Below are 72089 nucleotides of genomic sequence, written 5' to 3'. Positions count from 1 at the left end.
GCTGGGGGGGTGCCCGGCTCAGAGGTGCTTACCATGCCGCTTACCCCCTCTCCCAGAGCCTCAGCGAGCCGCGTCCAGGAGCTCGTGCCACTCGGCCCACCGGAGCTCGCAGCCCCGCCCCCTTACCATGCGGCTCCAAGCAGGAGAACCTCAGGCCTCACCTGAGACACGGCGCTGCAGCGCTGTCCAGGGCCGCTCCTGGACACGGCACGCTGAGGCACCGGGGGAACGCGAAGACGGAGGTGGGGGGGAGCCTCCGACATTCTCCTGGGGGCCCCTGAGGGGCCCGGGGCCTGGGGCAAATTGACCCACTTGCCCCCCCCCTCTGCGCAGCCCTGGCCAGAGCTAGGATGACAGGCTGTTTGGTGCTAGCCCTGTCATGCTTGAGGGCCAGAGACCATAGACTGTTTATTTGCTCTGTTCTGCCTGAGGGCCTGAGCCAACAGACTGCTCGTTAGCTCCGCCTTGTGTCAGGGCCTGAGCCTGTAGAATGGTTGGTGTTCTGCCCCAACAAAAGAGTTGGGGTGTTAGTACCTAATTAGCTAATTCACCTGATACCTGAGAGTGATCCTGGTGATGTAGTAAGGTGATGTGGCCTCCCTCCAACCCAGATGGGGAGGGACAACCGACTCCACACTACAGTAACCCTTTGACTTCATAGGCCAAAAAACACGTTTTCCTCAAGTGTAAAAGTATGGCAATTAGATTTTTTTTTTTTTACAATACATTTTCAAGCACATCTTGCAATAACCTCCAAATCATGTTTCTGAGCTATGGGCCAAATTCCAAAATAGAGTAGGTGAATGTAACTGCAGTGAACTTGGTAGTTTAATCTACATAAACCAGGTTTAAAACTTCAAGAAATGTAATTGGTAAATGTCCATAGCACCCACTGATTGTCCAATTTTCCTTCACAACTTTTACTTTCTTCATTTGCTTCTATAAATGAAGTTCTAGTTGTCTGAGAAACTCAGAATGGTTCCTTTCCAGTGATGTAATATGTTTTTCCATGGATGAGTTTCCCTACAGTCATGGATAAATTCCATTAGCACCAATGGAAGTTACCAGTTCAAGTGCCAGTATGTTAAGATGAGCATATTCATAACACTATACCAGAATCAGTATTCTAAAGCAAAATTTATCATTGAGCATTGTTTCATTAGCAGTCAGCTGATGATGCATTCATTTGCTTCCATTTTATTTCAAACCTATAACTGGATTAGTTTGTTTGGATTTTTTTATGAAGTTTATTGTACAATTAAGAAAGTACAATTAAGGAGAGAGAGAAAATGAATGACTGACAATGAATAGAACTAATTATTCTGTTGAGAATTTGTTTTGTCATATCAATCAGTGGGAAGTCATTAGTGTTACAATATCATTGATTACAATTTGCATCTTTTTGATCATACTAGAAATCTTTTGTCAGACTAAATGATATGTCATATTCCAGCAGATCTCAAATGTTTTCATACTGTGAACCAAGTTCCCCCTCTCTTACTCACAACCACATGAACCACATCCTTCCAACTTGGGTTTTGTGACAGATTTGTGGCAATTACTATATTTGATTACTTGGAAAAGTAATGTTAAGAAAGAATTTAATGGGTTTTTTTGGCTGTCTCCTAATTTAATTTAGCATCTGGAATGAGAAGAAGCCTGCACCCATGGGCTCAATCGAACATTAATGAGGTCAATAACATTGTTAGATTTAGCCCTATATGACCAGACTGTTCCCCACAGAACATTATTTTGAAAACATTATTATGAAAACATTATTTCTCTATGGAAGAAAATTGAAATCCATTTCACAATTTTGTTTAGGTTTCCGATGACATACTATCTGTTCTCTGGAAAAATAGTGGTAGCCTGAAGGCTCTTGGAGTTTTACAGCTATATAATTAAATTCTCAATAGATTTTTTTTTTAAGAATTAGCACATTGTAGCAGGCTTGCAGTGTTTGCCTGAAACACCTAATTATGTGAGGCAGTATTGATTATTCTAGGAAAGGGTTAAGTATGTTCTTCTGACACTCTGAGGTAAGTGGATCATTATATCAGTTAGATATAAAAAAGGTGGGAGTGTCTCTCTGCAGTATCTATGGTGTAAGATAAGCAGTCTTGAGGCAGGAACCAAGCACTGGAGTGTGGAGACAAGGACTGAGCTGAATGTTATGTTATTGTTAATTTCTTTGTTAATAAAGCCAAACCCAAGGAAGGGGTGAGTTTTCGACTCTATACAATGTGTGGATGTTGTTTTAAAGCAGGATGAGTAAGGAGCCTGTCCATACACGTTAATTGGACAAACATTTGCAATAGCTGCTCCTCTAGAATGACTTTTTCATAGCCCTCTCATGTCCCCAGCTCAGTGTTTCATTGTAACTTACTAGCATCTTGAACCTTTTAAGAAATAATGAATTAGAGAGATATATTTGCAATCGAAATCCATACGATTTGCAAACAACACACTTTCACAACATAGGTATAACTAAATTATTCTCCATAAACAGTGGTTTAACAGCTCATATCCTAAAGTGGAAATTTCTTTAAGAAATACCATAATTAGCTTCACTCTTATAGTCTTTGGTCCAGTAATTCTACTCCATCTTAAAAAGCAGTTATTGTGATGTTGCACTCCATATGATTCTATGAAAATACGATGAGTGTGAATATAATGTAACTGGAATATGCTTCATGCAAAAGGTCTCTTGTAAGGTATCATGACAAAGCTTATAATCTACTGAGTGTGTTCATCCTATTTGTATGAATGTATCATTCTTGTATCTGAAACTAGAAATATGAAATATAATTCTGAGGTCGTATTGTAAGTGTGGGCCATTAATGGTGTTTTGGAATCTTGATGGCTCCCATTAACCAGGACAATTGACTATAGATGGCTCTGTTTACTTGCAAGGCTTCCTGTGAGTCAGGTGGGGAAGAATGAAGGCTTGGGCTCTTACAATGACATGTGATCATGTCACCTGAACTGGAATCCATCTTTAACCTGGTGCTTTTCCATTTAGAAGGAGGGGTGGGAACCCAGAAAGGGACAAAGTATTCCTGCCTTGTGCCAAAGATATATAAGGGGGTGGAACAGAAAAAAGGGGGCTTCAGTCATGAGAAATCCCCTAGCTACCACCTGAGCTGGAACAAGAATTGTACCAGGGGAAACGATTGGGCCCAGAGTAGAAGGAGGCTAGTCTGTCAAAGAAATGTATTGGAACATCTCTGAGGGTGAGCTTTACCTGCATTTAGTTTTCTACTGTATTAGGCGTAGACTTGCATATTTTTGTTTTATTTTCCATGGTAATTTACTTTGTTCTGTCTGTTATTACTTGGAACCACTTAAATCCTACTTTTTGTATTTAATAAAATCATTTTTACTTATTAATTAACCCAGAGTAAGTATCAATACCTGAGGGGGGGGGGGAATTGTTGTGTATATCTCTCTATCAGTGTTATAGAGGGTGAACAATTTATGAGTTTCCCCTGTATAAGCTTTATAAAGGGTAAAAAGATTTATTTGGGATTTGGACCACATTGGGAGCTGGGTATCTGAGTGCTGGAGACAGGAGCACTTCTTAAGCTGTTTTCAGTTAAGCCTGCAGCTTGTGGGGGACGTGGTTCAGACTTGGATCTGTGTTTGCAGCAGGCAAGCGTGTCTGGCTTACACAAGGCAAGGTACTAAAGTCCCAGGCTGTGCAGGGAAAATGGGCTCAGAGATAGTCCCAGCAATCAGGTGGCAGTCCCAAGGGGGTTTCTGTGACCCAACCCATCACAGTTATATCCATAGTTAATATTAGAGTCATCTTTATGTTAATGGATGCTATCTGGTCCACACGGTTAGAGTCTCCTTAGAAAAATAAATATCCTTGGACAAAAACAGGCTCAAATTCTCCCCTGCATCCAATATCCAGCTGACACAGGATAGAGGTGGATGGGTTACAGTTCCCTGATTCAGTACCAGCCTGATCCCAGAATTAGTGAAGCTATGGAGTTGCTCTAATTTATCTGTACATCTGCACAGCAAAACATGTACATGGGCTAGCCTACCCAAGCTAGCTTGAATCAAGCTAGAGTGGGTAACGACAGCAGTGAAGACACTGCAGCATGTCTTCAGCATAGGCAGTACAAGCCCAGCACAGATCCCAGGTATATATTTGGCTCATGAGCCCGCCCTGAAGCTCATGCTGCACTGTCTTCACTGCTATTGTTACCTGCACTCACCAGATTCAAACTAGTTCAGGAAGAATAGCCCTTGTATACATTTTTTGTGTGTAGACATACCCTATGTGTCACCATCCACCAGTGGAGAATGGGAGCAAAGGAGCTCTACTCTGCAGCGCTTTGCATCTTGCCAACTTTACACCTGAAGGAGACCTCTGCAAAGGGTATTCTCTTCTCACCATTTCCATGTTAAATCTTCCCAAGTGGCACCAACTGAGTAGTAGAAACTGAGTATTATATGGGGAATCTGAGTGAATGTCCTAATACAGAAGTTTTGCTGGTATGAAGATATAAACACCTATTGGTGAGGATTAATATTGATTCCAAACAGAAATATTTATAACATCATTAATAATGGGAATAAAGGTATGTCTTCCAAAAAGCTGTTAAATATATATTGCTTGTGGTACAAAATGGGGAAAAAAAGGTAATTTTCTGGGGGGAAATAAAACATATGTGAGGAGGTTGATTTCTTCTGTTTCAACAGATTTGTTACTTATTGGACAATTATTTTGGACATTAAGTCATCTTGTGGTGGAATAAATGTATTTTTAATATTGCAAGCTATAGCAATATTGAAGAGTACTTCTACAGTGTCAGGGAAAATACAAATCTACCCATATGTCAGATGTTGTATCTTAAAAAAAAAATCTCATCTTTTTATTTTTCGGTTTGAAACATTTATTGAAATCAGATAATGTACAGTGGTCTGACTCTCCACAGATAGTACAAGACTATAGCTTTCATCTACAAGGTCAGATTGTTTCACAAAAGAGAAAAATCAGCCTTTATGTGGAGTTACACAAGGACTGACTTTGGCCTTGAGACATTACCCTGTCCTGGTGGGCCAATCAGGAAGATCTTTTGAAATGACTCAAACACTAACTCTCTGTAGGCAGTCACATTTCAGTTGTTTATTTCTATAAAGTTATTGGTTTCATATCTTCAGTGCTTTTCCAACAATTCTTATACAGTTAAGTCTACTTAACATTTTTGCACCATTTTCCTTTAAGAACTCTTATCTTTGATTGTGAATGTTAAAAATATAGCTAGGATTCTTTCTAGCTATGCAGGTACTTCCATGGTCTTGTCTGAGTGACTTTAAGTACCTAGTCTTTTGTTCCTCTGCATCTGTTTCATAACCGGTAACCACAGCTTTCACTGTAGTGGAGTTCAAGCACCTTGGCCTTTTGTTCCTTTACATCTGCTTCATAACTTTCACCACGGCTTTAGTTAATACTGGAGGGAAGAATGGGTTTTAGTAAAAGAATTATAGACCCTGATTCTGCAAATACATGCATACATTTATGTGTCTGAGTAGTCACAATGAACTTATTTATCCTAACCAGTGCTTATAGATTCATAGATTCCAAGGCCAGAAGGGAACACGATGATCACGTACTCTGACCTCCTCTATAACACAGATCATAGAACATCCCCCAAATAATTCTGAGACCAGATCTTTTAGAAAAGACATCCAATAGTGATTTAAAAATTGTCAGTGATGGAGAATCCATGACACTTGGTAAATTGTTCTGATAGTTAATAACTCTCACCATTAAAAATGCATGCATCCGACGAAGTGGGCATGCTCTAAAAAAAGTAATGATATACCATTTGTTATTGAAATCAGGAGGAGAAAAATCTTTTAGAACTTTACTGCTTAGCCCCACACAGATCTATTAGCTTAATAAGCCATTGCTTCCCTGCTAATTATATCAGCCTCAGTCAGCTATTGGTCCACTACTCCCTCAAGCATTTCTGTGCTATCTCCTATGCTACTCTCTCTGTATGGGAAAAAAGCTCTGTGTCAAAATACGTAGAATCATAGAATATCAGGGTTGGAAGGGACCTCAGGAGGTCATCTAGTCCAACCCCCTGCTCAAAGCAGGACCAATCCCCAACTAAATCATCCCAACCAGGGCTTTGGCAAGCCTGACCTTAAAAACCTCTAAGGAAGGAGATTCCACCACCTCCCTAGGTAACCCATTCCAGGGCTTCACCACCCTCCTAGTGAAATAGTTTTTCCTAATATCCAACCTAAACCTCCCCCACTGCAACTTGAGACCATTACTCCTTGTTCTGTCATCTGGTACCACTGAGAACAGTCTAGATCCGTCCTCTTTGCATCCCTCTTTCAGGTAGTTGAAATCAGCTATCAAATCTCCCCTCATTCTTCTCTTCTGCAGACTAAACAATCCCAGTTCCCTCAGCCTCTCCTCATAAGTCATGTGCTCCAGCCCCCTAATCATTTTTGTTGCCCTCCGCTGGACTGTTTCCAATTTTTCCACATCCTTCTTGTAGTGATAAAGATGCCACTTTTAATTCCCTCCTTAAAACCTTTCTCTTCCACGATGCCTACAAATGCCTGCCATCTAACATTGGTTAGGCAAGCGGTGAGATGTGAATTCTGCTTTTCTGAACTATTCTATTCACTATTGTTCCCTCATCCTCCCAACCTATCCATCTGTCTGTTTCATCCACCTGCTGCATCTTGTCTGGCATATAAACTGAGAGCTCTTTAGAGCAAGGACTGGCTTCTTATTTACATGTTTGTACAGTGCCCAGCACAACAGGGTCCTGATTCTTGACTAGGGCTCCTTGGTTGAAGAAGCAGAATAACAACCACTTTTATCCTTCCACTAATGCATAAATATAACTTCTCTTGCTGCTAATCAGGTTATCCATGTGCATCAACTTGAGATCTGCTGTTGTCTTGGAAAAGCTTCTTATTATTGCTGTGAGCGTGCAGGAGCTCTAGAACCAACCACATCTACCACTGCCCTGAAATATCATTCCCCCGTTTAGCCCATAGTTAGCCATAGTGCTGTTTTCTATTTTACTTCAGGCTGAGTAAGGGCCTGCCAGCTATTTGCTTTATTGCTCTTTTGGCCTGTTACCAGATCTTAGTATTGCCTATGTATTTAAATTTCAGACCGGTACCATTTTCCAGCCAGATTTTTATTGTATTAGTTTTAATGTTGTGATAAATTTGTGGTCTCTTCGTAGGCCAGAAGGAAATCACAACAATGTTCAGTACTAACTAGCAGCAGCAGCAGAGGGGGACTACTTGACTTTGGATACATTTACAAAAGTAGAATAAACCTAGCTAAACATGTCAATTTTTCTCATTATCCTTGGCTTTACCAGGATCAAAAGGCTAAGATAGTTTTGTTCAAGGTTTTGCTAAGAATTATTCTGTCTGTTAGCTTTTGCAGACAGTTTTCTCCTTTGGGCAGGCAGCATCTAACACTATTTGTTTTAGTTGATTAGCTAGGTGTTTGGGTTAAAAGGTCACTTCCACCTATTGCTATGTCCAGATCCAGGAACATCCCCAATTACACTGAAACTACTGTATAAAAAACCCTATTAGGAGCTGCCAGAAGTAGACATATGCTCAAAGCTATTTGCTTGAATAAAAAAGTTTAGTAAATCTGGGGTTTATATTATTTGTAAAGCTCATTTCACCCTTCCCAATTAGTCCTATTCCCATCTTCAAAACCAGATCATACACAATCCTTTAGAGTTTATTCATTACTACTTAATACAAATGACTTTTGAATAGGGAAGAAGACCGCTATCACCATTGAAGTTGTTGTCTCATTATATATTTACATTTTGTATTAAAATGTGTTATTCAATATGGGGAAAAGCCAGATGGGTACAGCTAAACCACAAAAGTAATTCAAATGAACCAAACCAGTTAATCTGTTCATTATGGGCATGAATTTCCACTTTCAGACACCAGTTTCATGTTGGTGTAACTCAAATTACTTCAGTGAAGTTAGGTTGCCACAAGACAGTTTCATTATAGTGGAGATTCAGTCTAATTATCTATAAAATCCCTCATTCCTGAATAAAGTATTTTCACCTGAACTTCCAGTACCAATTTCCTAGTAGAAATCTCTCTTTGGTTAGGAACCACATATATTTGGAGCTGGTTGGGAATTTTTCAACACATTTTTTTCCTTCTGAAAATGCTCATTTGTCAAAACTTTCTGGTGTGACAGGTTTGATGGTCCAGGAAGGAATTCCTGGTCAAAACCAGAAAGAGAGAGAGGGAGACCCTAGAATAGCTATCTGGTTAGGGCTCTCCAAATCAGAAGAGAAGATACTTGGACCAGGGTCTCCCAGATCTCAGGTCAGTGCCCCAGGTGCTGGGCTACAGAGTCAATCTCTTTCTGTGTCTGGCCCAATGAATATTTAATTAGTTATACAAATTGGAACAGCTACAACAGGAGTATGACTGAAAAAACGCCAGCATTCACACCGTACACACTATTGTAATAATATTTGTACAAAATATGTCTTGTGTGGTATCATTTGAAAACTAATAACTTGCCAGTCAATAATGTCATAGTGAACTGTATGTAGTAACATTATATGTAAAGGTCTGAATTTCCCCATATGTTGTTTTTAGCACATGTTCAAACCCACACACCCCTCACTAGGGAAAAGTTGTTAAGCGGGTCTATCCTAAACAAAGGAATGTGTGTTTATCTCAATTTACATATAAGTAGTAAACACCACACTTGAGACCAGGGGACGGGGGAAGAATGGCAGGAGACAAGGCAAGTCTGCACTTCTGCCTACACAGGTGAGAAGAAACCACCTTCACCACTAGACTCCATGTCACCTTCTTTACTGTTTGAATAACTTTTGCTTTGAGGGGTAATCCTTAGAAAAATCCACTTCAAAGGATGATTGGACTATAAAAATGAGAGGCAAAACCAGTCCAAGGCCTCTCTTCCTGCTTCTCTCTCTCTCTCTCTCTCTCTCTCTCTCTCTCTCTCTCAATCTCTCTTTCTCTTTCACCTAAGAAGACAAGGAACCAGCCCTTTGACCTTAGGAGAGATCTTGACCTGAGAATTTGGTCAGCAATGTTTCTGGAAACCTTTAACCAAATCTATCTTGTTAAGTTTAAGATACTAGAAAGAATTATATCTTTATTTCTCTTGTAAACATTTCTTACTTTAATATGTTAGACTTGTACTCAGTTAAAATCTATCACTTTGTAGTTAAATAAGCTTGTTTTATTTTTAATCTAAACTAATCCAATGTGTTTGAACTGTTTGGTAACTCAGTTTTAGAAGCAAACTCTTGAATATTCAACCCTTTACAGGGAAGATGGATATTTAATATCTGCTGCCAGGCTGCTGGGGTCAGAGCTGTTGGATCAGGGCTATAATTATACACAGACATTCAGACTGTGACCTGCATGCTGGCAGGCTGTTTGTGAGTGGCCTACATTGGAAGCTACAACAGCAAAGCATTGTGATGTTACCCCAAAATCTCTGTTATAGAATGATAAGAAGGTGACATATAAATAACAGGTTTGACTCCTACCAGCATCTCTCAACTGGGAGAGTTAAAAATCTGTGTGCCTCCCACCCGTGTTGCATTGAAATAAAGGATAGAGAGAATATAACCTTAAACAGAAAGAAGATGTATTAAGGGATAGTTACAACTGGGGGTGAGGGAGAACATCCACTAAAGGGATCACTACAAATACCCAAGAATAGATTCCATCAAGGGGCATAAAGCGCAGACCCTTAAAGGGTCTGGGCTTTATGCCCCTTGGTTAAACTATTAAGTTCCCAAAGTTCCTTGGTTAAACTATTAAGTGCCCAAAAATCAATTACTGTCTCGTCTCTCTTTCACCACCGATGGAGGTTACCAGCAACTGATGGACCATCTCAGAGTCTCAGGAACATCGGAGGATCTGTCTCTCTACCGCCAAAGCAGAAGATCAACAGATCTGGGCTGATGGCAAAGTCTTCATTGGATCCTTTGATGGAATACAGGAAACAGCTATCATGTAAGTATCAAACTCCTTGGCAGATGTTAGTGGCCAAAGTCTTGAGCCAATGCCCGTGCAAAGAGACTGGACATGGCTGCCTTGATGGTGGACAGCCCCTGTGTCATCGCTGACAGTTCCTTATATGCTCTCTGTGGTGCGAATTCCTGAGGCACACTCTGGCAGACACTGCCCCCAACCAGTTCCAGCCAGCTCTCAGTCCCTCAAGTTCTGTTGGGAAACAGAGTTTAAGCAGAAAAATGCCATAAAGAAAGGATACCAAGATGGAGTTCAAACTGTTCCTCCCACATGCACCATCTTGAATTTTTTAGACTCCATTTAGAATTGCAGCAATATTTATTATAATACATAACAAAAGTATAACCAGACACCAATGTCACCTTACAGTGAGGAACCCAAGGTTGAGTGGCAGGCAATGACACAATCCCTCACTTATCTGGACTGCACCCTGAAATGTGACAAGAAGTTGTTATGAAAAGCCTCCGCTCAAATGCGATTGTAAGATCTATAGCCTGTACCATTAAGTTCTGCAACCTTTTTGCAGAACCCTTTTTGCAAACTTTGTAATTTCAGTTGTAGTTAATATAGCCTTTTAAGTTTTGTAACCCTTACTATCTCTGTAGCCTTCTCAAGTTACCACTTGTATGACCCTCCAAGCTTTGTAATATTCAAAGAAAGTGTGAACAAGGGAGTGAATGTGAGACTGGGTGGAGAGAAACTGCAAGGAGACAGGAGACAGGTGTGTTTGATGTAATCTGCCCTGAGAAGGCAGTCAGGAAGTGCTGAAAAGAAGAGAAGAACCTGATATGCAGGAGCTAGGAGCAAGGACTGAGAATGCTTCTCGGTGACGGACACAGAAGAGAAACTCAGTGTGCGTGACAGGAGCCGCCCAGTTCCAATAAAAAAGGAAACAGCCACACAAGTTGGTTGGTGTGTGCGGGACCTGCTCAGCAGCCTGGATTCGTGACCGCAGGCGGACACACCATGCTTTGGCTTCTCGGTCTCCATGCTGACTCCGGTAACTCTCCGCCTGTGTAAGTGTGTGGGCGGGTGCATGAGGGTGTGAATACAGTGACTGCGTGTGTGTGTGAATAAGCTCCATCTTTTTCCTATCTGTTCAGCGGCATCGTAATAAAACTAATACAAGTGTGACCCTGGGTTGGTTTTTAGGGAAACAGAGGTAACAGAAGTGACAAAAGGAGACTCTATATCCCTATAGTTAGAGAACTTGCTGAGTATGAGGGAAACTCAGATTTAAGTAACTGCTCCAAATCAGGAAGAGCAGGGATATTAACCTGAGTCTCCCTCATCCCAGATGAGTTCCCTAACCACCAGCCTATTGGTTATTTTATGGAAGCAGGGCTCTCAGTTTTTTCCACGGTAAATTTCAAAATCTCTCGTTTTTATTCTGCATCAGAATGAAAAGAAATGCAAAACAACTCAAGTTTTTTTTCACATGGAATTCTTGGTTTGCTAGCAGTTTTTCATATAATTCTCATCCTAAAGAGCTTTTCCTCTTTTGAGGATTTAGCAGGTTAGCTTGATTGAGAACTTCCTCCTCTCTCCTGACATGTGATCAACAGCATATTGATGAAGCTTCTGCTACACACACACACACACACACACACACACACACACACACACACACACACACACACACAGAGTGTAACACTGCCATTTTCCCTTTAAATATCTTGAAAAGTGTCTTTCAAAAATAAATTTGACAGTCTTCCACTTCGGCTCTTTCTGTTCTTGAGAACAAAAGCCCTGGGATAGCTTTAGTACTTCCTTCAAAAACTAAATTGCTTGCTAAATTGCTTTCTAGGCACCAAGTTAAAAGTCTTTTAGATTTGAACTATGAGCAGAAAAGAAGCTTTCCTGAAACTCATGTAAGTAATTTGAGAAACTCTACACAAAAGGACAAAGAGTAACACAAGTGAGCACAGTAGTTCTTATTTGGTTGGGGAAAAAACAGATGTAGTCATATCATATGATAACATTCTTTCCATTCCACTAGTATCTCAGGAACTTGTTAAACGGCACCTGCTAAAGTTAGACATTTTTAAATCAGCAGGTCTGGATAACTTTGGTTGATAAAGATAATAGGGTTGATGTAAAAATACTTAGACTTCTATAATCATTTGACTTGGTACCACATGACATTTTGGTTAAAATTAACACACATTAAATGGATTAAAAACTGGCTAACTTGTAGGTGTCAAATGTAATTGTGAACAGGGAATCACCATAGAATGGCCCTGTTTCTAGTGGGGTACCACGGGGATCAGTTCTAAGCCCTGTCCTATTTAACATTTTTATTAATGGCCTGGAATAAATCATAAAATCATCACTGATAAAGTTTGCTGATTTCATGATTTGGAGGGGAGCATTAAGTAATGAAAAGAACACGATTTGGGGGAGGGATAGCTCAGTGGTTTGAGCATTGGCCTTCTAAACCCAGGATTGTGAGTTCAATCTTTGGGGGGGGGGCACTTAGGGATCTGGGGCAAAAATCAGTACTTGGTCCTGCTAGTGAAGGCAGGGGGCTGGACTTGATGACCTTTCAAGGTCCCTTCCAGTTCTAGGAGATAGGATATCTCCATTAATTAATTGTTTCTGATACAGATCTGGGAACAAGCAAATAATATGTATTTTAATATGATTAAATACAAATGTACACATCTAGAAACAAGGGATGTAGACCACACTTACACCATGAGGTATTCTACCCTGGTGAGAAATAGCTAAGAAAAAAGATCTGGGGGTAGTGATGGATAATCAACTGAACATGAACTCCCAGTTTGTCACTGTGTCCCAAAGGGCTAATGCAATTCTTGCTTCCGTAAACAGGGGAATCTTAAGTAAGAGTAGACAGGTTATTTATATTTGGCATTGGTGTGACTGCTGCGGGAATACTGTGTCCACTTCTCATATACACAGTTCAAAAAGAATGTTGATAAAATGGAGAGGGTTCAGAGAAGAGCCATAAAAATGATGACTGGATTAGAAAACATGCCTTATAGTGATAAACTAATCAGACTGATCTCTCTGAGTCTAGCAAAGAGAAGGTTAAAGGGTGCCTTGATTACAGTCTTTAAATACCTACATGGGGAAAAAATATTTAATAATGGGCTCTTCAGTCTAGCAGAGAAAAGTATAACACAAAGCAGTAGCTGGAATTTGAAGCTAGACAAATTCAGAATGGAAATAAGGCATACATTTTCAACAATGAAGTTAATTAACCAGTGAAACAACTTACCAAGGATTGTGGTGGATTCATCATCACTGACAATTTTTAAATCAAGACTGAGCGTTTTGTTTTGTTTTATTACCTAAAAAGATATGTTCTAGCAATTATTTTGAGGAAGTTCTATAACCTACGTTATGCAGAAGGTCAGTCTAGATGATCACAATGGTCCCTTCTGGCCTGTGAATCTCTAAATCTCTGAATCCATGAATATTATCAGTGTTATAATGAAATCATTTTCTTTTTATGAATCTGGATATGATGAGTCATACATCTATGCACCGAAATGCTTATTTCAGGTGTGCACCTAGTTTCCATAATGATTTAATATCTTATTTGTGCATCTGAAACAAAGACTTAATTAACCCTTATCTACATATACTTGAATAATGTATCAGTTTTTTCAAGTGCCATAAAAGTGCTAATTTGTATTTCTTCTGTGTTTTGATAATATAGGCAATATTTTAAGAACACTGATAGTAAGAACATTGCAATTATTCAGTGACTTCCTTGCATTTCTTATTTCTTAAATTTCCAAACCTAGAGATTGATTTAAAGCTGTTAAAAATAAAACTATGGAAATGGAAATATTGAATATTCTGGTGCATTAGGATAGCAATAGGTCTTAGAGGGCCATCTTATAAAGCTTGGCATGTGTAATATCATGCATTCATTAGCAAATGCCTAACTTATGTTCATTATACCTGATGTGTGCACACAAATCAGATATGTACATGCACATGGCATTGAGAAAGAAATTGGAATTAGGCAAAATTTAAGATGATGTTGGGGAATTCTCGCCAATAAGTTCATCCACAGGCTTTACATTTCCTTTGTACTGATCTACCAGTCCAAAGGGACCATAAAGCTGGAGGAGAACTTGCACCACAAGTTTGAAGAAATTTTGACAGGAAGTAACAGCTCTTTTGCACCTCATACTTTCTCAATTATGTAAAGAAGAAAACAAAGCTGAGTTAAACAATTATAACTAGGTTAGTGATCTTCCATAGACAAACAAATAAATATTGCAACATGTGCATGAAAAGTCACAAAAAACTGTAGTCAGGAAGGAGCGGGTGAGCGGAGGGCTACACTCATAATGAATTTACTAATAGATTTGTTTCTCCCTATATCAAGTGATACTTATAGAAATACCAAGCAAATTTTTGAAAGATGTGCAAAAAAATAACAAAATCATAAAATATAGGAACTGCTTATTGGGTCACTAATTCAAGTGGACTTGCGCTCTCTATTTGGTAATTATTACCAAGCCTGTCAAGCAATTATTCATTAGGCAGAGCTTAACACAGAGTAGCACTGAATGACCATTGACATTCTAGAGGTGTAAAGCTGAAGAAATGGATTTGTGTAAGAAAATAGTATAATGTAGGCCAATATTTGCCTACCATCACCTTACTAATGTTAATATGAGTCAAATCCTCAGGTGCTTTTTCACTTATTTCTCCATATCTAAGTGGGTAAAATCTCTCAGAATTCAATAGACCAGACTCTCATATCTGAGTAGCATCTTACTCCACAACAAAGTCCTATTTAAATCAACATGGGTAACAGTGGAATAATCTAGTTCTAAATTTGTTTCCATGTCTCCTGTCCTCAAGACAGAAAAATAAATATTTGCATTCTAGGTTTGTAAATAGGAACTCTGACAACCTGTGAAAAGCAGGTGTTTATCCACTCACTTAATCAGAAATGAAAGTTTATTAGATTTTGAACTCAAGATTTGTAATATTCACAATAGTTTCCAAGATTTTCAATGTTTACAATATTTAGAAAGCAAAAGCTGTCACCATTAAATAAAAATGTATCAGTAACAGAAAAATATATTGATACAGATATGAGTATAAAGAAAGCTTTATCTAGTTTGAACTTTATACTGAAAAAATAGACATTAATGAAAGAGATGGAAAAGAGATGCAGGGAGAAAAATATGCAGAAGATTAGAAACATACATGGAAATAAGTCTCATATTCAGTGTATGCTGATATGAAACAATTTTTTCATAAATTACTCTATCACTGGTATTTTACAATATTGACACTTTCTGATAGACTATGAGATGCAAGGGTACTGCGTGCATGCTTCATTTGATAGTAATATCCTGAAATGGAAGAATTTTAGGGAAATATATATTCAAACAACTTATTTTATCTGTATGGTATTCATAAAGTAGCAGTCACCATGATATGTAGGTAAAACAATTAAAAATAGTAAATTTCTAATAGATTCACTTGTCCTATTGTTGAAGCTTCCTTTGAAAAGTCAACAATATTTGAGATATAAAAATATTAATATTCCACATTTCTCATTTTGATCCATTTCACAGGGGATACCAAAGGGGATCATAAAACCCACCATTTAAAAAATAAATACTCATTACTTAAGGTTAAAAACAAATCAAGAATAGCCATGGCATTATAAATTGTGTACTTCAGTGATCACAATTTAGCCCATATTTCTTTCACTTCTTTGTCCCTTAATCAGTCTATCTTGGGAGATCCCATCAGTTTAGAGATATGCAGTAAGCTGATGACAAAGTACCAAATTCTCTTAAGTTGCCATACATTACAACAGGATAATGTGTACTACATGTTGAAGGATGATCCAGGGTTTGGATGCTTCCTTAGGACTTAAAGGACGTGCTTCATGTTCTGCTTTGCTACAGACTTCTGGAGTGACTTTGGACAAGTAATTTAGCCTCTCGGTGCCTCAATTTCCCTTCTGTAAAATGGAAATAATAGCAACTCCCATCCTTTCAGGGTGTTGCGAAGGTAAATACACTAAAGCTTGTGAGGCACTCAGATTCTGAGGAGGGCTATACAAGTATAAAAGATAAACTCATGGTGTATGTGTGACATTACCCAGGGCACAATCTGGAATAATGAATAGCTGTGTCCCTTCAGTTCTCCAACCTGGGGTACCTTTTACATTGCTTGGCTGTGAGAGCTACCACTCCTGGTCTGCTCACACACAGCCTCTAGCATGTGCATTACTCCCAGTTTTATGTATGAGTGCTATAGCCAGCCACTCCTGAATTATACTGCAGAGCAACACCAGCAAATTCCCAGTTTCAGACTTTCCCTAGAAATGTACATCTTATACTGACTAGCTCTCTCCTGGACAAATCAATAAAGTCTGTCATTTTATTAATAGAAAATGCTATGCACAAATCCTGTCATCCCAAATGGAGCTTCCCATACACTTCAATCCAAACACAGTGGTTTAGATAAAACAATAAAACTAATTAATTAACAACAAGAAGATAGATTTTAAGTAATCACAAGTAATGAGGCATAAAAAGTCAGAAGGGAGGAACAATGTGGGGTGACTGCTCTCTTTTTATAGTTTTTTTCTCCATTTCAAGAATCATCTCCAGCTGAGGTTTAGAAGACAGAAAGTCTGTGTGGACAGGAATCCCAAGCTGTTTCTTTGTCAACATGTAGATTTTTTACCTACACCATCTTTCCTGCCAAATAATAGGTGATGGTCTATTTGATTTTGTTGACACTTGGCTGAGGTGTTGGCTAGCCTTTGTCTCTGGGGAACTGGTTTGTGACTGCTCTCCAGACTTGGAACACATCTTAGTAAGATCATACAGTAGAATCTTATAACTTTGCATACATTATTGTCACACATATTTTACCATACTATAATGGTCAGCAACTTATGAGTTTTCAAATGATACTTCATTAGTCCCTCAGAGGCACCCCATGTATGCTGAAGATGGGGGTTGCAATGTGCTACAAACATTCAGATGTAAACTGTGGCCAGCTGGCTGATGGTGGGAGATGGAGCAAGTCCTTCCCCACCAAATCACTTCTCACTTGCTCCTTCAAGGGAGCACCTGGCACATAACTCCTAAACTCCCCTACAGCTTCTTGCACTACCAGCAAGTGGGTGAGAGGAACTCTTATTTCCCTCTTCTTCCCTGTAAAGTAGTGGTCTCCAATCTTTTCAGGGTTGTGCCACCCCTTACTCCTGTCCACCCTGCCTCCAAGCAAGGACCAGCAGCGAGGCCATGGCTCCCCGGGGGAGGGGACAAGGACAGGGGTAAGGGGGCTGAGGCTGGGGCAACAGCTGGGGATTGGGGGTGGGAGCAGAGCTGGGTGGCACTTCCTCCCCATCGCCCATGGGGGTTGGTCCGGGCTCCAGCTGCACCCCCCTCCAAACAGTCCTCCATGACCCCCTTAGGGCACGCTCCACAGTTTGGGGACCTCTGCTATAAAGCCACTTTATGGCTAGTCACAATCAAGTCTTTAAGGAATAATTTCCTCCTCTCTTACATATTTCTCTTGTTTGGTATTTGAAATCTTCACAGACATATAATGGAAATATATAAATCTCCCACAGTCCTCTTTTGCTAAGAATATAGATATAACTAATGCTGGTAAAGGATAAATGCTGATATTTAAGAATAATTGTAATTCTCACAACTGTAACTGAAAATAAAATTGCTAGAATAAAGTGGAAAATCTATTCAGAAAAATTATTGAAAACAGTATTTTTATTAGATATATTTTATGTGGAACGTTAGACTTCTTTACCCTCCATCTCCCTTACAATATGTCATTGTCAGTTTTGAAGATGAGCAAATAGTCAACATTAATGGTCTTTTGTCATGTTGATAGCATTGTAATTTTGTTTCAGTCTAAAGAAGATGAGAAAGAAATGTTCTAGGGTCATTACTAATTTGAAAACTAGCCATTTAAAAACAAGTGGGCCAAAATGCTTCTCTGGAGTAATTCCTCTGACTCTAGGAACAAATGAAGTCCTGTTGGGTTCATTATGATTTCAATATTAAAGATAATCTACATATTATAACAGTATTGGTATTTACATCTGCAAGTGGAATGAAGCACATCACACTATAAACATGGGCAGGCCATATTATCAACCAACTTCCCAAAGCAGGGATTTTTTATTAACTGCATATATGGATTATATAAGGCAACTTTCACATGCCGTATTTTGTAATATATTATACTCAGTTTTCATAGCATTTATATTTTTAAATATAAACAGTGTGATATTGCTCAAAATTAAAACCCAAAGAATTTGAATGTGATAACCTGGAAACATACATCCTTTGTTATTGTTACTGTTCTGAATTTAGCTAATAAAAAGTTACTTGAATCCTGGGGTGGACTTTTTCCCTCAACCACTTAAAAAGTTTGCCTCATACTTAATTTCTCTTTTGATATTTGCTTGAAATAATATTTTGTGTGCAGCCAAAATATATAGGCTGCAGGGGCTGATGTTCTCCTAGCAATATCAGATGCAGCTTTTCAAAGTGTTTTTGTAACTACATTAAAAATATGTAGTTTTGCGGGTTTTCAGTAAACCTCAGTATGGTTGCCATTTTATAACATTTGCCATCATGATTTATTGTGTTCAGAAGTGGTCAGAAGACCTGTTGCTGACCCAAATGTAATGTAAATAACTGTGTTCCTTTTCAGAGTAGCAGCCGTGTTAGTCTGTATCCGCAAAAAGAACAGGAGTACTTGTGGCACCTTAGAGACTAACAAATTTATTAGAGCATAAGCTTTCGTGCATCCGAAGAAGTGGACTGTAGCCCACAAAAGCTTATGCTCTAATAAATTTGTTAGTCTCTAAGGTGCCACAAGTACTCCTGTTCTTTTTGTGTTCCTTTTCTTCATTGGCGAGACTCTGATCATAAGAAATACTTGGTCTTACATTTTCAGTGCAGCAAAGAGGTTTTTTGCTTTGGGATACCCATTATGGTAACTGGGTATCACATAGCTAAAATCTTTCCCAACATTTCAGAATTATACCGCCTTATATATGGAACGTTCATCCTGAGTTTCTACCTGCATTATTATAAAAACTGCAGCAACCAGTTTGTTAGAGAGTTAAACTCTCATTAAAAAACAAAACAAAACAAAAAAATGCATTCAATTCATAGGAACAGATTTTATTCCCAGGTCCAATTTTCATAGCCTACTCAGGTGGAGTACAAAGCAAGTAATGTGGGGCAGAATTCCTCTGGTGCAGGGTCTGTGTACACCTCAACCTCCCGCTCAGAAGCCTCTGAATGGGGGCATGCCAGGAATGGGACTGGAGGCAGGAGGGGATAGACCGGTAGGGCATGGCATGACAAGGATTCTAGGTTTTTCCACAGTCTGCAGGCAACACATATTGGAATGCCATAATTTGGAGCAGCCAGGGGCTGCTGTACTTGATGGTAGGATATAATGTGTTTCCCCTTCCCCCTGAGCACCCCAGAATCTGGAGCGTACAGTGGTGACATACAAGTCTTTGTCCCACTTTTCTTAGACTGTGACTTCTATAATTTGCCTCCTAGAACCCACAGATTTTAAAGCCAGAAGAGATCATTGTGATCGCTTTAGGCTAATCTCCTGCATAAGAACATAAGAATGGCCATACTGGGTGTGACTAAAGGTCCACCTAGTCCAGTATCCTGTCTTCCAAGAGTGGTTGGTGCCAGATGATTCACAGGGAAGGACCAGAACAGGGAAACGTATTGAGTGATCCATCCCCTGTCATCCAGTTTTAGTTTCTAGCAGTCAGAGACTTAGGGTATATAGCGCCATGTAACAGACTGCCTTGGGAGGTTGTGGAAAGTTCTTCACTGGATGTTTTGAAAAGGAGGCTGGATAGTCATCTGTCTTGGATGGTTTAGACACAACAAATCTTGCATCTTGGCGGAGGGTTAGACGAGATGACACTTGCGGTCCCTTCTAACCCTATGATTCTATGATTCCTACCCTTTGTTCCCTATCTTTTAACCATTTACTGATCCATGAGAGGACCTTCCCTCTTATCCCATGACTGCTTAATTTGCTTAAGAGGATTTGGCGAGGGACCTTGTCAAAGGCTTTCTGAAAGTCTAAGTACACTAGATCTATTGGATCATCCTTGTCCACATATTTGTTGAGTCCCTCAAAGAATTCTAATAGATTGGTGAGGCATGATTTCCCTTTACAAAAGCCATATTGCCTCTTCCCCCAACAAATCATATTCATCTATGTGTCTGATAATTCTGTTCTTTACTATAATTTCAACAATTTGCATGGTACTGAAGTTAGGCTTACCCACTTGTAATGTTCAGAATCACCTCTGAAACCTTTTTTTAAAAATTGGCATCCCATTAGTTATCCTCCAGTCACCTGTTACAGAAGCTGATTTAAATGATAAGTTACATACTACGGTTAATAGTTCTACAATTTCATATTTGAGTTCCTTCAGAATTCTTGGGTGAATACCATTTTGGTTCCTTGTTACTGTTTATCAATTTTATCCTCTATTAACACCCCCAATCTGGGACAGTTCCTCAGATTTGTCACCTCAAAAGAATGGCTCAGGTATGGGAATCTCCTTCACATCCTCTGCAATGAAGACTAATGCAGAGAATTCATCTAGCTTCTTTACAACAGCCTTGTCTTTCTTGAGAGGCAGGCAACCTTTAACCCTTTCCTGGCAGTTCCACACTGTCATAACCACTATTTTGCTGTACCTGGAGAACTCTGGAACTACTGGTATTAGAAACTAAGGAACTAAGGACAGCAAGAGTTCACATACTCTTAACAGACTGATGAGCTCTGCTTTTTGTACAGTATTAAAACTGTGCCTGGGTTTACAAGATTGCAAGAGAATACAAAGTATAGTCAATGTAAAAGTGTTGGAGGGTCTATCGTGAAAGCATACTGCTAATACCAGAGGGTTGCAGAAGCACAGGAAATTGCAGGAAAAAAAGAGGCAAATTTCCTCATTCTCCCTTTATTTTCTGATCTTTGCTGCTACTGGGGAAGAGAATGGAGAAAGCATTCTGGTACCAAGATATTCACAGGAATGAAAAGAGATGTCTGCCAGATGAGTTTTTCGAAGATTTCAGAGCTTTATTCATTTCCCACTAAACAATTTGTGAATGTCTAAGCTTAAACTGGAGATTTGAACCATTTTTAGTACTGTATATTCCTTTGAGAGTGTAACACAGATGGTTTCAATTTTATTTTTTACAGCAATTTCAGCAGTTTCCACTCTTAACATCAATTTTTCCATAGTATCTTAGCCACAAAAATATCCAAACAGACAAGTGGATTTCAGATGTCCTAGAAAACAGGCAGGATTGAAGCAACTACTGTAAGTACCTACCATTTTCAGCAATGGGTCCTTTAAAAGTCATGATTTATTGTAACAGACCTAGACATAGGTCTACTAGAGTAAATCATATATTTTAAATATTCTCTTGCTGAAACTGACAGCTAGATAGAAAAGGTAGCTGATTGATCTCTCATCACATTGTATACTTTATACTGAGCTTCCCATTAAAAAGTCCTTAAAATATTTTTATATAAATATCAATTAAAACACCTTGGTATTTAAAGTGCTGATTCTAAAAAAGATGTACACACATGTTCACCTTTATGCACTGTGTGCAGTATCATTTGCAGGACAATGTCACTAAATTTGTTTTATTTTATCACTGATTAACATATCAAGAACATCACAGAGTATTTCTGAAATCTCACCATGATTTAAAATTAACAATCTTCAGAAACTTTTATCCCCACTCAACTTCACTTTTCCTCTTTGTTTCCAGGCAATTAAAACGAAGTGGCAACATGTCTAGCAATATTATTTATTTTATAACATCTGGCAGTGATTACTAAGAAAAATATGTGTTGATTACTGAAGAATCCTATGAACTAAAGCCTGTTGATGCAAAGCTCCTGTCACTCAATTTTCACTTACCGGCTTTAACATTATTGATTATATTTCTCACTTTCAAGTCTTGAAAATACAATATATTTTGTAATTAATGGCCCTCTTTGTGCAGCAAGGTAATAAAGTGCTAGGTTTACATGCATCTTTCCACATATGAACTACTGCCCCACACTACTGCATGAAATATGGGTGTCTGTGCTCTACAGAGGGTATATGCAATGTAACAAAGATATATCAGAGGTGTGGAGAAGAGAAGTGCAGAAGGGGTAAGGGAAAGGATTTGAAAGAGGAAGTGGGAGACAAAGAAAAGCCGGAGAAGGGGACGGGGATACTAGGTTGTGCTGCTATCTCTGATATCACTGTCCAATTAACCAGGGAATCATAATGGGTACCACACAAGCGTACATTACAACCTTTCCACACATACACAAAATCCCACACAAATGCAAAGGGAGAGAGAAACTACTTTTGGTGTCTTAGGGCTTCTCTACTCTGTTTTTGTTGTTGTTGTTGCTTTTTGCACAGATGTAATCCCAACACAGTTTTTAGCATAACCCCAGCCCTGAGGCACGTCTTTAGCCTTCTCTTCGTTGTCTGCTTGGAGTGAGTTCTCCCCTCTCAGTTAGGCTCTGAGTAGCTAGCTAGCTGTAGGCATCAGGACTTAAGTGACTTTCTGCATGCCTATTGTCAGAAATTTAGATGCCTCTGGAAATCTATGTGCCTACATGGTCTCTCAGCAGGTGAGTGGTGGTTTTGTGAATGTTAGCAGTGCCTAAATGTTGGACTACTTCTATTTCCAATCCTCTTCCTCTTTCTTCATTTCTTTTTTCTTCACCATTTCTCTGCTGTTCCTACTGCTCAGTCTTATTGTCTGATTTGTGTTGCATCATTATTCATTTCTCTGAATGATCAATAGGAGATGCCATTTCTGATAGTGCTACTTTGATGCAGCAGGGCTGGGTGCACTCAGACATCATCAGCAATGACCATGGTAAAGATAATAGCTGACAAGTCTACTACTAAAAAGAAAACAATGTGATATGCCATGTAAAAATTGAGGATGATGAGCTGGTTAAGGATTAGTGAAGTATGAAGAAGATGGTAAAATAGACTTAGTATAAAACAATGACAATTCTATCTTAAGTACAGGAATATTGTAGAATTACTGAATTTAAGCAAAAAAATGATTGTTTTGTAGTGATATATATTAGTACAATAAGTTTAATTAATTTTATGATAAAAACTAAGATTGGAAAATAGGATTTTGTCTTATTTTCTCAGAGGTCAATCCAGCAAGAAAGTATTAGATGCCAAAGTGAATTTAAGAATTACTGAATATGTTTAAATAATGTTAATCAGGAAAAGCAGATTTAATTGTATTTGGATAACAACTTTAAATATTGGTTTAATATTTGTCTTTCTTGTTATACAGTATGACTGCCCTAGTAGTCATTCACACCCAGGCAAAGTAGGTGTGAAACTAGGGTGACCAGATGTCCCGATTCTGTAGGGACAGTCTTATATTTGGGGCTTTGTCATATATAGGCTCCTATTACCCCCCAATCCCATCCCGATTTTTCACACTTGCTATCTATCTGATCATCCCATGTGAAACGCTACCATACTTATTTGGTAGCATGTTGTACTCCCTTTGGACATATATAAAGACTACTCAAGTTTCAGGGAAATAATGGCTCAGCCTAGTGGAAGGAACTATCTTTCTAATTATGACAATTCAAAGTGACTATTCCTGCATCAAGGTGTTTCTAGAAGACTCTAGGGGAAAACTGTGGCCTCGCTACAGGTTCTTGGAACTGCCCACACAATATATGTCCCACCTGTAAAATTGTATATAATTGTTCCAAAAAACTCTCTACAGAATGGATACATCATTCTGTGACAGGGGTCCCAGGAGAGCCACACTGAGGTTACTTAATTAGGGCAAACTTCAAAGAATGGGGCAGACAATCCCTGAAGCTGGTGGTCATTCCAGTTCTTAGATCTACCAAGCTAGCCTTCTATAATACCTTATTGGTTACCCAAGAGCCAAAACACAGTTCCCTTATAGCAAACCAGTCTTAGGCGTCCACCCAGAGTCCCAACTCAAATATGACGAGGATTACTGAATGTCTTATTCATCATATATGAAAGTTCTACCAATCCCAAAGAATCGGACACATTACCTCCCAGGTTAATGAATATTTCAAATCTTACCCAAATACAGCCAATTCTTATTAACTAAAATAAAATTTATTTAAAAAGAAAAGAGAGTATTGGTTAAAAGATCAGTATACACACAGACATGAGTGCAGTTTTAAGATCAGATTAATAGATGGTGAGCTTTGTATTTGTAAAGAGTTATTTCAGAATTAGTCCACTGGTTATAGTCCAGTGTTCATATTCCGGGTGATCCAGATAGGACTGGAGGTCTCAGTCTTATGACTCAAGGTTCCCCTGCATAAAGCATTAATCAGATCTGAGATGAAAGGATCAGGTCCCAAGAGTCTTTTATACAGTTTTCTAGCACCCTCTTGACCATACAGTCCTGGGTGAACAATAGGCTTTTGATGTAATCTTCTGTTTCCCAAACAGCACCAGTAATTTACTACATGGATTGACAAGGTAATTTATTCATTAAGCAGTTCATATACACTTTACCACAAACTTTAAAGAGACATATAGACAATGACATTATGTCACCCAAGATTCATCTAAATGTAAATATTCCCTTTTGATCACTGAATCAATAGCTATAGCAGGGGTCGGCAACCTTTGGCACGTGGTTTTATTCATCTGTATTTTCCAGGTGGGACATATATTGTGTGGGCAGTTCCAAAAACCTGTAGCGAGTGTGGGAAGCGGTGTGGGCTGAGGGACGTGCTACCCGCCCTTCCTGCAGCCCCCATTGGCCTGTAGCAGCGAACCGCAGCCTGTGGGAGCCGCGATTGGCCGAACCTGTGGAAGCAGGAGGTAAACAAACCGGCCCGGCCCGCCAGGGGGCTTACCCTGGCGAGCTGCATGCCAAAGGTTGCTGATCTCTGAGCTATAGTAATAGACAGTAAATGTCTGTTTACATGGCTAACATCTAACAAGATATAAGTAAACACATACAGTTAGTATTACCTCTAATTTTCTAACAATACAAGTTTGCATTTGAAAGTTCTAGCCTATCTAACATGGAATGGCCTTAATTTTCATTTACATACCTTTCTAACATGTCTCTAAAAGTTGAATCTGGGTCAATTAGCCTGCTAGCTGCTTAACCCTTTCTAGCCATGTGTCACATACTCTCTTTTAAATTGTTGGGGATTTGTTTGGTTTTTCACACACACTACAGCACTACAGGATTATCAATAGAACTCAGTTAATTTCGTCCCTATTGATTCCAATAGTACTTTTCCATAAGGGGAAGCTGCCTTCCTCTGGATGTCAGAAAGGTTAAAAAATCAACAAGCAGGATCAGCCATACTCATTCCTTTAAACAGAACTGTATGCCTCATTGCATTGCATATAGCCTTAACATATATGTCTGTAACCAATGACAATTTTAGGGCCAAACTCGCAAACATGAGTGGCACTAGACAGTTGGGCTAACTCTCAGAAACAAGGTCATGCTCTCTTTTACAGTAAAATATCCACAAATAGTAAATCTTATTAGAAAATATAAATATAAAATGCCACTGGCCTAAAATATACGTTTTCCATACCTCCTGATCACCCAGATGTAGATGTGCCACTTGCAAATAGTAGATCCATATTAATCCACACTTTATGATTAGTACATTAAAAGCCTCTTCCCACTTCTCAACAAACGTTTAAAAACAGAGTGCTATTATTAAGAACGTAAGAACAGCCATATTGGGTCAGACCAATGATCCATTTAGCCCAATATCCTGTCTTCTGACAGTGGCCAGTGCTTGATGCTTCAGAAAGAATGAACAGAAAAGCGCAATTTTGAATTATGCATCCCATCATAAACTTTCCAGCTTTCGAATTTACACAGAGCTATTCTTTGGGATGGAGAAAGGTATTCAGAGTGTATCAGCTAACTACAAAATGGATCAGATTGTTTTACAAATATTGCGAGAGATTATTCAAGATTAAGTGGATTCTTGAGATATCTGCGGTCACAGGACCAAAAAAAGAAAAGAAGGGGAAAAAAAGAGGGTTAGTGTGTTACAAATTGTTGTAATAAGTCATAAATCCAATGTCTTTATTAAATCCATGATGTTTAGTGTCTACCACAGTTATGAATTTAAGCTCCCAGGCTCATCTTTTGAAGGTTATTGTGAAGTTTCCTTTGAGAATGAGGACTGAAAGGTCAGATATGGAGTGATAGCTTTGTGAATCATGTTCACACATGGCTGAAAAGGTGTTTTTATCTTTTATCATTTTTTCAGTGTGAGTTCTTTTGAGAGCATAATGATTATCTTATTTCATCCACATGGTTTTTATTGGGGGCATTTACTGCACTGGATGAGGTACATGTTGTGATAGACATGTGTAGGACCCAGCGGTCTTCAAAGGTGTGTTTTGGGGAGGGTATGGAGATATGTCTACATGTTTTGCATCTGTTGTTACGGCAAGGTCTGGTGCTACTTTGACTTGATGTGTACTGGTCTGTGGGGAGCTTGCTTCTGATGATGAGCTTGGGTAGATTGTGGAATCTTTGAAGACCAGAAGAGGGGTTCAGGAAAGATTTTTTCAGGAGATGGTCCCCATTGAGTACAGGTTATAATTTTTTCCTGATACCCCATATGGTGGTGGGGTGGTAACTGACAACTAGGGATGTGCATTTGTTGGGTTTTGAAGTAGATTTTCCTCGAGTATTTGGGTGATCCATATCTGGAAGTCTGAAACAGGAATTTGCAGTCAGCAAAAAGACCTCAAATGTGTAAGATACAGCATCCAAGAGAGCAAAACTTATCTCACATTTAGCATTGCATTGACTTCAGTGGGCTTTCGATCAGTCCTATTACTGTGACAATGAAACAGAAAGCTGAGCAAGTTAAAGAAACCTGTTAAAATATTTTGGACATGCAGATACCTAAAAGCCATGCTTCTGTCTTAGAGACCTGAGGATGTTAAATGGGAATAAACAATTACATGATGTGAATATGAACAATAAAGAATGAGAGGAAAGGAGATGATACAGTTAAAAGAAAAAGAAAAGAGGGGACACAGGTCCACATGCTTCAATGATGCCCAAAAAAATATGAGAAAAAAGCAATAGTTATTGCAGCTGTAAGGATAGATTTTACAGGTTTAAAAAAAGGTCTGAATTAAATGGATAACAAAACTTCTACTCTATTCATATCTGACTTGCTAGGTAGGAGAAGATGCTCCAAATGATGCTATAAGATATTTAGAAAGGACAATATTTGTCTTACCCAATAATTTGTTTTCTCCTAGTATCCCTGTCTAACCAATCCCACTCTTGGTCCGTCATGTCTATTTAGTATCTTAGCTCTTCAGATTAGGAACTTTCTTTCATTATCATAGGTTTAAACAGCAATGTGTTGAGAAATCTGGACTCCACTTTAATCATAATCATAATCATAATCATAATAATCATAATAATAATTAATAATAAAACATCTTAAGCCCCTGATCTTAAGTCATTCATCCCTGGTCACTCAAGTATTGAAGCATATGTTTAACTTTAGGTACATATGCCTAAATCCCATTGACTTCAATGGAATTGAAGCATATTCCCAAAACTTTAAGCATATGTTTTAGTGCTTTGCTGTACGGAGTTGATTAAGCATCAGCTTAACTGCTCTGCTAAACTGGGGCTTTAGAAAATGAATATATGAATTAATACAGAGTAGGACATTTAAAGAGAACTGTTCCAAACACAGGCGCTGACTTTCTGATTCTCAACCCCTGCTGTGCCCCAGGCCCCACCCCCACTCCATCCCTTCCCCCAAGGCTCCAACCCTACTCCACCTATTCCAGCCCCCGCTCTGCCCATGCCCCACCTCTTCCCACCCCCGCTCCACTACCTCCCCAAGCATGCCCCACCCTCTCACCAGCTCCTCCTGCCCCACTCCTCCCCCTCCACCCCCAATGCCTCCTTCCCGCCGCTGAACAGCTGATCTGCAGTGGGTGGGAGGTACTGGGGGTTAGGTGGAGGAGTTAATCAGTGGGGCCTGCTAGCGTGCTGGAGGCACTGGGGGAATGGGAGGAGCTGCTTAACATGGCTGCCACTATTTTTTTTTTTTAGAATGGGTGATCCAGCCCCTGAGTACCGACAGAGTTGGCACAGTGGTTCCAAAGGTAATTTGGGTTAATAACACCAGGTTCCCAGCAAACCTGTTATTTGCAAACGTAGATCAGACAAGGCAAAATATTTCTTTCTACTGCTTAGCATTCTTGCAAATCTTAGTGTGGGATGTAATCATCAGTGCATTTCCTAGAAGTGAGGTTTTTACCCACAAAAGCTTATGCCCAAATAAATCTGTTAGTCTTTAAGGTGCCACCAGACTCCTTGTTGTTTTTGTAGATACAGACTAACACTGCTACCCCCTGATACTTTCTTAGAGTGGGAAAGTTTTCTGACTAAGACTATGTCTACACTAGCACTTTTGTCGCTATAACTTATGACACTCGGGGGTGTGAAAAAACATCCCCCTGAGTGACATAAATTACAACGGCAGAAGTACCAGTGTGGATAGCTCTATGGCGGTGGGAGATGCTCTGCAGCCAACATAACTACCATCATTCATCGGGGGTGTTTTGATTATGTCAGTAGGAAAACTCTCTACTGACAACATAGAGCTGCTACAAGGGAGGTCTTGCAGCAGCACAGCTGCATTGGTACAGCTGTGCCGCTTTAAGTTCTCTAGTGTAGACATGGTCTAAGAAAGTTAGTACATAGTTCTTCCTATGCAGCATGGGTTTCATGACATATGTTGTAGCTGTGATTTGATCAAGCAGGTTTGTATCAATTGAGAAAGAGTTACATCTTTGGCTTTTCTTCTTCTTCTCCTTTTTATTTTGGAATTTGAGAATCTGGGCAGAGGATGTTGGGATGATTATCCTGAGGAGGAGTTTTGCTTCATAATAAAGGCCAGATCACTCTTTAGAAACCACTATTCTTTTATTGTAGATGTGATAATGATACTGTGGATAAAACCCTTCATTTTGTTATTCTTCTAGTAGACTTGATTGCTGTCAGAAAGGCTCCTTTCAGTCAAGAAAATAGCAGAAAACTCAGTTCGGGTGCTTAAATAATGATTGGGTTAGCATTCTGAAGACCAAGTTCAAATTCCAGGTGGGGAATCTGCATAGTTTTTGACTGCAGTTTTTTCAGAATATCTTGACATAAGAATGGGAAGAGATAAGACCTAGACTGTCTGCTCCAATTATGCTTGAAGCTGCTGAGACATGGACCTTTAGGGAACCAGTCTTTATCTGAAAGGATATTCATCATCAAGAAATGTTTAAAAGTGCCTTGTTCAGGTTGATTTTTATCTGATATTAAAACGGAACACTAATGATTTATATTGTGATCAACTGTGTTCATGGGTGTATCATTACTACAATAGATCCCACACTGATTCAGGAAAGGGTTAATGGGAGACCCTTTCCCATAATATCTGCCTCAAAATCTCCAACTGGAATGGAATGGAAGGAATGATCGAAGAATAGGAAAGAGAAGGGAGGAAGCAAAGAGCAACTCTCTACCTCATAGAAGGAATTGAATCCCAGGGACCTGAACAAGATAGAAGGAATACTAGGGCTTTCCTGAGGGGGAGGGAAGCTAATGCTACAGATTGTTCATGCACTCCTTGAGTGGGAAGGCTGACCAGCAGGCCTCCCTGAAGTAAGGCAAAACTTGAGGATTAGCTAAGAGGATGTAGTGTAGAGTCACTCAACTGCATGTCCCATAAAAGGATTGGATCAGGTTACATAGATGTTATGAAGGGCTGGATGGCCTAGTAGTTAGCACACCTGCCTGTCAGCCCCTTTGTCAGGGGAATAGTGGAGCATGTTCCTGAACATAATCTGGGAATCTTCAGCTTTCCAACCACCTCTTGGCGTTGGCACTTAAGGGAATGTGGTAGAGGGACCCAGGCTCTCTGTCTCCACCAAATCCCTACCTAGAGCCCATCGTGAAGCAATGCCAGCAGGGTCCTCCTTGCAGCAAGCCCAAGTTCACTTCCCTAGCTACTTTCTACCAACAGGACCCTTCAATGTGGGATGTGGCCCTTATAGTCCAAATGGGTAGGCTCTCAAAAAAAAAAAAAATCTGAAGGAGCAGGGGCCTGCAAGTTCTCAGAGTGGGTGATTGTTGGAGAAAGCACTACCTGTGGCCCATACCCACTTTGCATTCCCTCTCAGGCACAACCTTCTGTCTGGCTTCCTGGAGAAGGAATTTTCTCTCCTACAGCCTGTTCACCATTCTTTGCCTGGGCTTCTGAGCTCCCTTCTAACCCTCTTCCCCAGTTGGAGCATGCTCAGCAGACCCAGAGGGGAGGGGATACCTGGGCCCGGTAGTGCCTTTTAAACCCTTCAGGCTCAGAGTGGGGTTTGTTTATCACAATAGGGCTATGTGGAAAACTGAGCCAATTGAGACACCCTTGCCCGGCCCATTCCCGCATGTGCCCTGTTCTTAATTTTTTTGATGATATGCAGCTAATGCCTTCCTGAAAGCATTAATTTATTTGAATGTATTTAATTGGCCCAATTCTCAGGTCTGCACAAAGCAGCTAGAAGCCCAGCAGTTTAACTTCCTCTAGTGGAAGACTGGAGTCCAAAGACTGCTGAAAAATCCCTGGCTGAGAAGAATACTCGAGTGAAATACCACTTGGTGCAGGCTGGTAAGAATCAGCAAGGGTAGAGTCAGTCCCAGATGGACAGGCTGCAGGATAAGTAGTGGTCTGAGGTGGCTGATTAGTTGCAGAGGCTGAGACTTTAGGCCTTCCTGTCTTTCCTGAGGGCAGCCAGGTGTGCCAGAAATCGTCCTTCAGTTCACATGTGAAATGTCAAATTACCCCAAACATGTACACTAGCCAGTTCCTTTAGTGAAGTGTGAAGATTTGAGGGCTGTAATTTATTGACTGAATTTCGTCTCTGTTTGCTATTTGTCTTCAATTTTTTTTTTTTCTAAAATATATCATCAGATCATTTGCGTGAATAATTCTTGGTTGGTGCTTTTTATGTGAGTGGTTCTTTGAGTGTATTTCATGGTCAAAAGGTGAGATGTTTTGGTGTACCTAGAAATCCTGTGGCATGTTTCTGATTTCCAGTTGGAAGAGTGTGATGCTTAGAATCAGATTTCAGTGAATGATCTTGCCAGCTATCTCCTTTGCCAGAATACTGGTAGAGGATTTACACAAAAATTAAGTTTAACACAGGATAAACTAATTAGCTTACAAATTGTAATGGATATTTTCATACTCTTTCCTTGCAAATATTTGACCAGTTCTAGTTGGTAATATCATTGTCATATTGTTGTCTTTTCAATTTGAATACTTTTTCATATATTGTGTACCCTAGAGTTACACGTTAAAAAGTTTAGAGGTAATATAGCATGGGAAAATGGTTAAAGTGCATATTATATTAGAATAATTGCATCCTACCGATGAACAATATCCTTCACAGAGGTAAAAACATTGAGCCTTTGTCAGAATTTGACACTGGATTCACTTCAAGTTGCACAGCAAATTTTTCAGTATTAATATTTGTATAAAATGTTCTTGACACTGACCTCTCCCTTCTCCTCCTGCTATTGACATTCATAGTCATGTTATTTCCAAATTTCTATCATCATCTGCTGCTGTTGTCAAGTATTTTAACTCTGTCTTTTCACGGACATGAAATCATGTGTTTTCGTTTAAAAAAACCCTGCCTTTCTTGGAGCATGCTACTTTGCCAATAACACCTGCATTCAAAATAAATACTGTATACGTACTTACAAGACAGTGAGAGAGAAGGAATCGAGACTCAGTGTTTCAAGCAGATGCTGTACATTGTCTACCTTGAAAGAATGGGCAAGAATATTTTTAAATCAGTAAACAAGGCCATTTGGTTCAATATTATGGATTGGAGAAATTCGGGACTATAATTAATAGAGCAGATTTTTTTGTCCTGCAGGGAATTCTGATATTTCAACATATATTTTTTTCATCCCAAATTGGGACAAAAATTTGCAATATATTTTTTTCCCTGGAACAAAATGTTCCCAAAAAATGCATTTGGAAATAGCAAAATGAATCCTTTCAGCATTTTGGATCAAAATGAAACTATTCCTAATCAAAATATTTATATTCAGTTTGCTGAAATGACCCAAAATGTTTTTGTTATGAGTCATTAAACTGCACTTCCCTATGGTGCTACATTGCCTCTTGGAAGTTGAAGTCTGGGTGCCTGTGCCATCTATGGTTCGGGCTTCCTGATGAGACTGCATCTTTTATGATGCACCCACTGTCAAGGCTGTATCCCTACTTTGAACTTTAGGGTACAAATGTAGGGGCCTGCATGAAGACTTCTAAGCTTAACTACCAGCTTAGTTCTGGTCCGCTGCCACCATCCCAAAGCTAATTCCCTTTCCTGGGTAGCCTTGAGAGACCTTCACCACTTCCCTGGTGAATACAGATCCAAACTCCTTGGATCTTAAATAAGGAGAAATTGACCCTTCCCCCCTCTTCCTTTCACCAACTCCTGGTGAATACAGATCCAAAACCCTTTTGGATCTTAAAACAAGGAGAAATTAATCAGGTTCTTAAAAAGAAGGCTTTTAATTAAAGAAAAAGGTAAAAATCATCTCTGTAAAATCAGTATGGAAAATAACTTTACAGGGTAATCAAACTTAAAGAGCTCAGAGGACCCCCCTCTTCTGTCTTAGGTTCAAAGTACAGCAAACAAAAATAAACACTCTGGTAAAAGGTACATTTACAAGCTGAGAAAAACAAAGTAAATCTAAGACGCCTTGCCTGGCTTTTACTTACAATTTTGAAATAAGAGAGACTTGTTTAGAAAGATGGGGAGAACCTGGATTGATGTCTGGTCCCTCTCAGTCCCAAGAGCGAACAACCCCTTAAACAAAGGACACACACAAAAGCCTTTCCCCCCCCAAGATTTGAAAGTATCTTGTCCCCTTATTGGTCCTTGGGGTCAGGTGTCAGCCAGGTTACCCGAGCTTCTTAACCCTTTACAGGTAAAAGGATTTGGAGTCTCTGGCTAGGAGGGATTCCATAGCACTGTACACAGGAGAGCTGTCACCCTTCCCTTTATAGTTATGTCACCCACAGTCATGAGATTCCTATGATGCAACAATAGCTCAGCTAGAGGGGAGACCACATTGCATCACTGAAGGCATAGTCCAGCTAGGGAACTCAGCCCATAGGAGAAAACGAGGGCATAAGACACCAGAACTAAAACTCCCATGAAACAATGCATACAATAGGGATATACGGTTAATGTTGAACCATCTCAAAACAAAAGTTTAGTGTCAGTTCAACAAATCAGAATATTTTGATTTAAGTCAAATTGACCCAAAACAAAATATTACATTTCAATTTTCCCAAAATTTTAACAAAATCAACATTTTCCCATGGACAATTTCAAATTTGTAGAAGTTGCATTTTATGTTGAAAAATCATTTGAAGGAAAATTCCAAGCTAGTCCTACTAAAGAGCTCATGGATGATATAATCAATTGGCCTAATCCTATACACTGATGAGGACACCAGTGAGGTGCTGAGCACCTAGAACTCCTACTCTTCCTTTTTTACCTTTATACTTATTGTATAGTATTTTTATTGAAAACTACAGTGCTTTTGTATTCTTTCATGTATTATAATGTCTTGTACTGTGTCTTTCATATTTTGTATTTACTAACAAAAATCATGTATTTTTTTTAAAAGAATCACCTTAGTAAACCTTTTATTTGAAAAAAAGTAGGCTTAATATAAGCCAATTCATTGATCTTTAGGTGCTTCCAAAAGCAAAGGTGGCTAGATGTCTATAATTCTAGGGCTATGTCTACACTACAGAGCTTACAGTGTGTGATGGGGCAGAGCGGCCTGCACTGGTACAGCAGGGGTTAACCCTTCCTTCCTAGCAGAGGAAGCCACTCCCTGGAAGCTCTGCTGGGCATGCTCCAACTGGAGAACAGATATAAAAGCCTGCAGATCAGCTCAGTCTGGGCTGACCGACGGAGAAGGACGCATGACGCTAGCTCCTGCAGAGGGAGGGCCTGCGAGCCAGGATCCGGGAGTCAGTCAAGCCGAGGCACTACCTGAGACCCCGACGGAGGACGTCCCAGGGGACAAACAGACCGGAGGACCCCCCGCCGCAGATGAACTGCTATTCATGGTAGGAAGTGACCCAGGGGAACTCTAGAGACAAACAGCGTTAGCACTGCATTGATGCTCGGCGTGTTGCGGGTGGATCCCCGCCGAGCGAGGGGCAAGGAGAGCTTGCCACTACCAGGGCCCTGGATCGGGGCTCAGTGGAGAGGGCAGGCCCGAGTCCCCCTACCTCCTCACCCCCGAACCGTGAGGGATCTTAGATGGACTCTGGCCGCTAGGCCACGCTACCCCACTCGTAAGGGGTGTATATGGACTCCGGCCACTAGGCCACGCTACTCCGCCGGTAAGGGGATTTATATAGACTCCGACCGCTAGATAGCGCTACCACACCAGATAGGGGTGATAGTAGGGAGAAAGGCCAAGAGGCCATCACTGACTGCCCGCAGAGAGGCGGACGTTAGGACTTGAGAGTGGTGAGGCGCCGGCACCCCATCCTACCCCTGCCACAAAGGGGCGCTGGGGAACACGGTCCGCCACACAGTGGCACAGCTGTACTGCTGCAGCTGTGTCACTGTAAGATCTCTCGTGTAGCTGCTGTATGCTCAACATAATTAGACCACCCCCATGAGTGTCGGTAGCTATATCGGCGGGAGAAGCTCTCCCGCCGACATAGAGCTGTGCACACTACCACTTATGCTGCTGAGAATGGCGAACCGCGGCCACTGGGAGCTGCGAGCGGCCGTACCTGCGGATGCTCAGGTAAACAAAGCATCTCACGGCCTGCCAGGGACTTACTCTGAACAAGCCGCAAACCAAGTTTGGGAGCCCCTGCACTAGAGGGAACAGAGCACCATATTCAGGAGGTGTGTGAGTCACACATATAAATGCAGATAGGCATCTAATAAGATTTACAAAATTTTGAGCAATTAAAGCACTTAAGTCCTATTGATTTCAATCAGACTTAGGCTCCAAAAGGCTAGATTCACAAAGTGATTAGGATGCCTAAATTGGAACTAGCCTCTAAGTCAGTTTTGAAAATAAGACATAGGCTCCTAAATCACTTGAGGCTTTGCAATGCTGACTGGAGCAACACCTAAATATTTTTACAAATCTGGACCTAAGTCATTATGCATTTTTGAAAATGTTACCTGCTCTTTTCCTAATCTCTAATAAACATCTTTTTCTAACTTTATCAAAAATATCATGTGATTTAAGGGTGGGTTTTTTTTTGAGCATGGTACTCTTCATCTAGGATATTGGGAATTTCAGTATATAATATACTATATGCTAGTTAGTCTGAGAGACACAAAAAAGACTAAACAATATTTTTTGGAGCTATGGATTTAAGAAGCCTTCCCCCATGTTGCCCCCCCCCTTTTACTTTTAGAAACTGAATAAAAAAAAATCATGACAAGGTGCAGTCTGAGGTGCAGTATGTGCATTCATCTTGTAGACTGATGGCAGTAGAATCATTATGTTAGGATTGTTGGGGTGGGAGATTCATGACAAGACTAGGGCTAAAGACTTATTTTTGGTAGTATGAGGCTGGAATATTTGCACAAAGAAATATGTTATTTAAAAAAAAAAAACACCTCTGTGCTAGAGAGATTGATGAGTTCAACATTGTCTTTGTGGGAAGTGGATTTTTTAGATTCATAATAAAATCAGGCAGAGTAAGTAAATCATGTTTTTTTAAAAACAGCCCCTGTTGCTTTTGGTTTTATTTTTCAGCATATGACTTTTTATGTGTGTTTTGTAATTTCATTTTTACTACTTTTTGTTTTAAAAATCTCTAATGCACAATCTTTTTGAAACTCAGATGCAAGTACATTTCTGACATGTTGTAAAGTGTTAAATATAAAGATAGCTTAAAATTCTGTTCTGGCCTCAGTCACCGCTACATTACTCCATGGTTAAACTAGTGTCTAACTCCATTAATCTTAGTGGGGTTGTACTGATATACAACTAGAGTAACCCCAGGGAGAATCAAGCTTTATATGGTGTTTTGTTCATTATTGTTGAACAAATTATGGGTCAGTTTCTCATACCACTTCTCATGTTGAGTAGCACCTTACTCCACAGACTGACCACTTAAGTCCCATGTATTCTTAGGATCAGTTTCTCAGCTCATTTGAATCAAGACAAATCCATTGACTTAAGCAATTCATTCAGCTCAAAATGTTCCTTAAAATTTAGATGTTGCACAGTTTAAATGACCAGCATTACAGTTCCTTTCTGAAGGCAAAGAAGAGCTAAGTGTATCTCAGAGACGGCCGGATACCTATTTGATGACAATACCAATTAGAATATTACATATTCTCAGGATTGATTAATATATTTAAGGATTTTTTTATTAGTTAGCAAACTCTTCTTGATGACTTCCTTGTGGGAATAGAAAATGATAGATCTTCATCTTCTTAATGTGTTGTTTAAGAACAGTCAAATAAACCATTAAGGTTAAATGATTATCTTAAACTTAATAATTACTTAAACTTAATTTTCCTTTAGTAGTCAGACTATGCAACCTTCTGTAAAAGTTAGTGTTACTCATCATGCATTTCTTTAACCAACTGATTACTTTAGGGAAAGATCTCAATTAAATATGAGGATATTCTTTTGCAAAGTGAGCTAAGCAGCAAAATTTAGTACCAAAGCATTAAAATGAAAAAAAAAAAAAAAAAAAAGATCTCAATCATAATGTGGACGGTTATTGAATAATTGTTCTAAACTTTTAACTGATGGAAACTCCAGAAATGTGGGAAAGATTAATTAATAAATGGGTTATAGGGCAACAATGTTATTTAAGTGTAGTTTTTTATTTTATTTGAAGTGAATTTAGTAATGTTACATTACACCACACCATGAGGCTACAGTTTCGAGCTCAAAAAGGTTGAAACTCACCTCTGCTACTTGCTTCAGATTTAGAGCCTCTAGGAACACACAACGACCAAGGATAGTGACCACATATACATTCACAGGTACAAGGTCAAGCCTATTTTAAAAGTTTTATTAAAGTTACAATTAAAGTTATAATTACCCAAGCATACAGAAATCTTATAAAGACCTATGCAAAAGTTACAAATAAGTCATACTCACATGCTTCACGATATTCTTAGAGTCTGATGGATGCCTCATAATTTGATCATCAGTAGAGAGAGTTTTCCCATAGGGAACACATTTTACCCAATTTGAGAGCCATCTTTTATCTTATGATTCTGACTATACCTACACTCTGTACATGTGCGTAAAGGTGTCCACTCTCTTTTTCCTTATTTGTAAGGATAAGATTTTGTCACTGATATTTTTAGTAAAAGTCACAAAAAGGTCACAGGCAATAAAGAAAAGTTTACGGAAGCCCGGGACCTGTCTGTGACTTTTACTAAAAATATCTGAGAAAATGGGGAGCTGCGGAGTCCCCACACTGCCCATGGAGGCTGGGTAGATGCAGGGGCCCCAACTCGGAGCTCCAGGGGCCCCCACCCTGCTGCCCCCTGATGCCCAAGGCAGCCAGGAGCTGTGGGGTCCCCCACCGCCCGTGGCAGCTCAGAGCTCTGGGGGGTCCCCACTGCTTGTTGTGGCTGGGAGCTGCTCAGCTCAGAGCCCCCCACCCCCCACCTCTCACCTGGTGGGGTACCCCACAGCTCCCAGCCGCTGTGGGCTGAAGCCATGGAGGTCTCTGGAAGTTGTGGATTCCGTGACTTCCATGACCTCCATGACAAAACTGTAGCCTTACTTATTTGTATTGTGTCCCCCAAGAATATTGGGGTACCCTGTTTTTCATAGCTTGGTTATAGTTCCCTTTATTTGCATTAGCATTTATGCACATAGTGCACTCTACGATTAGGGCACATGTTAGAAAAATGTGACTACTGGGTATCTTGTAATCAAAAATTAATCTTAGAGTTCATTTTTCACAATACCACCCATTAGCACATCTTTCCCCATAATCTTGTGGCATAGGGTCATTTTTTGGTCACTTATGTCAAGCATTTCTTAAGCCTAAACTAAATGACTAAACTAAAATCTTATAGCCCTCAGATTGTAGGCCTTGCGTTTCAGCCCTACTTTCTATACCGAATGCGTACTTATCCCTTCTGACTACAGATCAATCATATATTTCTATAATTGTACAACTTAAATCTATTTAGCATACGATGAGTAGATATAATATGACATGATAGCTAATCATAACATCACACAATAAATGAATGATAAAATGAAGTAATTGTCTCCATAAGATGTTAGTTCTTCTGAAGAAAATGTAGCCTAATCTCTTATGTAGTCTGAAATACCATAAACTTGAGTCTTAATGTATTTTGAAAAACATTGCTCACTTTAAAGCTATCTACCTAACTGCATAGTAATGGCAAACTGTCCATGGTCCTTGTAAAGCTGTGAGGGTAGAAGGGAACAGGAAGGCAAGAACAATTATAAAGTGGTGAATGGATTTCTTTCTATATTCACCTCAAAGAAATATATGCCCCAGTGGCTCTAAAGGAACCAGGCACTATGAGGAGCTATGGCCTACTCCAGCAGCTGGCAACACAGACCAGGTGACCTGACAGGGAGCAGATAGCACCCTTCTAGAGGAAGGTGTAATAGTAACTAGTGGCGTCAGTAGTTACTTCTCTCCATGATGTCTCTAGCAGCTGCGCTCATGTGAGGGCAAAGCTGAGCTCCCTTAGGCAAGGATACGGCAATGAGAACTGCATGGGCTGAGCATTGGGTGTCACTGTACAATTCTCCTTGTAGGAATAATGACATGGTCATTAACTCTGGGGTAGATCATCACTACCTTTGTGACAATACAAGGAAGTAAGGGGACTTAAGGCCCCCTTGTGCATGCTACCAATACTACAGATTGCAGAAAGGAGGGGAAATCATTTCTATGGAGAGCCCACTTCCAAGGCACCACCTTCACTCTGCCCTTGCAGGTGGATAGGAAAGAGCAGGGTAGGGAATGTGGAGAGACTTGATTGTGCCTTTGCAATTCGCTGACTAGCATATCTGTACTAAAGCACCATCTGTCATATTTTTCATCAGGTGTAAGCCCATTGCAATTGACTTCATGTCTGGAACAGAGGAAGGACTGGGAGGCAAGTTGTGACTTAGTCTGCTCCTGTGACATCACAACCATACGTGTCTCCTTACTCAGGGTAGATCATAAAGTGACAATCAAGCCCATATTATGTTGGTATGCCTATTAAAATCTTCACAAAGAAAGTTTCTGTCTGTGCACTAGATATGATTTTCACTGTTATTAACCTTACCATCTGAAACAAAAAAAGAGGGAAAAATCATATTCACATGATGAATTAAGAGCTTGCAAATGCCATTTAAAAGAAGTTGTTGTTGGAATCATAGAATCGGGCAAAGATTTCAGAAGCGGTAAAGTTCTAATGTTTTTGCATTCATGAAATGCCTGAAAACTGGGTTTGTAATGGAAACAGTGACAGATCATAAACTATAGCAGTGCTATTGGAGTGGAATATAACAAGTTAGACTGTTTTGCAATAGGTCGCTGGACAAAATGTTATTTGGGATTTATTGCAGCGATACAGTTTGCTAAACAATCAGTTTTAAACACTATAACCTTTGTTTCCATTAATAGTAAATCATTCAAATGCTTGTATTTGCCAACTGTATTTCCCTCCTGTAACAAAAGCTAATCAACAACCATAACTTGATTACGAGGATTTTCTGTTCATTTCCAGTTCATTTTTCCATCAGTCAATATTGATACCTACTTTTATTTCAAGCACACTATGCTGAAGATTGAATATTAAGTTTATTGTATACATGATTCACCACCAGATTTTCTTGTGTTATTCTGTCATTATTTGAATAAGATCCATCCACAGTTGTGTCATACTAAATTGACTCTTAATACTTCAAAAATAGAACTCTTAGTTGCTGGCAACACATATGATCACAAAACTGTATGTTTCTATTTTGTTTACCCAATCTACTTTCAGAGCAGTGAGTTCTGCTATTTTGGATGTCCTCTCTACTAATACCACACCCTTAACTAGCTTTAATTGGATAATGGATCATTTTGACAAGTGATTTAATTCCCAAACACTCTTTAGTCTCATTTTTCAGCCTCTGAATTACCATCACTCTAGTAGACGTTGGCAATACAGAAATGTAGCTCATCAATATGGTTGGTTGAAAGCAATTTGGGGTCATTGACACACTGTGACACAGGGACCACCAGTAGCACTACACTCACAATAAGGCCTCATCCCTACTTGAACTGGTGTTGGCAGTAACTAGCCAATAAATAATATAATATAATATAATATAATATAATATAATATAATATAATGCCAACCTCTTGGTTGCTTGTCAGAGGTGGCCTTCTATCAAAAACATATAGAGAGAATTAAAGTACAGCTAGATCTGGTCATTTTTTTCTCCGTGAAAAATGTTTTCACTGAAAATTGGGATTGAAGAAAAATCATTTTCAACATTTTATTTATTTATTTATTTGCTTCTGGAATCTAATAAAAGTTATTTATTACCACAGGGAGATCTAGTAGCAGCCTCTATAGTTGGGGTGCCTACCACTTTCCATCATCTCAGATACTTGTGACCTTTTATTATAAAGCTCCTACACCTCTGTTGTTTGAAACAGGGTTTTGAAATTTGGCGGAAAGAAAGTCCTCAGGCTACAGAAGTGGCTTTTCCATTCAGGTTTAGCTGACTTATGCACTGACAAAAAGTCCCATTTCCCTGATCTGGCTTACATGCCTCAGGAAAACTTTGGCAATTTGCCCAAGTAATAACTGAACACAAACATTCTGAAGAGCCAGGCCTGTGACACCATCAAAAGAGTAGCAGCAGACGGGTCTGGTGACATCACCAGGAGCATACTGCACTCAGAACACTTAAAAACTCTGACCAGGTGTGGTAGGTGGAATAAAGTCAGGCCAGGCTCACCCATTCCCAACCACATCCCCTAAACTGGACATGGGGTTCCAGTGTTCTATTCCTTTTTTCTGAGGTGTGGGAAGAAAATTGGCAGGAACCCCCCACCTTTGTGACGTGGAGGAAGAGACAAAGCTGAGCTTTGAAGAGCTCCCTCTGAATACCTTCTGGACCCAAAATGTTGTTCTAGAGGCCCATTTCCCCTTAGAAATAACATCCTCCTTCTGCAGTTAGGCAATGTACTTAATTTGGTAGCTTCAGTGTTGGAAGTCTGTTCTGCGGTGCTGAAAGTTCAGGTCTCCAATCCTGCTAGTGCACAAAAGGGAAGCACTACAGTTTTACATATTGCATTTTTTTCTTTTTAAAAGCTAGGAAATGCAAGATTTTTTTCCCTGTGCAACCTTAATTTGGGCCCTTTGTGCATGTGCCTTATCATGCAGTCTTTAAGTACATGATCACATACCATTTTTTCCCACAGAACACCTTATTCAGCATACAGAAGGGACACACAGAAAAGGTTCCATGCTCAAGTGTAAATCTGGCATTTCCTAATTTTCAAATGCTTGACATTGCAGCCTAAATAATTTTATTTTAATGTATGTTTTTTGTATATAATAACAAAATATTTTGGGATCAATGTTATTACAATTCTCAGATGAAGCTATAAGGAAGCAGTCTAGATATTTATTTAATTGGGAGTTTTTAATGCATTCATATTTGTATAAATAAATGCAATTTACTGTGATCCCACAAGGGACTGATCTTGTGTGGCCATGGACACTTATTCACCCACGCTTGATCAGCTACATTATTGAACTGTTTCTGTTATGCAGGAAAAAAATAAATGGAGGTATGTGAAACAAATTTAAAAGTATGACAAAACCAAGGACACTAGAGTTAAGAGTTAAGATACATGAGAGTGTGCCTTGGTATTGTGCCATACAAAGAATATAACATCAGTATTATACATTTGTTCAAGACCTTTTCAATATCTTCTATATACATAAGTCAGTCTAAGCAATAAATGTTCTTGTTTTTATGTCAGAGCCCTGCCAGTATGGTAACATTATTTCATGACAATATGTTCTACCAGACAGCAGGGTTAAGGACAAAGAGACAGAATTTTTAAATATATTGGAACAAAAGACATCCTAGCAATGGTCTGTTATCAGGAAAAATGCAGAAAAAGCAGAAGTGTTCAATAAATATTTCTGTTCTTTATGTGGCAAGAAGCTATATTATGTATTCTTACCTTTCAGTGATAATGAAGTTCTTGCTATTCCAACAGACACTTAGGGCCAACTAACTTGCAACTACAAAAGATAATTGCTTTTTAATTAATGCCAAAAAAGACTTAGAGGACATGGTGGATAACCAACTGACATGAGTTCCCAGTGTGATGTTGTGGCTGAGAAGGCTAACATAAGGGGTATATATATAAGCACAGATTATTGAATAAGATTAGGAAGGTGTTATTTCCACTGTATACAGCATCAGTAAGACCATTATTGGAATGCCATGTCAAATTCTCATGTCCACACATTAAAAAGGATGCTTTCTGTTTATGTCCCGCCAGTAGATCCAGTGCCGGGAACCAGCCAATTCCAGAGGGGGGAGGGGGGCTTCCACCAGATCCCCCCCACCCTTTTCATCCAGGTCCCTCCAGCAATTCCCTTGCCGGGACCTTGCCGACCCTCATAGGAGGGGTTAAGGTGGATTATAATGATGGGGGGTTGGCTCCCTGCTGTACCAATCAGAGGAGTCCCCAACTGCTCCCAGCTCGCTCAATTTCCAAGCACCTCTCCTTTATTCCTTTTCCAAGCCATTTACCCGTTCTTTTGTGCCTTAATTTATGGAGTACCTGCGCTGAACATCTGCCACAAGGAGACATCAGCCATTAACTTGGCTGTCTCCTCCCCACACCCAGCTGGGTTCCCAGACATCTCCTAATGCCCTCTTTTATATGGCAGCACCTGAATCTGACAGGTGCACCCCATCCTCCTGAAATAACTCCAGTGCCCCATAGAATATGCAAGGATGTGAAATTACTGTCCCCCCCAAGGGCAACAAGAATTTGGCCACTTCCCTTTCACATACTTCCTGGTTTTGTCCATGCTGGCGGGGTTCATGGCACCAGACACTGCGCTGAAGCATATCCCACCAGACAATGTTAACGCCCGGAAAAAAAAAAGGCCAGGATCTGCATCAGGTCCCTCCTAGTTCGAAGCATTAACTCCACCCCTTTAAGTGTTCCCAGATCATTTTCTCCCAGGTGTATTACCAATATATCCGGTGGCAGGGCCGGCTCCAGGCACCAGCCAACCAAGCACGTGCTTGGGGCGGCACCTGGTAATGGACGGCCAATCTGGGGGGGGGGCGCTCAGGGTTGTTGGTTTTTTTGGGGTTCGGTCGGGCGGCGCTGGGGGTGGGTTGTTTTCGTTTCGGCGGCTGGGTGCGCGGGGGGGCGCTGGGGGGTGGGATTCGGCAGCGGCGCTCTGCGGGGAGGGGGGGTGTTCGGCAGTGCGGCTCGGCGGTGGGGGTGTTTGGTGGCGCGACGGGAGGTGTGTGTGGCGGTGGGGGGGGTTCGGCAGCTCGGCGCTCGGCGGGGGGGTTCAGCAGCGCGGCGCTCGGTGGGGGGGACGCTCGGCGGCACGGCGTTCGGCGGCGCTCCGCGAGGGGCTGGGGGATTTGGCGGCGCTCCGTGGTGGGGGGGGTGTCGGCTGCACAGCGCTCTGCGGAGGGAGGAGGGGTTCGGCTGCACGGCACTCCGCAGGGGGGGGCGCTCTGCGGGGGGGTTCGGCGGCACGGCATTCGGCGGTGCTCCGCAGGGGGCTGGGAGGTTCGGCGGCGCTCTGCGGGGGGGGGGTGTTTGGCTGCGCGGCGCTCTGCGGGGAGCTAGGGGGTTCGGCGGCGCTCCGCGGGGGGTTCGGCAGCACGGCGTTCAGCGGCGCTCCGCGGGGGGTAGGGGGGTTCGGCGGCGCTCCGTGGGGGGGGGGGGTTCGGTTGCACGGCGCTCCACGGGGGGGGTGCTCGGCGGGGGGGTTTAGCGGCACGGCGTTCGGCGGTGCTCCGCAGGGGGCAGGGGGGTTCGGCGGTGCAGTGCTCCGCGGGGGGCTGGGGGGGGTTCGGTGGGGGGGTTCGGCATCGTGGCGCTCCGTGGAGGGGGGTGGCGTCGCGGTGCTGAGGGTGTGTGTTATGGCGGCGCTATGGAGGGCGACACTCTTTTTTTTTTGCTTGGGGCGGCAAAAAAGTTAGAGCCCTGTCCGCTGGCCGCTGACATGCCCGCACAGCATACAACAGCAGTATCAGTCGATCCCATAACATGCCCCTCCATGCATGCCAACTGAGTAATGCTTCACCTCCAAATCCCAGCTGGGAGCCCTCGGGCAACCTGGATGTGTGCCTATGCACCCAAAATACAATACTGTGCCCACAGATCCACACCCTGTGTGTATAACCGGCTGTCCTGTATCTGAAATGAGAACACAACCAATTAATGTTGATTTTCCACCTGTGGACTTACATACGATCGGTATGCATTAGACTGCCAGCACCCGATTGCCGGAATAGCCTCTGCTTCCATACCTATCTGCGCTGCTGCCATAGCTGCCCCTATTTGGAATGAGTGGGAACCAAATTCATGGGCTGGCAGTTCCAACATCATTAGCTCCCATCTCAACATGTTAATCAATTGATATGCCGTGAGGGGACTCCCTTTTCCATGTACAAAAACGGGGCCTTCTCCCTTCCACCGTATTGCCATGTAGGCCCTCAACGCCAGAACGGGACAGACCGTAGGCTCGCCACCCTCCCATAGGGTAACGAATGCACCCCGGCTGACTTGATCAGTCTTTGACCTTCCCAAGTGTAATATCACTGCATGCTTGTGCCAGCTTATGTCACGAAATTCCAAAGCCTTTCCCATAGAATCCCTGATGGGCCCGGGCACTAGTTCACTGATCCTGAAAGGACCAAAAAATGCTGTCAAGAATGCTGCCCTGAATAGGGACACCTCCTGTGCGCTATTACGTATGACACTGAGGATGTGAAGGAGGTCCCTGAGCGTGGAAACCCTGATGGAATGAGGGGAATCATCCATGGGTCCACCGCTACGTGACCATCCCACCAAAAACCTTCAAACTAAGAAACCCCCACAAGGATCTAGGTAGCTATTTAGCCTACTGACAAATGTAATGGCTGAAAGGTGATTAAAAATTGTGGAGGACACCAGTTGAAGGGTTGCCAATAACAGCATGTACCGCAGCACCTGTTCCTCTGTAATGGGCCACATTGCCGACTGGCCTTCCTGCTCCTGAAATTGTATGAATTCATTAACATTTGTCTCATAGCTGTGCCACGTGCGTGGTGTCACTGATCTCTGGACCACACGAACAACCATTCTATGCCAAGGTTCCCTACCATGAACAACATTTGTCTGGGTTCATGGATGGCAATCCCTACTGTGCATCTACTGTTGCTCCTGAAATCACCTGAGCGGGATGTCCTGGATCGGCGTGACCTGTTCCGCTTTGTATAGCCTGTAGTGCTGTGGAAATAACCTCATACACAATACATTTAATTAATCGTATCAGCTCCATGCTAACTGGCCCCCCATAGGATGCCGCTAGCTCAGTTGGGTGAGCAAGGGCTGCACCTGGATTCCCCACTTTCCCAAGCCTAATAGGCCATCTGTGACAATCCAGTACACTCAGGTGAGCAAATACTGCACTTGGTGCCCCCATTTCCCCAAGCCTGATAGGCTGACTTTGATACACCGGTGCACTACCCCAGGCTCCCCCAGCCACTTGCCCTTGCTGTATGGATTCTGTCCCTGGATTGCCCTGGGGCCAGCCAACTGCACTGTGCCTGCCCTGTGTGTGATTTGATTGCTTTCTGGGTTCCTGTGGTAACAAAACTAACGGGGAGGCGTTCTGGCTACAGCAAGGAAAAAACTGCACCATGATTCCCTAAACATCCATGTACATTGCAACTGCTTTGGGAGGGACCCACTCCCCTCTTCTTTTCCTTCTTGTACCTATACCCCCTCTAATCAACTCTACCTCCCTTTGTGAATCTGTTCTTCTATTGCTACCCCATTCCACTGGTGCCAGAGGAAAAGGAGAATTAAGCCTTCCCTTTTGTGCACCACTTCCTTGTCCCTTTTTGTGTGCCCCTGGAGCCATGCTGAGATTGCTTACCAGCTCCTGCCCCTTCTGCCTCCTTGACGGAAACAGGGAATGGCTTGTAGCCCCCTGTCCAGTTCCTTTCCCCCAGTCCAGCCCAACCACTGCCTTCCCAGACTACAAAGTGTGTGGTTGTGGGTTTGTTTGTGGGTTTGTTTGTTTGTTTGTTTCGTTTGTTTGGCCTCTCTCTCTCCCTTCTCCTCTATCTTTCTCTTCTGGCCCGCTATGGGGACCCCACTTGGGTCTGAGATAGTTCCCTAGGGCCTTGCGTTCCCTGATGCAGCAAGGTTTCCTCCCCCTTTAATTGTCTGGACTGTCTTTTGGGGCTGAAATGACCTGCCCAGAGCCCTCTCACCTGCCGGAGAAGAGTGGGAGGTTTCTTCCCCTCCCCCCTTGTATGGGCTATATGCAAAATTGTGTTGGGTCCAGTGCCCTCCTTCTCCCTCCTGTAGCGATTTGGGGGAAAGGGGGGAAAGGTTCCTGCCTTCCCCTACCTGACACTGTCTGGCTCTATGTGGGAGTGGATTGAACATTATTTTTTGCCCTCTCCCTGCTGCCTTGCAGTTGTGACAGGGAAGTTTTTTTTTTTAAACAGGTCTCTGAGCTGAACACATGCGGTTTCTGCTCCCCCTTGCCACCGCGTCCCAACTGCACCCTGTTTCTATGGTCTGAAATGGGAAAGGGGCTGCTCCCCCTTTGCTTTTCCTGTTCACCATCCAGACTGATTCCATGTGGGGGGTCTATGGAGCAGGGAACCAGAGCCCGCTCCCCCCTGATGCCGTGTCCCCAACTGCTGCCTGCTTTTATGCCCTGCAATGGGGGAAGGGGTTGTTCCCTCCACCCCCAGGCCCCGCTGATTGTCCGGACTGCTTCCACATGGGGGTTCTATGGAGCAGGGAACCTGTGCCCACTCCCCCATGCCACCGTGTGCAATTCTTGCTTGTTTTTATGTCCTGAAATGGGACATTTGACTGCACGTGGTCCTGCAGCAAGCCATGCACTGAAGCCTCTGTTTGCCCAGCCTGCTCCGAGTGAATGAGGGGAGGGTCCAAGCCCAGGCCGACATTTTTAAACCCCTCATTCCTAGGTGGTGAGTCATGGTGAGCCACCATGCTGACTGCTTTTCCAGCAGTTTTTCGTCTCCCCTCCTCCCCCAAGCCAGAAAGCATTGCCCTCTTCTCCCGGCCAGCCAGACACGCCCCCCCGCCCCCCGCTTAAAGTGCACGGCGGTGTTTTTCAGTGTATTTAGTTTAATCAAGAGAAAGTTAAGAGGTGATTTGATCACAGTCTGTTAGTATCTACAGATAGAAGAATTCTGAGTAAAGGGCTCTTTATTCTAGCAAAGACAGAACAAGATCTGATCAATGGCACTAGACAATTTGTTACTAGAAATAAAGCCCACACTTTTAATGGTGCTGATAATTAACTATTGGAGCATCGCGCCTAGGTACATGGTGGATTCTTCATCACTTGAAGTCTTTCAATCAAAATTGGATGTCTTTTTTAAGATAGTTCAAGCAGAAGTTATGGGCTTCACACAGAGATTAATGCAGGGATCGGCAACCTTTGGCACACGGCTCATCAGGGTAAGCACCCTGGTGGGCCGGGCCGGTTTGTTTACCTGCCGCATCCGCAGGTTTGGCCGATCGCGGCTCCCACTGGCCGCGGTTCGCCATCCCAAGCCAATGGGGGCTGCAGGAAGCAGCGCGGGACGAGGGATGTGCTGGCCGCTGCTTCCCGCCACCCCCATTGGCCTGGAATGGCAAACTGCAGCCAGTGGGAGCCACGATCGGCCGAACCTGCAAACGCAGCAGGTAAACAAACTGGCCCAGCACGCCAGGGGGCTTACCCTGGCGAGCCACATGCCAAAGGTTGCCGATCCCTGGATTAATGGGTGAAATTCAATGGCTAGTGTTATGACCATCTAGTCTGGCCTCCTGCATAATATATACAAGGAAAAGAATGGGTCTGCGGGAAGTTGAATGCTTTATTGTTGTATTGTTTCATTTTAATTAGCTTGAAGATACCAGCATAGTAATCCATTTTGCAAGGCTATTTTTTTGTTATTTTCTTTCAAATTAGAATAATATATATAAAGCATCTGTACATATGCTCTGAGTAGAGCCATGTGGAGAATAGAAATACTATTTCATGAAGGATTTTGAGTTTTTGAAATTTGGTTTTGTTTTTAGTTGAAACCACACTGACCATTTCCTAATTCTCCATGAAGGGAAATTTTGAAGAAAAAAAAAGCAACTTTTTGTTTTAGTTTTGACTTCATCTTATTGTATAATTATATTAAAATATACAATAAAATAAAATTAAAAATTGAAATGTTTTGTTTCAAAAACATTGCAATGGGATGTTATGATATTGTCAGCATTTATTTTGTTTGTTTTTGTGTCGGGGGAGGGTAGGGGTTGCTTGTTTGTTTTTCTGCTAACCAAAATGTCAGCCAATATTTTGATTTCAATGGACAAGCATTTTTCCAAAGGAAAATGGTTCAATCAAAGTTTTTTCCAACTAGCTCTAGCTCTGAGTACCCAGCTAATTATTTAGAATTACAAAACAAAATATTCAGTACAACCAACTCAGTTGTCCTATCATGTAGCAGCTATCGATAAAAAACGAATATACCCCATACATCAATTTATACTATAATCTTCCCATATGCCCCCCGTTCTCTCTCCTCAAATGCCAGATAAAACAGAGGAGTCATAGTCCATCTCAGTGAAGCACCCCACACTTTTAACTGACATCACTTGTCAACATTATTATATTAATTTAGAATAACTAATATTGTGACTGAGTTAACGACTTCTGTATAGCAAATGTTGATACTTAGTGGCAATAACCATAATATTTAGATTTGATATAGTTTCCCACAGAGGCCAAGATTTCTCAAAATGGGCATCAAAAGTTAGGCTCCTACATCAGTATTTAGGAACTCAAATAAGCGACATGATTTTCAAAACTGCTGAGCAGTGCTCCTGGCTGACACACACACACACACACACACACACACACACACACACACACACACACACACACACAGAGTCAGTCAGCATGGCCTCAGTGGAGTACAGAGGGTTGGGAGAGGAATTGGACTTAGAACTCGTTAGTGTGCCTGGAAGCTCATTTACAAGCTTTAGGAAGTGGATGTTTATGTTTTGTTCTTAATTATTCTATACACAAACGGTTGCACAACTTTATGGAAATTTATACACCCGCCCCTCCAAAAAAAACCAACAACCCATAATTCTGCATAAAGTCTTAATTAATACAAGAAAGATTTTTAGCAGTACTTGTTCTTAGAGTTACTTACTAGTTGTTTATCCATAGTTTCTCTCTTGAAAAGATCTGTGAATGATGGAAATACTATATGTTTTCTGAATAAATAATATTTGTATGTTAAGATACACACAAAGAAAGTAATTTTCATTCAAGTCAGAAGTTATTTACATGTTGTACTGACTTTCTGAAAAGCACATAAAAGCAATGCTAATTTTGGAGCACAAAATGAAAGTGTTGTGGTCAGTGTTAAAAATAAATTCTTCATTCTGTAAATTTCTTACAGAAATTCAAGTAACTCTAATTATGAACTGACTAACCAAATTAGTGTCTTGCAATGAATATCATCAGAACAGCAAACAGATGCTATTAAGTCCTCAGGGGTGTTATAGTCAGTGCCTAGAGCTAACATAACATATAACATGTATGTATATATTAATGTCATGTTCATTCAAATTGGATACAAGTACTTGTATGCCAAAGGGACCACCCAAGGCAAAAGCTTACTTCATTTTCTTTAACAAGTGATAGAGGTCTGTTGTCTTATACACAAGAATTCACATGACAAAGGAAATATATAGTCTGATTAAGCTAAGATGATGCACTTTCAGAAAAACAACAGTATTTAGAGTATGAAATAATTTCGTATCACCAATGTGGGACCAGGTTATTTGTTGAAATATATTAAGAGGTTCTGGTTTATTTTTGTCTTAGAAATCCACTGTTGTAAGCGATTTGGAGCTAAGCCTTGTCTTCATATTTATTTGTAAAAGGTCTAAATATGCTTTAACACTATATATATTATAATTAAACAGTGTGAACATTGTATAAAAGAAGCCTTCCTCCACTGTAATTAAGCCTTGGGACAACTTACCTATGGATGTGGTGGATTCTCCATCACTTGAAGACTTCAAATTAAGATTAGAATTATTTTTTTAAAGATATGCTCAAGAGCAAAAGGAAGTAATGGGTTTGATGAAGACATTCAGTGAGGTTCTTTGGCGTGTTTTAGGCAGGACGTCAGACCAGATGGTCATAATAGTCCCTTCTGGCCAGGGCCGGCTCTGGCTTTTTTGCCGCCCCAGGCAAAAAAGCCTCCGGCCGCCCCCCCCCCCCCCCCGCGGGGGGGGGGGGGGCGGGGGGCGGAGCCTGGGGGGGGGTGGCGAGCCCCGGCGGGGGCTCCGCTCTCCCGCCGGGGGGAGGGCGGCCGGAGCCCCGGGGCGAGGGTGGCGACCCGCCGGGGGGGAGGGCGGCCGGAGCCCCGGGGCGAGGGTGGCGAGCCCCGGCGGGGGCTCCGCTCTCCCGCCGCACCAGAGGGCTTCTGCCCGGGCCGCTGCACACTGGGGCCGGGAGCGCAGCCCAGAGGCTGCTCCAGCCCTGCAGCCCGTGGGGCAGCGTGGTGGGTCCAGGCGGAGCGGGCAGGGGCCCAGTGGGCAGCGCGGGGGCGTGGGCCGAATCCCTGCTGCTGCCGGGGAGCCCCGCGCCTCTCCCTCCCGCTTGCGGCTGCGGCTCCTTCCCGGCGGGACGCGCCCCCCGGCCTGCCGCCGGAGGGGAGGGCGGCCGGAGCCCTGGGAGGAGGGCGGCGAGCCCCGGCGGGGGCAGGGCGGCGAGCCCCGGTGGCCAGAGCGCCGGGGGCAGTGCGGCGAGAGGGCGGCGAGCCCCGGCTGGGGCTCGGCTCTCCCCCCGGCGGCCGGGGGGAGGGCGCGGGGGGGAGGGCGGCCAGAGCGCCGGGGGGGAGGGCGGCGAGCCCGGCTGTGGCCCCGCTCTCCCCGGCGGCCCGAGCGCCGCGCCGCCCCCCTCCAGGTGCCGCCCCAAGCACCAGCTTGGTTGCCTGGTGCCTGGAGCCGGCCCTGCTTCTGGCCTTTAAATCTATGAATCTCACACATGTAGTTAGTTCATTGATGAAACATAGATGTAATACTACCTGAGAAAAGTTGAAATTACAAAATTATATACTTAAGTTTTGTGGGATGACCTATGTTACTTATTTTTGTTTTGCTATATCTAGACACATTTCTGTTTAGTTCTAGGTTTTGGTATCCTTAGATTGTAAGTGCTATGGGTCTTTATTTTGTCTCTTGTAAAAATATAATAATATAAATGTACAATTAATAATTATAATAATGATAATGTTATCCAGAGAAAGGAATTCACTCTTTGAAGTTGATTCCTTAAGTGCTGATCATCAACAGGTCACTTGCAGGACCTATGTATGCTCATTGAAATTTATGAGTGAGCTTTAAATCCTTAAACTGGAGGAGAGGCAGAAGTCTGGACATGAAGAAGCAACATGATTTTATAGAGAAGACATGCAAGCAGAAAATAAAATATTTTTTATTAAATTTGGGAAACCAAGAGCTTTTAATCCCAAAATCTAAACTGTTAAACTATTAAACTGAATTATTTCAGGTGAGTAAATATTGTGTTACGTCTTGTATAAACCAAGGAGTTAAGTGTTAATTAGTGAAAAAGCAATCTAGGAGTATTATATATGTTGTTTATTGATGTTTTATTTTGTATACAGCAATTGCTAGAACTTATGCATATAGCCCGGAGTGCCCCCAAATAATACCTCACAAGTTAGGGACAGTTTATGTCACAAAGTCAACAGCTTTATTAAATAAAGTTTATTAAACAACAAATGTAAACAAATGAAGGAAGGGAATGACCATAATCTTTACAGAAAAGGGCAACTATAGCCACTTAAAATGAGTTACCCTTTGTCTTGATTGGCAGACACCAAGATCAAAACAACTATCCAGCCAGAGATAGTGTCCAGTCCACCCAAGATCTGGAGAAATGACTTGCATCTATCCACACTCTGCCCCCACAGAGATAGGCCACTGCTGTGATGGACTCCAGGCAATCTCTGCCAGTGAGTCTTTAGGTTCCACTCTGCCAAAGAAAGGCAATCTGCAATTTTGTCAAAATTACCGGACCATATGCTTAATTAGCCATCCTAGCAAAGTGATGTTGAAAGTCATATTGAACAGATTGAAGCCACAAGCAGAGAATATCATCACTGAAGAATAGGCTGGCTTTCATGCTGGAAGAAGTACCACAGAACAGATTTTCAACCTTCGTGTTCTATGTGAGAAGTACTTACAACACCAGCAGGACATCTACCACATCTTTGTTGACTTTAAGAAGATATTTGACAGAATATGGCATGAAGCTCTCTGGGCAACCATGAGGAAGTACAATGTTGGTCGTAAGCTTATTCTTACCATTAAACAACCGTATGCCTAGGCCAGCAGTGCAGTTCTCACAGAAACGATTGGATGACACCTCCGCAAAATATGGCATGGAAATCAGTGCAGAGAAAACTAAGCTGATGACAAAAAAAAATGATGGGATCAGCTCACATATAACTGTCAGTGGACAAGAGCTGGAGACAGTGAAATAGTTCAAGTATTTGGAGGCAATCAACACTGATGAAGGATCCAAGGCAAAAATTCGGGCAAGAACTGCTCAAACAACAGCAGCAGTGGCAAAGCTAAAGCCAATTTGGAGGAATAAGAACATTTCCCTGGAATGCAAACTGAAACTGCTACACGCATTGGTCATCTCAATTTTTTCTGTATGTGTGTGAGACATGATCCTTATGGCAGAACTGAACGGAAAATACAGGTAGTAGAGATGAGATGCTTCCGTAAAATCTGGGGCATCTCCTACTTAGAGCATGTCACTAATGAAGAGGTCCGCAACATCATCATCCAATGCACTGGGTCATATGAAGACCTCCTGACGACTGTGAAGAAGCACAAGCTGAAGTGGTACGGCCATGTAATAAGATCATCTGGCCTATCCAAGATCATCCTCCAAGGGACAATACAGGGGAAGAGAAGAAGAGGTAGACAGAAGAAGAGATGGATTGACAACATAAAAGAGTGGACAGGAATGGACTTCGTGGAGACTCAATCACTGACACACAATCGTCGGGGGCAGAGACAATTGTTTGATTGCTCATCAATGATGGTGCCCCAACAACCAATGTGGTTATGGGAGTGATGATGATGATGATGACACATGAATCCTATAATGATGGGAGATATATACCCCTCGTATCCTGGTCCAAATGCCTGAATAAATCTGCCCTCCTGGCAAAGATTATTTCCACTCCAAAACTGTGGCACAGCACAGTGAAACACATCAAAACCCAAACACAGCAGTTAGTCAGATTCATGTAGCATTGCCAACATTGTATTTCAAAAATACAGGACAGTCCTCAGATGTCCCTATTCTTGGTGCAGGGTGCAATGCCTGGGAGTGGGATCGATCTCCCCTGCAATGAGAATGAGAATGAACAGAACCATAAATCCATTTACTCCACAGAGAGTGAGACTAAGTGGAGAGCCGCAACACAGCCAGCATAGCCAACCTCAGTAAATCTTCATCTAACTTATAGACATTTAGTGACTCTGTGTGCCAGGACTTCTTGGGCACAGACTTTGATCTTTTTATGTATATGGTACTGTTGTCCAAAACATATAATTTCTCCCCTGTTTTTTTTTTCGTGAATCAGGATGTAAAGTCAAAAATTCAAAATTTTTCATGGGAGGGAGTTGAGTAGTCAGCTGCCGGCCACCTGTGGAGATGAGCAGATTTGGGAACCTGGGGAACCCCAGCTCCCAAGCTCACCACTAGGCATGCTGCCATGAGGGCCTAAAAGGGGGAGCCCAGAAGCCTGAAAGCCTGGAAAGCTAGTGAGTCTTGGAATCAGGAAATCTGCACTCTCCAGCAACCCTCCACGCAGGCTATGAAGGGAGCCCAGAGAACTTAAAACAAATAGAAGAAAGGGAAAGTTGAAAATAATTTGTATAATTCAGAAACTGGGAATTGTATGAAATTGATAAGGGAAGCAACGGAAAACAAGGCAAAATCTATGGCCAGCAGAATTAAGGACAATAAAAACAATTTTTTTTTAAAGATTATTAGGAACAAAAATAATTCTAACAATGGTGTTGACTTATTAGTAGACGGAAATGGTATAATTATAAATAATAATGCAGAAAAGACAGAAATGTTCAATAAATCTTTCTGTTCTGTATTTGGGGGGCAGGGAAAGAGATGATATAGTTGTATTACATGTGGATAACACACTTTCTATCCACTTGTATCTCAAGAGGATGTTAAACAGAAGTTACTAAATTTAGACATTTTTATGTCTGCAGTTCTGGATAACTTGCATCCTATAGTTTTAAAAGTGATCCAAGGAGCTCACTGGACCATTAATGTTGATTTTATGTATATTATAGCTGCCTTTACTTCCTAGGACTGTTTTTAACCAATACAGCTTCTTCCTCAATATGTTCATATTAAGTTGAAAACTATAGTTTTTTAAACTGATCACATACCCTTCCTATTCTATTTGTTAGTGTAAATTCATTTTTATTGTTCTTTGCATACCCTTCCAAAGCAAAATTGTTCTCTTTCTCATCGCACCAGAAATCATCTAAACTAGTGTTGACTGTGCAGATAATACAGAAGGTTAAAAAGCCCAAATGCACAAAAGTCCAAGTGCCCTAATCTTAAGTTAAATACATATTTAGTTATTTTCTAGACTCACTTAAGTGGTCAATATCCAAGGAAATGTATAGATTTGGGGCCTACTCCTGTACATTCTGTCAATAGTGTCAGAGAAGACAATACATAGGACTGCAGTGTGAACCCCAGTTTCATGTAATGGTTAGGGCTGGGTTGTTTATTGTCATGGTCCTTTGTGCATTTTTATCTTGCTTTGAAGATTTTTGTTAATGAAGGATGCATTTTTAAAAGTAAGATATGGGCCATTCATGTGGTGTATCTGGATTTTTCTTCCCACATATAAAGTTTTTGTAGTTTTCAATATTTGTATGGAGAAATCCTGAGCAAAGAAAGTATGACAAAGTTCTCTAAACACAATAGGGAAATAACCAGCATATTTTCTTTGAACATGAAATAATTAAGTTTATTGATTTGCTATCCTAAATTAATTGCTCCCTGTTGAGAACAATGGTTCAATTATAGAGGTTGATTAAAGTTATTTCTACTGACAAACAGCATCCCCTTGTCCCCCAGTCCTACAGGTTCAGATTCAGATGAATAAGTCCATGAACTCACACAGCAAAATGATAGTTTAGCCTAATTACTGGGAATAGTACTCAAGAGGTAATGTGCTCAATAGGCTTAACCCTACAAATTACTGAGCACTCTCGCAGACTGCTGAGTGCTCTCACTTTCCAGGGACTTCACTTAGGGTGCTCAGCACATTGCTGAAGATCTGAACACTTTTCAGAATTGAGCTCTAAAGCCCTGATTCAGGAAAATACTTAAATACATCTTCAAGTATATCCTTATTACGGAAAGCATTTAAGCATGTTCTTAATTGCTTTCCTAAATTGGGCCCTAAATAATTGGGATCTTCTCTATTCCCAGCTATAATACATTGCTGGGCAGCCCTGGGCAAATTATTTAAAACAAAAGTATTAATACTTACCTCACAGTCTTGTTGGGAGGTTTAATTAGTTAATGTTTGTGTAGTGGTTTGAAAATGTAAGACACTATGTAAGTGCAGACCATTATTATTTTAAAGTTTGATCTAGTGCTTTGTCAGCAAAATTTGTACAACTTATTTTTTACATGCATGCCTGGGGAATCCTTGAAGTAAACTGCTCTACATTTGGAATACATAATTAAAGGTTAAGCATTCCAGATGATAAAATGGACATGGAAAAACCTGGATTTCTGATATAGACTTCATAATTAGCTTACGAAGGCAATATTTAATTTTCAGTGAGCTGTTATGGCAGATTAAGTGAAGGCTAAATATCAGACACAGACCTTTGGGATTCTTTGATCAAAATAATTGCTACCAGTTTGAAATGCATAACAAGATAGTTACCTACCAATGCTCTGCTTTATATTTAGTGCTCCATTTCTTGTTTAGGGTGCCTAAACAGATCTTTACAAATGCTAGTATTCAACTAAAGCCTTTAAATTTTTTTCTTGACACCATTAGAGAAAGAAGGCTATTAAAGGAGGGGGATCCACAGCAGAATTTTTGACAAAGCACAGAATATCCTTTCACATACACAATTCTTTTCTAACTGGAGCACGAGTCCCTATTCCATGCTCATGTACATGCTTAGCTGTCCCAAGACTAGTTGTGGATTTTTTTAGTTTTTAATAACAGCTTCATTTAGGTCTGGAATCTGTCTCCCTTAAAGTGATGATCTTTTGGGGCCTGATCCAAAGTCCACTGAAGTTAATGAAAATAACTTGTTCTTCTCAATGAGCTTTGGACCAGCTTCTTTATGACTACATCAAGTTCACATTTATCATATTACTAGGAAAAAGGCACTGTTCAAAGTGAATTTAAACTCAATTAGAATATATTATCTTAGTTACTGTCGCAGGGAGGAATTGCTGCTCTTCTGGTGTACATGGAGGCCAAATATGTAGAGACACACCATCAGTGCAGGCCCCCCTCCCTTCCTTTCATGGTGTAGAGCTTTGTTCCATAGGAGCTTGCTGAGAAGGGGGTTCCCTGCTAAGCACTGAAGGGAGCACAAGTTCCCTATGCTATCCCTGTCGGGATTGGTGGGAAGGGATTCTTCACCCCTTTACCCATCCCAGCACACCCACAAAGGACAAAGCAGAATTTGGCCCTACATTTGAATTAACCTTTTATACATTACTCTCACTGTCATGATAATTTAGCCCCAATATTTTTTTTTTTAAATAAAACTTCCTATTGATGACTGCACCGCAATATATAGGCCTTGAATTCAACAAAGTACTTAAGCATGTGAGTAGTCCCAGTGAGTGAAATTCTGGCTCCATTGAAGTAGATGGCAAAACTTCATTGACTTCAGTTGGGTCAAGATTTTATCCATTGGCTTCAATGAGACTGCTCACCTGAATTGGGCAGGAAACAGTTTTTCTAGTTCACTGTTTATTTAATTTAATTTAATTTAATTTAATTTAATTAATTAATTTATTTACTTACTTACTTTATATGGTAGAATAGGAACTGCATACTGTCATATGAAACAAGTACATGTTTTTTCAGTGGTCCCTGGAACTTGTCAATCATAATATAAATGTTTAGTGATAAATTTGATAGAAATTAGACAGAAATTAAATAGAACTAGGAACACGATTACTTTGTTCACATTTGAATGGGAAATTCCCATATTTCACAACCTTTAAGTGCAGAGAGATCAAGTGCTTCAAAGTCAGAGTAATTTATACAGAGATGTGAGATTTCTCCAAATTTATCTACAACTCCTATAATATCAGGGAAAGAGTAAAAAAAAATAAGATACATATATTATGAGCATACAGAGAAGCTGTAAAGCTGTGAAGTACAGTATTGGTTTCTCTGTCTTGGAACTCAATAATTGCTGAATAATTTTACACAAAAACATCACTGGGCTGAGACCCAAGAATGGAAAGTTTCCATCCCAAAGGGAATGTTTCAGAAAGTTATGAGAATGTGCCATCAGGGATTTATAATAAAAGACAAATCAATGTAAGCTTCACTATTATTTTGCTATTGTCAAAGTTATAATTGATGCAGTAAATATTAGAAAAGAAAGGGGTTTTCAACTCACTTTTATTTAGCATTTCACTTTCAAATTATTCATCCATCATCTTGAGAATAAGAGTCACTGTAAAAGCTGAGACTTTGCTTAGCAGCAATGTCAAGAAGACAGTAACTTAAGAGAGTTGTGTATATGGAAAAACTGAAAGGGGTAGAGAGAAATTAGAAATAAATGTGCCTTCTATTATTCTTTATCAGCCCAAAACATTACAACTAGGTTATGATAAAATATAAATGCCTATAATGTCACTTAGAAACTACAGTGACAGCTAGTGGGATTAGTTAGATTGAGCATCTTTTGAATTTATTAAAATATTAGCAATTTATATTTATGTATATAAATATGCATAAATACACACTCATACTCTTATGATTCCATGTAGAAACTAGAATTTTGCTTTCTTCAGGATGGATTATTACTTGAATTTGGACTAAGATTCTTTTAATTAATGTAATTTTTCATTGATTTATTTTTGGTGATCAGTGGGAAATAATTTGTTGTTTTTAAATGAACTTGGCTATTTTGATTGCAGCTGGTATTATAATATCCTACTACATTTCTGCTCTATGAATCATGTGCTACATGTGATTTTTTTTTAGACAGATTTGAGATTTTTTTATTTGTGTTTTTGAAGGTGCTTCATATCTTTGTGGGTGATACTTTTTAATCAATTCCAAAACAAAATAAGAAGAAAAGTAACACATATAATATAATTGAATGACTGAACAAATTAATATATATTATTAAACAAACATGACTATTTCCAGAATCACAGGGCTGGACTTTCATATCTGTAGAAGTTCTGCTTGATTATAATCTGTGTTTGTGTGTGGGGGTGAAGAGTTATGGCTCATAGATTCAGCACTGGCCAGCCCCAGTGTAAAATTAGACCAGCCATGGGTCTGCTCTAATGTATGCCATTGGTATGGTGTAGTGTTTTGTCATGTTCCCTTTCCACCTCACTATGTAACAAGCTCCCTATACTACAGGTGACTAATACCATCAGGGAATTTTTCTACACAAGGTAAATTCGCTGTTGGCCATTTCCACCCAGAATCCATCTACTTTTCTCTGCAGCAGGATGTAAAGTGTCCATTTATTGAAATGCTGACACCGTAGGTTTCTTTTTTCCCCTACCTTCAACAGAATTTCCTAACTTAACTTCCATTTAAAATTGTTCAAAACCTCCCTAGCAATCTAGAAATATATCTTTTATTCATTCATAGATTTCAAGGCCAGAAAACCCCATAATGATCATGTAGTCTGGTCTCCTATGTAACACAGGCCATATAACTTCCCCAAAATAATTTCTAGAGTAGATCTTATAGAAAAACATCCAATCTTGATTTACAAATTATCAGTGATGGAGAACCCACTATCCACCATTGTTCCAGTGGTTATTTACTCTCACCATTAACAATTTACACCTTATTTTCACTCTGTATTTGTCTAGTTTCAACTTCCAGCCATTGGATTATGACAAATGGAAGAACCCATTTTCAAATATTTGTTCATCATGTAGATATATATGGACTGTAATAAAGTCAGCTCTTAACCTGCTTTTTGTTAAACTAAATCAGGGATTGGCAACCTTTGTCACGGTCCCTCCCAGGGTAAGCACCTGGTGGGTTGGGCCAGTTTGTTTACCTGCCGCGTCCACAGGTTCAGCCGATCGCGGCTCCCACTGGCCCCGGTTCGCTGGTCCAGGCCAATGGGGGCTGCTGGAAGCAGTGTGGGCCGAGGGATGTGCTGGCCACCGCTTCCCGCAACCCCCATTGGCCTGGAGCAGCGAACCGCAGCCAGTGGGAGCCGCGATCGGCAGAACTTGCAGACGCGGCAGGTAAACAAACCGGCCCGGCACGCCAGGGTGCTTATCCTGGCAGGCCGCATGCCAAAGGTTGCCAATCCCTGAGCTAAATAGATTGTGCTCCTTGAAACTCTCTCAGTATAAAACATGTTTTCCAATCCTCTAATTATTCTCATTGCTATTCTCTGAACCATCTCCAATATATCATCATCCTTCTTGAATTGTAGGCACCAGAACTGGACAAAGTATTCCAGTAGCAGCAACACTAGTGCCAAATACAGAGGTACTCTCCACTCTCACTTGAGATTATCTTGTTTATGCATCCCAAGATTGCATTAACTCTTTTTTGCCACAGCCTCACATTGAGAACTCATATTCAGCTGATTATCCCCACAACCCCAAACCTTTTTCAGAGTCACTGCTTCCCAGGAGAGAGTCCCTCATCCTGTATATATGGCCTACATTCTCTGTTCCTAGATGTATATATTTCCACTTTCCTTATTAAAACGCATATTGTTTGTGCCCAATTCACAAAGCGATCCAGATTGCTCTGAATCAGTGACCTGTCCTTTTCATTATTTAACCACTTCACTAATTTTTGTGTCATCTGCAAACTTTATCAGTGATGATTTTATGTTTTCTTGCAGGCCATTGATAAAAATGTTAAATAGCTAAGTACCAAGAACTAATCTTTTCAGGAGCCTACTAGAAACCAACCCACTTGATGATGATTCCCCTTTAAAGTTACATTTTAAGACCTATCAGTTAGCCATTTTTAATCCATTTATTTTTGCCACATGAATTTTATACAGTTGTCATTTTTTTAAATCAAAATGTCATCTAGTCCCAAGTCAAAAGCTTCACAGAAGTCTAGGTATATTACATCAACACTATTACACTTACCAACCAAACTTTTAATCTCATCAAAAAAGGTACCAAGTTAGTTTGACAGAATCAATTTTGCATAAGCCATATTGATTTGCATTAATTACCTTCCTTTAATTATTTATCAGTCGAGTCCCATATCAGCTGTTCCATTATCTTGCTTGGGATAAACGTCAGGCTGAGAGCCCTATAATTACCAAGATCACCCCATTTAACCTTTTTAAAAATTGGCATAACATTTGCTTTTCCCCAGTCTTATTGAACTTCAACAGTGCTGCAATATTTATTAAAAATCAACATTAGTGGTCTAGCAAGCTTCTCACCCAGCTCTTTTAAAACTCTTGGATATAAGTTATCTGGACCTGCTGATTTAATAGTGTATAACATTAGTAGCTTCCATTTAACATCCTTGGATGTTTAATATTAAAAATGGGTGTTTGAGAAATAAAGTTATTTCAAGATTTCCATTTAAAACAGTTTTTCTTTTCAATTCATCAGCCATTTCTTAGCCTAAAGAAACGAAACAGAACAAAAAGTCAAATTGAAGGTGAAACATTAAGAGCTGGAAAAATATTCTGTGATGTTCACCAAAATCCCCAACCTTTACTTACTGTTCCCCAGTTTCTAGAGATCATCAGCATAATGTGTTGTACAGTGTATATTTTCTGAAAGCCGTATTATATGGACACATAAAGTGATAACCTTTCAAGTAATATTTTTGTTTTTCTATCACAATGAATTAGTGTTTTGCATATGACGGAGAGGAGAAAGTGAAATGAACTAAGCAAAAACAATCTTAAGGGGATAAAATATAAGCAAAGCAGTGCAGCTGACTACCTTTCTCATGGTAAAAAAAATGTAGCAACATCCCTAATATAGTCAATTTTGCTAAAAATGGAACTCTGGTAAAAGTAGGGTGACCAGATCGCAAGTGTGAAAAATCGGGACAGAGGTGTAGTAGGGGTGTAGTAGGAGCCTCTAGAAGAAAAAGACCCAAAAATCGGGACTGTCCCTATAAAATCAGGATATCTGGTAACCCTAGGTAAAAGAATGCAGTTCAGCTTGGGAGAGTTTCTAGACTTCCGTTAGAAATGCTTTTATACAAGATCTAATAATGTTCAATGGCACTTGGCTTGATATATATACTGGAGTTTTCATATTGTTCCTGAAAAGTAAAGTAAGTTCTTTCAAAACAAAAAAAAGTCTAAATATTAAGGAAGAAAAGTAATTTAATATGCACTCATTAAGATATCTACAGCTATCGGACTTCAGTGAATTCAGTTCCATTCTGGTTTTCTAGAATTGATTCATAACTTTAGGCTTCTCAAGAAACCAAGGTTCATTAATTTCAGCTGAGAATAAACTCATTCTGACCAAGATCTTCCTGTTGGAATAAGGTTGATTGACATTTGTTAAAATATTCTAGTCACAAATTAGTGTCCCGTTGTATGCTGTATTTAGGAGTAAAAGACTTAGTTCAAAAATAGGTAAACATTCACTCTTTTCAACACTATTATTCACTTTATTGATGTTCCTATTTTGATGAAATATTTAGTTATCAAGCCTCAAAAGATTCATTGTTTTGTCAACTTATGGCTTGTTATACTCTGTCAAAGGATAACTTATTAAAGTAAAAATAATAAATTCTCACTGTAAAAGCAGTGCTACATCTGTTGGGTATAGCCTTCCTTATAACTAACATGATTATTTGACTGGAGGAGGGTCTAAAATTAAACTCTTCTGAAATAAAATTATTATTGGAATTAGTTTTTATGGTTTATTTTTCTAAACCTTTTCTAACTTTCGGCAGATAACTGGGAAAATACAATGCACAGATTTTTTTAAAAAAATGCATTTAGTAAATAGCTAATGCATTCTTCAAAGTCCCTATTTTTTTGGTAACAAAAGTATGTATGGAACAAATAAGTAAAGTTATTTCAGCCCAATGGAATTGCACCTGCTCAAATCAGTGCATTAAAACTGTGGTTCAAATTTGTTACGTACATTTATCACTTTTTCAAATAAACTAGATAGTTTGCTCTATGAAGAAGAAAAATCACAGTGTAAATGTAAGGTATTAATAGCGTCATACAGTTTTAGGCCAAAAGAGACCACCAGATCATTGAGTGTGACCTCCTGTACATCACATGCCACCAATACCACCCAGCACCTGCACACTAAACCCAATAACCAAAGTATTACAGCCCACAGGAGACTAGATAATTATGTGCCACAGGCAGAGAATAGGAGGGACCAAGGTGGACCGGTGTGCAAGGCCTCTGCAATGGCAGGGAAATGAATGAGATGTACCCTGATAATCTTGACAAATTGCCCACACGCACACTCTGTAGAGGAAGGCGAAACCCTCCCAAGGTCACTGGCAATCTGACCTGGTGGAAAATCGCTCCCAGAATGGCAGGCTGAAATCCTGGAGCATGAACTGGGAAAGGTGGCAATAAGTATATGAATTTATGGTAAATGCCTATTGAAAAGCAAAACTACCATATAATCACACTAATTAAAGTTGCCTTGTTATAAAATGTGATCATTTTGGCAAAACAATTCAGGACCAGGATACGATACCCAACAATTTTGGTCTCGTTGGGCCAAAATTAATGACAAATCGTCCTTATGAGATTTCAGTCATATCCAATCTGGAAAAATAGACATGTGATGGGGCAATGCCCTCAAGCATGTCCCTTAAAGGCACAGTCTGGCCTTGCAAGCCTGTTGCCCTCTTTCCACCTATTGTTGTCATGCAATGCTTTACTCAGACCCAGGAACTGAGAACAAGCAATTTCCTTCGAGAAGTCTCATTTTTAACTCCTTTTACTGTGTACAAGTAAAACCTTCCACATTAGCCCCTCAAGACCAACCCTTCCTCTGCCCTGGGGCTAATGCCAACCAGCATCTTCTCCCAAGTCCAGGAGTCCTCCGCCTTCGTACTCCTTTTTACTTACTCCTTTCAGATGTCAAGTTGAAACAGTTCATAGGCACCAGTGGTGGTCATCCTAGAGTCTTGGGGAACTCATCCCTCCAGCTGAGCTCTGGTAGCATTTTATCAGGTCCAGGTGCTAATTTGTCAGTTAATTGCTGACCAGCCAGCTAGTTAATTGCTTACAGGTCAGCTGAGGTGGATTCGTTCTCCTTAAAGAAGCCCACCACTGGTAGAGTGGATGCCGACTCAATTCAAAGGGACCAGCTACCCCAGTGACAAGACTTTTCCCATTTTTGGCTCCAACCTGAAACAAAATTCATAGGCGCAAGTTTTGTTATGACAATTTGATTCTGAAATTAAATAACCTGGTGCCATAAATATAAAGGGAAGGGTAACCACCTTTCTGTATACAGTACTATAAAATCCCTCCAGGCCAGAGGCACAAAATCCTTTTACCTGTAAAGGGTTAAGAAGCTCAGGTAACCTAGCTGGCACCTGACCAAAAGGACCAATAAGGGGACAAGATACTTTCAAATCTGGGGAGGTGGAAAAGGCTTTGTTTTTGTCTGTTCTTTGTCTGTCTGTGCTGTGTGCTTGCTGGAGACAGATCAAGAAGGCAAGCAATCCAACTCAATTAGAATTAGTAAGTAATAATAAGGGAATGTGTTAGCTTACTTTTATTTTGGCTTGTGATTTTCCTTCTCTAGAGGGAGGTCTTGTCTAGAGGGAGGTTTATCCCTGGATTTATAACTTTAAGGTTTTGCCTAGAGGGGAGATCCTCTATGTTCTTGAGTCTTTTGTTATTCTGTAAAGTACTTACCATCCCGATTTTACAGAGGTAATTCTTTTACCTTTTCTTTAATTAAAATTCTTCTTTTAAGAACCTGATTGTTTTTTCATCGTTTTAAGATCCAAGGGTCTGGGTCTGTGCTCACCTGTACCAATTTGTGAGGATATTATTCTAAAGCCTCCCCAGGAAAGGGGGTGTAGAGGCTTGGGGGGATATTTGGGGAAGGTAGTGCTCCAAGTGGCCCTCCCTAAATGTTTGTTTAAATCAGTTGGTGGTGGCAGCATTACTTAATCCAAGAAATAGGGGAGTTTTTAACCTAAACTGGTAGAAATAAACTTAGGGGGTCTTCATGCGGGTCCCCACGTCTGTACCCTAAAGTTCAGAGTGGGGAGGGAACCCTGACACCTGGATTTATAACAAACAAATAAGTTTGGTTTGGCCCATCTCCACTTAGTCTTAACTAAACTGAAACATCAATTCTGCTATTCACAAATTATGTTAATTCAGGTATTAGATTAAAGACTTACACCAAGCAGTAGGTTCACACATATTATCAGCTGTAGATGTGGTAGGAAGAAAATGATATCAATGTACTTCTTTATTACTCCATTATACAACATCTTTTGCCAAAAAAGGAACATTTTTGGTTTACTAGTATTACTAGTATTGTCTAGCACTCAAAATTAGTAACTAAATAGACCATACTCAATTGGTCCTAATCTTGACTACTTCTTTTATATATATATCCAGACAGAACTCTGATAACTCTAAAAACTCTTTTTTTTTCTTCTCTCCATACTTCCATCCTGAGATTTTTCCTAAAAAATGTCTCCTTAAAAAAATCCCATTTTATAGTTCTCAAAAATCTCAAAATAACCAACTCTTTCTGCAAGATTATGGTATGTTCACTAGCAATCTCTGCATTCATGCTTAGTAATATAACTGGCACAGTGAGTCACTACAGAAGATTCAGAGGGTTACATCCTTGGGTGACATTTGAAAAAGAAGCTAATATTAATTAAAATTGTCATCTATTTTCATCCAATTTCCTTAGTGATCCATTATCTTATAGCTATGACTTAGAGGCTTCTTCGCTCATGGAACATGATCAGAAGATATTTGTAAGAGGATATTACACCAAATATTTCATGTGATGCCTAAAATTGACAAAGGGAGAGAATATGAAACTCTGCCATGGATTTACATAGTCTCCTGTTGTCAAGACTGCTGAATTTACTGAAAAAATATCAAGTGTTTGTCAAGCAATATGTATATACGAGACACTAGTGTGTGAGTTTAAGTTAGGGACTTATCTTCACCCACTGGTGCTATTTTTGATTAACTCCTGCAGAAGTGTCAAATATAACTTCTCATTAACTGCATTCATTTCTCATTTTTATTTAACAAACACAAATAATTTCAGCAAACTACAATCCCATTGGTTTACATACTCAGGCATTCTTTCAAGGCAAAGATTTTGCTTTGGTTAGTTCCTGTTGTGCGCTTATAATCAATACCCCATGGATGGTCAGGATTTTACCATTATTTAAAGTAAATTACATATCAAATATACAGAAGATGTAGCTGTACAGAATGCAGTTTATTTTCAAGACTTTCTTTAGCAGCAGGAGTTCTAACAGAATACAAAGAATTGCCAAGAATGAGCCCACACTTGCTGCTAGCATTGTAAAATTCTGGCTTCCCGGAGCTATATGGAGTTAAACTAAGAAACTAATTTGTGACTTTTTGTCTTGCTTTAAGATTTCAGTTGAAAGTTAAACTTTCTATAGGAACCATTACAGAGGGTTCAGAATAGCAGTAATGTTAAATGGGACAAATACTTAAATACTTCAAAGAGAGAAAATTCACCTACAATATTTTCCCTAAACTATGATTTGTGCTGGTTTTAAAAGCAGTTATACAAACAAATATATATATATATATATATATATATATATATATATATATTAATTAAAATTCATCAAATTAATTAATTCATTAAAATGTTGATGAATATTCAAAGTAATTCCTTTTATATATATATAAAAGGAATTACTTTGAATATTCATCAACATTTTAATGAATTCCCTTCAGCCATGTTTGAGATCCTGTTGTGTTTGTTTTCTGCAAATATTTAATCAAATTCCATTTTATTGGCAGGGATATTCACAGAACCAGAAATTTTTAAGTGATTATTAGAAAATGTTTGTTAACACAGTGAATTTTGGATTTGTAAACTTGTACTGGAAACCTAATTCTGAGATATGCTCATTAAACCTGGAAAGCGAAACATACCAAGATACATATGTGCCCAATCTAAACAACACAACTCCCTTTTTTGTTATCAAATAGTGAATATTACAGCTGTCAGTTAATCACAGTTAACTCAAGCGATTAACTCAAAACAAATATTTGCACTGTAAAAAAGATAAACAAAATAAATAATATTTTTCAATTCACCTAATGCAAGTACTGTAGTTCAATATCTTTACTGTGAAAGTGCAATTTACAAATCTAGAAATTTGTTTTACATAGCTGCACTCAAAAACAAAACAATCTAAATCTTTAGCGCACACAAGTCCACTCAGTCCTACTTCTTCTTCAGCCAATCACTAAGACAAATACATTTGTTTACATTTATGGGAGATAATGCTGCCCACTTCTTATTTAGAATGTCACCTGAAAGGGAGAACAGGTGTTTGCATGGCATTGTTGTAGCTGGCATTGCAAGGTATTTATTTATTAGACATGCTAAACATTCGTATGCTCCTTCATGCTTCGACTTGTAGACTGTTTATCTTTTTACAGTGCAAATATTTGCAATAAAAAATAATAATATAAAGTGAGCACTCTACATTTTGTATTCTGCATTGTAATTGAAATCAACATATTTGATTGTAGAAAAACATCCAAAAATATTTATAATACATTTAAATTGATATTCTATTATTGTTTATCAGTGTGATTAAAACAGCAATTAATTGTGATGAATTTTTTCAATCGTTTGACAGCCCTAGTGAATACAAGTATTGAACTCTTCCTGCACAATGGAAAGACCAAGAAGTATTTGCTGAAATTATTTGGCAAAGGTGTGAATCCAATAGCTAAGAATCCCAAGTAAACATATTTTCCCTCTTCTGGGCACCACCGCCAGAGCCAAGAATAGCCTTCCTAATTACCATCACCCTCAAAGTACCATTTTTAACCACATGTCCACTACACTTCTAGGAAATGCAAGCACAGAGTGATGCTCCCAATGTGTACCAATGTCACTACTTCATTTGATGGATTAGTCACTATTGAGAAATATGACTCCCTCTCTCTGCCCCAATAATAATATTTCCAAATTAGAGGTCATTTTTCATAAGAAGTTCTCAAAGTGCTTTATGAAATACTGTATAATTATCCCCATTTTACACATGGGGAAAGTGAAGTAGAGAAAGAAAGAATATAATTGTCTTACTCAGCAAAAAGCAACAGAGCGTCCTCTGGCACCTTTAAGACTAACAGATGTATTGGAGCATAAGCTTTCGTGGGTGAATACCCACTTTGTCAGACGCATGCATCTGACGAAGTGGGTATTCACCCACGAAAGCTTATGCTCCAATACATCTGTTAGTCTTAAACGTGTCACAGGACTCTCTGTTGCTTTTTACAGATCCAGACTAACACGGTTACCCCTCTGATACTTAGCAAGTTTATTCCGTGCTGTGATGGGGTAGAGTAGGTCTGGAGGTCCCCTTCTGGAGCCCTCGTAACCCTGCCTCACCCCACCTCAGAAAAGAGCAGAGGAGAAGTCCTCCAAGCAGCCAATAAGAGGGGCTGCTGGAGTGGCCAATCAGGGGCCAAGAGGGGCATATAAAAAGAAGCAGCAGAGACAGAGCAGTCAGTTCCTGCTTGGAGCTCGAAGAGAGAGGACCAGCTTCTTTGCAGGCTGGAAGAGGAGCAGGACCACAGACTGCTGAGTGCAGGCAATGGTGAATATAGGGAGGGCTGCCAAACAGCGGGGAAGCGAAGAAGGAGCTCCTCTCTGGCTTAGGGGACTGAGCAAGGACTGAGCCGAGAACCTAGCCAGACCAAGTGTGGGTATTGTGATGGGCCCTGTTGGTCTGGTTAAGGACTGAGCCCGGGGTGAGCGGGGGAAGTGCTCAAAAGGACACACCAACAGGGATTACCATGATGGGCCCCGTTGCACTGGTATAGAGAGCAGTGTCTCCAGAGAGGAAGCCTTGGCTGAAGGTCAAGACTGTATATCCCGGAAGGGGTTTGTTTGTTCTGTTCCACCTTCAGACAGTATGTGTGACTCAGCTGGAGGGCTGAGTCACTGATGACCTACTGAAGAAACCATCAGCCAAGGGGTGCTCACAAGAGGTGGATGCTAACCTGTTCCAAGAGCTAAGAAACAGCAGGCTCACAGCCAACCAGAAAGGGGCACTCACAAGAGGCGAGAGCATCCCTTTATATGTGCCATGAGTGCCAGGTACAAAAGTGTAGTCCTGTAAATTTATTTTAAAAGCAGGAATTAAGTTGTGGTATAATACAGATCACTGACCTTACAAAACCAGATGGGAAGGGTGGTCCTCTGGTTGAGGCACTGGACTAAGGGACTCAGAAGATTTGGTACTATTCCTGTCTCTGTATTGACTTTCTGTGTTTCTTTGTCCAAGTTATTTAATCTCTTTCTGCTTCAGTTTCCCACCTCTAAATGGGAATAATATTTTTTTCCCTACCATACGGGGTACTGCAAAGATATATCCAATCTTGTCTGTGTTATATTTGGTGTTATGTTTCAGGAGCAGGGATAGCTCAGTGGTTTGAGCATTGGCCTACTAAACCCAGGGTTATGAGATCAATCCTTGAGGGGGCCATTTAGGGATCTGGGGCAAAAATCTGTCTGGGGATTGGTCCTGTTTTGAGCAGGGGGTTGGACTAGATGACCTCCTAAGGTCCCTTCCAACTGAGAAGCAGCGCGGGCCAAGGAATGTGCTGGCCACCGCTTCCCACAGCCCCCATTGGCCTGGAGCGGTGAACCGCGACCAGTGGGAGCCGCGATCGGCCGAACCTGCAGATGCGGCAGGTAAACAAACTGGCCCGCCTGCCAGAGTGCTTACCCTGGCGATCTGCATGCCAAAGGTTGCCGATCCCTGGTCTTGGCCTTCACAATATCCTCTGGCAAGGAGTTCCTCAGCTTGACCGTGTGTTGTGTGAAAAAATACTTCCTTTTGTTTGTTTTAAACCTGCTGCCTATCAATTTCACTTGGTGACACCTAGATCTTGTGTTATGAGAAGGAGTAAATAACACTTCCTTATTTACTTTCTCCACACCAGTCATGATTTTATAGACCTCAATCATATCCCCCATTAGTCGTCTCTTTTCCAAGCTGAAAAATCCCAGTCTTATTAATCTCTCCGCATATGGCAGCCTTTCCATACCCCTAATTATTTTTGTTGCCCATTTCTGAACCTTTTTCCAATTCCAATATATCTTTTTTTTGAGATGGGATGACCACGTCTGCATGCAGTATTCAAGATGTGGGAGTACCATGGATTTATATAGAGGCAATATGATATTTTCTATCTTATTATCTCTCCCTTTTTTAATGATTCCCAAGATTCTGTTTGCTTTTTGGACTGCCACTGCACATTGAGTGGATGTTTTCAAAGAACTATCTTCAATGACTCCAAGATCTCTTTCTTGAGTGGTAACAGCTAATTTAGACTGTGCATCAGATGATTGGAAGGTAGGTAATGTAATGTCGATTTTTAAAAGTGCTCCAGAGATGAACCTGGTGATTACAGGCCAGTAAACCTAAATTCAGTACTGGGCAAATTGGTAGACACTATTGTAAACAACAGAATTATCAGACAGATAGATAAGCATAACTTGTTGGAGAAGAGTCAACACAGTTTTTGTAAAGGGAAGTCATGCCTCACCAATCTATTAGAATTCTTTGAGAGAATCAACAAGCATGTGGATAAGGGTGATTCGGTTGACATATTGTTCTTGCATCTTCAGAAAGCCTTTGACTAGGTCCTTCACCAAAGCCTTTTAAGGAAACTAAGTAGCCATGTGATAAGAAAGAAGGTCATCTTCTGGATCAGTAGTTGCAAGATAGGAAACAGGTTAGAGAAAAATGGTCAGTTTCATACTGGAGAGAGGTGAAGAGCAGAGTTCCCCATAGCTCACTACCGGAACCTGTGCTTTTCAACAGATTCATGAATGATCTGGAAAAGGGGGTGAATAGTGAAGTGGCAAAGTTTGCTGATGATAACTAGCTTGAATAATTTTTTAAGTCCAAAGCAGCCTTTGAGGACTTACAGAGGGATCTCACAAAACTGTGTGACTGGGGAAAAAAATGGCAGATGAAATTCAATGTTGATTAGTACAAAGTAATGCACATTGGGGAAAAAAATCCAATAATACATATACATTCATGAGTGCTAAATTAGCTGTTGCAACTTAAGAAAGATCTTGGACTCACCATGGATAATTCTCTGAAAACATCCACTCAATGCACAGCAGTGGTCTAAATGGGTAACAGTACATCAGGAACTATTAGGAATGGGATCAAAAATTAGATAGAAGATATAATAATGCTACTATATAAATTCATGGTGAGCCCACACCTTGAATACTGTGTCCAGGTCTAGTCACCTGATCTCAAAAAGGATATAGTTGAACTTGAAAAGATACAGAGAAATGCAACAGAGGGGTGTGGAATGGCTTCCATACAAAGAGAGAATTAAAAAAAATAGGGCTGTTCAGTTTAAAAAAGAGATGACTAAGGGTGGATATTAGACAGGTCTGAAAAATCATGAAAGATGTGGTAAAAGGGAAAAGAGAATGTTATTTTCCTGTTCACACAATACAAAACACAGGGGGTCACACAATGAAGTAAATAGGCAGCAGGTTTAATATAAACAAGAGGTAGTACTTTTTCACACAATTGGAACTCATTTCCATGGGATGTTGTGATGGCCAAAAATATAACTGGGTTCAAAAAAGAACTGGATAAGTTCATGGAGGATAGGTCCATCAAATCTTACTAGTCAAATTGTCAGGCACACAGCCCCAAGCTTGGGGCAACCCTCAACCTCTGACTACGAGAAGCCAACAGTGGAAGATAGGATGGATCACATCATAATTGCCCTGTTCTGTGCACTTCTCCTGAAACTCTGCTATGGGCCATTGTTAGAGACAAGATACTGGGCAAGATGGACCATGGACTAACTCAGTAAGGCAGCTCTTATGTTCTTATGTAATACAATGTAAAGGAGTCCATTTTTCTCTCAGTAAAGGGCCCCTGCATATCATAACACATGGTTTGTTGTGCTAACATCATGAAGTAAATGCCCTGCTTCATATTACTGTGTAAATCCCTTGTATTTTTTGTTGACACAGT

The sequence above is a fragment of the Emys orbicularis genome, chromosome 1 (assembly GCF_028017835.1).
Source record: "Emys orbicularis isolate rEmyOrb1 chromosome 1, rEmyOrb1.hap1, whole genome shotgun sequence".
NCBI classification, from domain to species: domain Eukaryota; kingdom Metazoa; phylum Chordata; order Testudines; family Emydidae; genus Emys; species Emys orbicularis.
Note: the sequence above shows the minus strand (reverse complement) of the source record.